This window comes from Metopolophium dirhodum, chromosome 2 (assembly GCF_019925205.1).
Source record: "Metopolophium dirhodum isolate CAU chromosome 2, ASM1992520v1, whole genome shotgun sequence".
NCBI lineage: Eukaryota > Metazoa > Arthropoda > Insecta > Hemiptera > Aphididae > Metopolophium > Metopolophium dirhodum.
Window position 1 is genome coordinate 29,620,236 of NC_083561.1, and position 65,434 is coordinate 29,685,669.

General features: G+C 31.9%; 1 protein-coding gene across 2 annotated transcripts; it reads left to right on the forward strand.

The window, feature by feature from the left end:
- The first annotated feature begins 18,563 nt into the window (after positions 1-18,563).
- On the forward strand, positions 18,564-42,896 carry LOC132939399 (LIM/homeobox protein Lhx2-like). Of its 2 annotated transcripts, none has more exons than XM_061006543.1 (5): positions 18,564-19,282; positions 27,474-27,726; positions 30,962-31,350; positions 40,273-40,547; positions 40,647-42,896. In XM_061006543.1, exons 2-5 carry the CDS (start codon positions 27,494-27,496, stop codon positions 40,818-40,820), a joined length of 1,071 nt encoding a protein of 356 aa, XP_060862526.1. In that variant the 5' UTR covers positions 18,564-19,282; positions 27,474-27,493; the 3' UTR covers positions 40,821-42,896. The 2 variants fall into 2 exon arrangements, with proteins under 2 accessions (XP_060862526.1, XP_060862524.1); XM_061006541.1 differs by having other exon boundaries at positions 18,569-19,285.
- Positions 42,897-65,434: the final 22,538 nt, after the last annotated feature.

Genomic DNA, 65,434 nt, shown 5'->3' on the forward strand with positions numbered 1-65,434 from the left:
ATCCGTATAGAACGATGGCGGCGTCGTGACTTATTTAAATATTTTATTTCCGGCCATTCGCGACGGACGGTCCCGCGGCGAGCCGAGTCGATTTCGTATCGCGAGTGTTTGTCTTCGGCCGCGGCTCTCCATAATATTATAACCGCATTACAATAGCCACGGGGGGTGCAACGCCTTCGAGGAGAATAACGTAAACTCAATAACGATAATATGTACACCAAGGACGGAGGACGACCATCTCCGGGTGAAAAAACGCCGAAACGACGAACGAAAACCGCGCACGCACACTACTGTTGACACGTCAAACAGAAATACTATAATAGTAGTGATAATAATAATAATTATTATTATTATTATTGGTATATATAGGTATCTACGTGCTCTGCGGCGTCGCGTGTAATTCGATCCCGACCGCAATTATTATTATTATTATTATAATATACACACCGAGTGCGTTCTCACCGCGCTGCTGCAGCAGTCGTATACGCGCACATCGTAATAATAATAAATATCTTTTTTTCGAGTTTTCGTATATTATAATATTATTTTGTGGTAGTGAAAACATTGTAACGTAATATACGCCTAGGAGGCACCTACCTTATATCTTATAACGGCGAGCGGAGAGATGAAGAAAAAAGCTTTATCGCGCATGGCGACGTGCCCGACACGGGGCGCTATCGAATCAACTTCACGTCGTGAAAACCATTATAATAATAATATTATTATTATTATTTTCGTCGTCGTATACGGCTGCGCGGGTATACCATAAGACCTCTAACTGGCGCGCAGCATCGCCGCTCGGTTATCACACACACTATAATATATTATATTTTATTATTATTTATACACACCGCACTGCAATACACTGAGATAAGGTCGTCGTGTCCACAGGGTGCAGCGGCGCTCCGCATAGGAAAGCGAGCATATTATAATAATATCATATTTACGTGCACGGACGAATGCTGCTGCAGTATAATAATAATAATAATAATAATATGGTCCCGAGAGGAGGCCGCGGATTACGATCTCGTGTCCGCTACGATTTGATATATACGTGATTTTTACCTAATGGGAGAAGACGTCGTGGCGATAATAATATAATAATAATTGTGTGCCTATATATAGTTGTTGGAGCACGCGTATCAAACGCGCTCGTTATATAGGTGCCGAAACGTATGGTTTTAACGGCGGCGGCGATGCGACACACTGCAACGGCGCAGAGCGGGGTCGCGTTTTTTTTTTTATACGACTTGTTATAATTGGGACCGCCGCCGCCGCCAAAGTCGGCTTTTTTACACAAATATAATACCGCGACGTCTCTTCTCACGGAGTGAAATAAATAATAATAAACGTTTGTTAAGAAAACAATATGGTCCCGCCGCCGCCGGGACGAAAAAAAACAAAATCACCGCGCGCGTGTTGACTCGGCGGCGGCGCGTCGTATTATCTTCTGCTCCTCCGACGTGATGTCTCGTGATGAAGTCGTGATGTATCATAATAATAATAACGAGCGGGCGTATATGTATAGGTATACATCGCACACGCGATCGAACGGGGGCGTCCTTAAAAATCCGTCTAATTTGACGTGCGCCGGTCGTAACCGGATACCCGCAGATGTTCGCCGCCGCCCCCGGCCGCGATAACGCGAAAAATAATAATAACAAACCCGAACGAAAAAAAAAAATTATACAAAATAAATATACGGAGACGGAAAATAGGTAGTGCGTATATAATAATAATACCTACCTATAGTAAATTCGGCGGCGGCGGAAATCCGAAAAATAAAAAAAGTTCGTGCGAGGGACATCGGCCGCGTGTAACGAGAAAACGTCGACGTGTGTCGGTCGTCGCATTCTTCTGAAGTCGCCGCCCGGTTAACCATATTATGACGTACAATACAATATTATATACGCCAACAATAATTTCACCTATATATCAAATTGTACACATTTTATATAGCTGCAGCGACGAACTGCAGTTAAAAAATAAACGTTATCCACCTGCGTTGTATACTATATAGACAACACATATATACATGCACCTAAAATATGATATATAGGTACGGGGTGATACGTTTAACGTAAGACGTCATGTGCGCACTCTTTATTTGAGAAATCATTTAAGTTTTTGAAAATATTTACAACATTTTAAGTCGTTACAAAACATAATTTTTGGAAATATTTCATTTTTACTGTGTTTATTGTTAATTTTTTTTTTTTAATGTTTTTTACTCTTTGGAATGATACGACATAGATTTTTTAATTCATATTTTCAAACAGAATATAATTCGGAGGGTTTTTAATTTTTATCTATATGAAAGCTAATTTCAGACTATTAGGTACCTAGTTTATTAGTCTTGTAAATACCTATTTAAAGTTTAGACTTTAGATGACCGGAGTTGTGGACCATCATTTTACGAAGTATACCTATCCTTGTACAACTACATTCTGCTCGTCAAAACTTTCTCGTCCAAAATTAAAAATTATTGTTGCCATTAAAAAGAGTAAAAATTAAAACAATAAAAATAGTAAAATATATATGTATATATAATTATCTGATACCATGGTCGTAACCATAAGTTATTGTCATAGCTAAAAAAAAAATGTATCAGTGTTCATCATATATTATTTATGTTATCTGATTAAAAAAAATGATGTCACCAATTTGTATTTGTTCTTAATTAAAATAAAGTAAATACTATAACAAATTAGTCATTAAACACTTTATTATTTCGTAATTCGTACTGCGGATAGTAATAATTATACTTAACACAACTGTAGATATTATTATTACTAGAGTTTTAATGTTCGGAAATATCCTATACTATAAAATGATATACAATAAAAATCATGATAAAATGATAACTATCAATAATTTTCCTATCATATCATTCAGTGAAGTGAGTCATCTTCTAATCTTAAAACGGATCAAATAAGAAAACCGAAGTTACTTTTTATGTATTTCAGCTGAATTATGTTGTTTATATTCTTACACTAAAAAGTCTTACACTTTCATAGCATTTGTAATGGCATTTAAAATATATTTCATTAGAGACAAAATATCAGCGTAATATGACGTGGCATCTAGTCTACAGCCTTACATTATCTACACGGGCTACACATTTCGTTTAATTATTAATATACCACAAAAAGAAAGGCACCACTGGATTTTCGTATTTATGTATTAAACTTAAAATATAATTAAATATTTATCAATATGAGGCTTAAGGCTATATGATTCGTGGAAATTACTAGACAATTTTTCTAATACGATGCTGTAATGACAATATTATGTCATTATGCCAATACATACAAATCATAGCCCTTTAATATTATAAGCGTCTTGTTGGCCATATTGATAAGATATAAATATGATATATATATATTGTATATGATGCTTAATATACCTTTAACAGTATATTATATGAGCCAGTCGCTAGTCAGACCACCTACTATAATATAATAAAGATATATTACAAGTATATAGAACACAATTTACGCTTAATGCTAACCATAATTAAATTCAAATTGGTTGGGATAAATGATAATATTATAATAGAATTATTACCGATATGTAAAAAAAAAAATAATACAAACATTTGTCTAAATTACATTATATAAAGCAATGAAGTGGTCAAAAGTCACAATTCGCAATAATGTCCTACAGCCATATATATAATGAACACCGAATAATTTATTCATCAAACATCATAATGTTGATATATCAAGAGCAATAAATATTATAAAAAAATTTTTACTTTACTGTTCGTGCGTTCATCCCACGTACATTTAAACATAATAAAACATTACCCACCTGGTGGACCCTAGGGCCATTTCGTTAAAGTTTTCTTTATCTCTACAACATGCTTTCAAATCGTATAAGAGCATAATTTAATCCAACCATGGAAGTACCTTCATATACCTTTATTTATTATGATTATTTCAAAACATTCGTTTGATCGTAGAAAATAAACTTTCAAAAGAAATATTGTACAAAATCATTAAAATTATAATATTTCTTTAAGAATAAAGTTTTTGGCTTAATCGATAAGTTTTTCTGTAAAATGGTCGTTATGCTTTTTCAATCAACTTATATAAACGTATATTATTATATTAATGCAAAATATTGACTATAATATGTATTATGTATTAAATATTGTTATTTTCCCGAATTTTGGCAGTTTTTAGTTTTTTGGTTGTACAGCGATCCTTTAAGTCAAATACCAAACTCAAAATAACATAAACAAAAATAGAGTAGTACAAAAATTAAATGCCCATAACGTTTTCAGTGAATATTATGTTATAACAAGCACGTTTCATCTTGACGGTTGGGTGACACCATATTATATAACATATTTTTTCATGTATAGTGTTTCCTGCCTGTCAGTAATATAATATAATTCTTAAAAATCTTAAAACCTTAAATAAACACTAAGATTAGTAAGATTTACGGTCCTAGTGTAAGACAACATCATCAATTATTGAATTCCAGAAATTAAAAAGGTCTAACGGTCGCCAACTATTTAAGTAATTTTATTCTATATCCCTATGCGACCTATGTTTATTGTATTATTTATATTTGATGTTTACGTACAAATACATTGGCTGTTATATATTTAGAGTCATACAATATATATTTTCTAAGCCATAGATGATGGATCATAGTATCATATACAACGTAATATTAAAGTTAAAAAGAAAAAAGACTGCCATTGAACTGTCGGGAAACTCTATTCTTAGAAACCTTATTATGAATTTCACCTAAACCAAATGACAATACTAATTAGCAAGACTGTGAGCTTGTAGAAAAATGTATTTTTTTAGCTTAAATTAAGACATAGGTACCTTTCCTAGTACTAAGCTATATTGAAATATGTATAACAATAATTCTATTTTGAAAATTTTGTTTTACATCTTTTGACGACTTTTATTTTATATAGATTAGTTATTCTTTTTTATTACATTTTATGGCATTCCTAACAATTTCCACCAATTAACATTTTTTTGCTAACACTTTATAAATAATTATTATTTCATATTACATTACAGGCTGTATATCTGTGTTTTCGTATTAATTATATAGCACCTACATAATTAAATAATAAAATTTAAATTAAAAAAATTTAAATTTAAATTTAAATATGAACATTAAAATATGGTTTAACTTTTCAATAAGACAAAACTAAAAGTTTAAAAAAATTGATTTTTAGGTACCTATATATTTTAAAAAAAACTATAAATACATATACTAGTACATTAATAAGTTTTTAAGTACATTTTAAATGAATTTTTTTTAAAGTTTTACAGTTCATACAAATTAGGAATTAAAGCCCTGACACACGACGTCATGCAGTACATTATATTATAATATATACCCAACTTATGTTTTTTAACTTAATTCAATAATTTACTTTTATGTATCATATTGTATGTAATGTATATATGGGTAAACAACAGAATTCACATTCTGAATTATAATTTAAACCTATAAAGTAATTATAGAAATGTGAGTTTCGAACATTATGTAAAATCGAAAGTCGTTAAAATGTTTTAAAAATAATTATGAATATTTAATAGGCGTAAAAATCAGCAACTCGTTAAGTAGTTGTATACTTTTTGATAAGTTGTTAAAAATACATAGAGATAGAATAAATTTAATAAACTAAATTAAATTGCCTATGCCATTAAATATTTCGGCTTTTTTTCAGATTAAAGATAATACAAAATAAAATAATATTAATTTTTATTATTATGATAATATTATATACACGCAGCAAATACTAATTACTCGTCATTAACTCATAAACTGAAAAGTTTTGTTTTAGAAAATAAATAGAAATGGGTGAAATAATTGTGAATAGGTAGTGGCGTTAATAACACGATATTATAGAATATAATATCAATAAATAATAACTACGGGTAGTCCTAACCAAACGTCCTCAACAATATTATAATATTTCAATTTTGGTTTAAATGTCTTATTTAACAAGATGATAAAATATAAATCCGTTCGTATATATTTAATAACAAATATCTATTTGAAGTACCGATGAGGTAACAGATATTAAAATGTTTTGTTTTGATTAGTTTAACAGCGACTACCTTGAATGGAATATTGTACTATCTCCAAAACGTATATTATGATAACGTTTTCGAATATAAATTATAATAGGTATCTACATAATTATTGTTATTACCTATAGATTTTTTTTTATAAACCAAAACCATTGTCATAGTAGGTATAAAAAGTACTCATCGGCGAAGCGTCGACTGGAGAATTCGACGTAAATATCAACCCTGCACGCGTTGAAGTCCGAAGTCTCAATAGCTTGAAGTGGTGAGGCCATGTAAAATTACCCTTGCCCAACTGCTCCCAAGAAAAAAACATTTATTCCTGGCAAACTATATAGGTGTGCAAACTTTTAAAACTTGCATATACCAAACTAATTGCAAAAATATATCGTGAAAGCCTGCAGGAGTCTTTATATTACAGCTCGAAGAGGTAGGATGGAAATGATGGTGGTGGTGGGGGGGGGGGAATTATAGGGTGCAAATGTACGCACGTGAATCACGTTGTGGGTGGAAAAATTTCAGCCGAACGCCACGCGTAAAATGTACGTTTATATTTTTAGTAATTTGGACGCAAAAACGAGTCGAACGCCTCGACGAATCGCAGCGCGGTGTAACTTTATACAGGTACGTATACCTATACATAATAATATTATGTACATACAAAATGTATTATAATACGCCTAGGGTGTATAATAACTTCGAAATTCAGGAGTCGAATTCATTGGCGTGGTGCACGCAGGAGAGGGGGTGGCGTTTTTTTTTTACACGCACAGGAATTTTTTCCGAACATTTCTCCGCGGCTGCACACTCGGCTGCTGTGCTGCAGTTCGCACGAGCGTGGGTGCGCCTATACAGCGTATGTACTATACATTATTAATATAATAATGTACGGGGGAGGGAATATTTTTTTTTTCGTACGCCTCGAAGCTCGGTCGTTTATAAGCACACACACGACGGCATATGGCAAATATCAATTTATCGAACCGTACGATTTTCGCGGTCGGGCGAACACCATATCATGCACGGCGTTCGCCGTATACAATATTATTATTATTATTATTATTATTATATACACGCGCGAGCGTTATTGTTGTTGACGTTGTGCTTAAAATAATAATAATAATAATATGATATATAATAGGTAGGTACATAATATAATATTATACTCGCGTGCAAACTGCAAAACGGTCCCGCGGTCTAGACGAGTGCGGAGGCGACCGAGGAGTGGCGGTCTGCAGGCCGCGATTTCGCGAACGCTCCCTCGTCGAGCCCGGACGAATACCTTATGGTTTATTATTATTATTATTAATATTATTATCGTTATTTTTATATTTTGTTTTATACTTATGCCATCCCCGACGAGACTTCCATAGAAGATGTGGCGGCGTTTGTATCTCCTTTCCCGTTTGTTTCTTTTGCCGTTTTCCTCTCGTCGTCGTTGCATTCGAGTTATACAAAACAATTACGAAGATGATGATCATGATGATGATAATAAGAGTTTCGATATTATTATAATATTGCATTTCCGTGAATAACTTTAAACAGATTAGGATACATCAAATAACATGATATTTATACCGTAAACCCGGCACCTACGTTTTATAATAATTGTTGTATCGTATAATATTATAATATAAATGAGCAACAAAATTATATAACGTACCTATAACGTATATAGGTACGTGTAGTGACTATAGAACAAATTACTTAATAAGAGCAGCAAAACCAATAGGCTAGGTTAACCAAGGGAATTATACTTTTCGACAAGTGGACGTTTTCAAATATCTTAGGGCAGACATAAAGAAACAGAATAATACGCATGATGAAATTAAATTGTGAATATCTGTTGCTATCAACGGTTAATATGCTTGGAAAAATTGTTCAAGTCTAAACTAATGTTAAATTAGCTACCTATTATAAAAAGTATAAAAATAAATATACAAGTGTTCTAAGACTTGCAAAAATTAGTTTTTATGAAAAAAAGTTTAAGAGTGTCTCTTATAGTCCAAAAGCAACATGGCAACTAATTAATGAAATAACGCGCTGTAAATCAAATAACAAGGATAAGATTAACACGGTAGTAAACAATGACAAAATGTTTGATGCAGTAACAGATCCTGAAACGGCATCTATAATATTTTTTACGATTACTTTTTAAAAGTAGGAAAAAAATTAGCCGAGAATTTTAGTAATGAAGTAAATAATGAAAATCTAATTGTTAATAATACATTTTGTTTTGATAAATTATTTTTAGAAAAAATTGAGAGTGCTGAAGTTCTAAAAATTGTAAACAGTTCTAAAGATGACATTGCGGCTGGTTGTGATAGAGTAACGACTAAATTATTAAAACATATTATTGAATTAATAATTGATCTGCTAGTTTATATTTATAACCTCAGTATAAAGCAAAGTGTTTTTCCAGATAATCTAAAGGTAGCAGTTATTAAACCTCTTTTAAAGGGTGGAGATATTAACAATTATAGGCAAATATCCCTGCTAATAAATTTTTCCAAAGTCCTAGCAAAAATAATTAAAGTAAGGTTAATTAGTTTTCTGGAAAATAATAAACTATTATCTAAAAACCAGTATGGATTTAGACGTGGTATTGGTACAGAGGACGCACTTTAATAGTACAACTCAGTTTTTATATAAAGAATTAGATAGTGGCAATAAAGTAATAGCGATCTTCTTGGACTTGGCAAAGGCATTTGATACAGTTAATCATAAAATTCTACTGCAGTTACTTCCTAGTTTTGGAATAAAAAATGTTAGTCTTAATTGGTTTAAAAGAGTTACTTAATAAATAGAAAACAAATGGTAAAAATAAATAATTTTGTTGGTCAAGAAAGTTCTATTAATTACGAAGTTCCGCAAGGCAGTGTATCGGGGCCTATTTTATTTGTATTATATATTAACTCCGTCTGTGATATTAATATTGATGGCTTGGTCGTTACTTACGCGGATTATATAATTGTATACTTTTCTCGGACAAATCGTGGAATGGAGTTTATAATAAAGCTACGTTTGGTTTGAATAAAGCTTATAAATGCCTATGTAATAGAAATCTAACATTAAATGAAGATAAAGCTATGTTTATGTCCTTTTCTATTAATAGGACTTCAACTAATACTAATGGTAACTCAATATAGCCATACATAGATGCATTAATATAAATCCTTGCATACATGTAAAGTAATAAATGAAGTTTCTAGAATCAGATATTTAGGTATTGTTTTTGATAAACATTTAAAATGGAATTTACATACACATAATTTATTAGGAAGGTTACGTACAATAACTTACAAATTTATAAAGTTTAAGAATTTAATACCTACTCAAACAATTCGTATAATATATTTTGCTTTATATCAGTCGATTCATCAATATGGGTTATTAATTTGGGGTGGACTAGGTGATTGTATTTTAAAACAGCTACAAGTAAATCAAAACAAAATAGTAAGAATATGTTTGAATAAGTATGCTCTTGAAGGGTCAACTAGTCGAAACTATAAGGATTTGGGTGTTCTACCAGTAAAACCCCTCTATAAAAAAATAACAATCATGTTTATATTTAAACGATTAATAAAAGGGGAAAATAACACATTTTTTGAAAATAAAAGAGAAAATATGGTCTATAATATCCCCGTAAAATATGCCAAAAAATCTTTTGGTTAATTATTTGTGGACTACTTAGGGCCCACGTACTTTAACTTAATGCCATATGAGCTTAAAAAAACATCCATCAGCATCAAAATAGTGTTAAAAAATGTGTTTATAAGTATTTATTCTTAGAATAAGTTTAATCTATTATTGTATTATGAATATAATAACCTAACCAGATAGTTACATTCAAGTAAATTAACTTAATAATGTAATTTTAAATTTTTATTGATGGTAAAAAAAAAACTTCTCCTTAGACAATCAAAGAAACGCCTTCTACTCAAGTTTCCTACGACCAGTCTTAGCATGGGTTCACGTGTGAAACTTGGTCGACAACTGAAGGAGATGGGGAAAAATCGCTTGTTTTGAAAGAAGTGTACTTAGAATAATTTATGGGCCCGTCTAAGAAAATGAAGAAAAACTAATGAAGAAGTACTTACAGATGTATACCTTGCCTAGGATATTATTATTGCAACCATCCACAAAGTGCGTGCGCGATCGCAAGGAGTCTTGGAGCCTAATTATTATTATTGTATAATATACTTTGTCTGCATGTGTGTGTGTGTGTGTGTATCACTGGGAATAAATCGTTGCGCAAGTTACGTCACTATGTAGGCATAATACAATAATATTTATTGTAATATATTATTTACAGTGTACCCGACGTATTCATTTTCTACATCGCCGTCGTCACCGAGAAATCGAGAGAAAACATTAAACGACGTGTAATATATTATTATTATACGGATGGTACACGCTCGCTGCAGCGACATCTCCTTACGGGAAAAACGAACGGTGCTGCAGCTATATAATATTATAATATATTATGCGTGCGCGCGCGCGCCGTATCTGGAAAATATCAATAAAATATCAATACGCATCAAATGATTTGTAACAACTATAAACAGATGGATTTATAACAGTTCTTTTAAAACAACAATATCACATTACGTTGTAACACAATGCAGTTCTGTGTAACTGTATAAGTGCATGTATAATGTAACGTATTCGACGGCGTTTTCGATATAGCTGGGTACAGCGATGGCGTGCATAATATAACGATGACAAACGATAATAATTTACATTTTTAGCGTTGTTTTTATTTTTTCAAAAACAACTAAAACCGATATAACGATATTATTATAACAGAAATTATAATGTACAGAGTGCAACGGAAAGAATTGACTAATTCAGCGTTTTCCAAACCATTCCCCCGTCGGACCCCTTAGCCTTTAGAGTATAGTAAAAGTTATTGCGGACCCCGTAATAAAAATAACCTAACCTAACAATAATAATAATTCGCAGGCCACAATTAGGGAAATCGTTTGGGAAACCCTGGACTAGTGCAATAACTTGTTATGAACAATATTTTAAAATAATATATCTTTTGTATAATTTATAAACACTTGAAGCGCTATATCTATAGAATACATTGTTCATTTTTATATCTTGAAAATGAAAATAAAAAATTTGTTACAAATTGTTTTGGATAATTTAAAAATAGCCTTAACCTAGATTATTAATCTGATTGGTAAAATTATAAATTTATTATTATTTTAAATTTTGATGGTAAAAACATTTATCCAAGTCCAGAAGTTTATTTTAAAATTGTTTGAGTAGATTAATTTAAAACGTATAAAAGCATTTTTCGAAATATTATTTTTGGGAATTTCCTGACATGAGTACATATTTTCCTAAATTACTTATTAACCATTTGATTTTCACAATTTTTGTCTTACGTTTAACTATAGCAATAATTATTTTTAATTTTGTCAGAACTTTCTGTTACACTCTGTATGTATACTATATCGCGTCAAATCGAAACGATTCAAATAATTTATTATTATATAACGTTTTATGGAAGCAATGAAGCAGGTAAATGGGAACACCAGTCCGTTACCTATAGGTAACAGCGGCCACTAACATTGCAATTGAACTATACAGCATAAAGTATTAGTAATAATACACAACAATGATAATATATACGTAGTTAAGCTTTGCATTTGTTTATAATTTATATGTATATGCCATTTGAACATGCGCATGTGTGTTTATGTAGAAATCCAATAAATTTATTGATAACACGATGAAGTATACTGAAGTATCTCGACTGCGCGCTGACTTTTTTTTTTATGTTTTATACAACAGTAGGTAGAATCCGACTGTCACTTCTACCGGTTTTCTATCTCTGCATCACAAAATATCCGTTCCGATTTATTTCATTCCGTGACTTTATATGCATGTATATCAATGTATACCTATGCATCAGTGCGTGAGTTCCATACATACATATACATATACATAATATAAATGTTTATATATTATATTATACAATTATATTATATACATGTGACTTGATTTACGTTTGGGTAGTAATATTTCACATACGTAATATATATATATATAATATTATATTATGGTAAGCTAAAATATACAGTATAGTGAACCTATATTAAAACAAATAATATAATATATTATGTTTTGAATTTTATTACAGCCAAATGAATCAACCAAAGCAGAGCTAATAGGTCTATTGCTCCAGTTGCAGTGTACGGTGTATACTTGTATATTATAGTTGTATGTACATCTATCTCCCCACAAATCTATCTACATTGCAATATATATTGAGTACATATTATTTTATGACATGAAATGCTAAATGTTATACTTATCGGTAGTATATAGTTGGTAATATAACTACTAATCGTTTTTATATCGAAAATAAATACTAATTCATTAAAGTTATTTAAATTAACAAATTTATCAATAATTCTAACTCAATGTCAAATGTCCATGTTGTAGGTACGCTTATAAATATGTAGGTATAGATATTTCATATTTGTCAATGTAAAACAAGAATATATCTATATCATACACCTTGGTTTTAACTTTTAATATATATTTTGTTTTTAGCAACTTTTGAAATGTTAATTTATTGATACTCTTGCACACGGAAAAAAAATATTGGTTAGTATAACTAAATTTACAGTTACTCCAACCAAAAATGACAGTTATATATGGCATAACTATGAACAATTAGTCGTAGTTACTAAATTTATTTTGGTAAACCGTTTAGTAATGTTGGTCAAACTATACTGTTTAATTACATCAACTATTATTTTAGCTGTTTCAAATAAATATTTTAGTTGGTTTACCAGTACAACATTTTTAGTATATTTTTCTTTGAAGTTTTCACAACTATATAGTTTAGTTGGATTAACTATCCATTTTAGTCGGTAGCCGGTTAAATTTATTTATCCCCTCCCCTGCAAAAAAAAAATTTAATATTGTGCCCATTTACTACTAATTTCTTATCACTTGAAATTATAAAGTACACATGTGTATGTAACATTCATCTCGGACAGTTCCAATATTTTTTTAATAATAATAATACAATTATTACTGTTGTAATTTTTAATCTTGTAATAATTATAATTTATGTGCCTAACTTAATGTAATGGTTGTTTGACTATAATTTAAAAATAATGAAACTTTTCTTGTATTAAATAATAAACAATCTTTATTTTTTAGTTTTTTTTTAGTGCTGGTAAATTTGAATATAATGCTGCATTACGCTGATTAAAATGTTCGTAATTCATAAACATTTATCTATTTAACTTGCTGCTTATATTTTATTAATTTAAACGTTTATATTATAAAAAGTCTGTATAATGTAAATAGTAAATTATAAAAGTGTAATAAAAAATTGTTTTAGGCGTTAAGTAGGCAACTATCGTAGCCCGTAGGTAAAAATATTTGATAATAATGTAAGAACGCATTTTGCGTTGCTTATTTATACGTTTTCAACTCTGATCACCGAAGTGAATTAGATTTTGTTATTGTTCAATGATTTATTGGTTATTTGATTTTGAATTTAACTGGTTTTGCAAAAAATTCGAACATGTGAGATTTTAAAACCAGTTTTTTTCGTTGTAAACAAAATATATCAGACTGGTATAAATATTTTATAATGCTACATAAATACATAATATTATTTGAGTTTTATCAAATTCAAAATTACAATAAGTATATTCAGTGGAGCCTCGATAGCTCGAATATCAAAGGGATTGCAAAAAAATATCAATATTAATTTAGTAAGTATATAAAATTAAAAATATAAATAGTGAAATCATGGTAAACGCACAATACCGCGGTAGTGCAGTTGTTATCAACGAGTATAATTAATTTAAAGTAACACCATTGATTATAGTATAATATCTATACTCAGTGGTAATACATATCCAACTATTTAAAGCAACACTGAGAAGTGCGTATTATTATTATTTTTCAATTACGCCAAACTTCGACAACGTTCAAATGCAGGTGTCATAATATCAATTAAATTGGCTGTGCTTATAACATTATAGTCTAAACTCGTAGGTATAATACCCATAATATTTGCCATAGGCTATCGCGTTAGCCACCCGCCGGCCACCGAATAGGTTGAAATTTTAATACATTTATAATACTATTTGAGTAATCCAATGTAGACGTAATAAAAATTAGACACGAGTGATCGTTTGAAAACAACACGTCTGCGTGGTGTGCATACGTATATAATATCAGACACAGGTCGTACACGCAGACACGCTTCTATACAGACGTGAAAGACGTTTGTCGTTGGAATTATCATAATATTATTTAATTTCGTTTACGTGTCGATGGCGCGCGCTCGTGTCGGTTATTATTAATATTCATGAACGACGTTTACGGCGCGACCGTCCGCAGTGTGGGGTGGAGGAGTTTACGCGGACAGGTGTATATTTTTATTATTTCTACACCATAATACTTTACACTATAGATATAATACGTATAAATGTAACATACATAATTCGTTATAATATTATTATTACTTAGGTACGTATATTGTATGATCCAGCAGGCCTTCGAGACGAGCAGACCACCGCTAAACGGTATTACATGTAGACGGCACGAGCCTATAGAATATTATATATGTATAATATTGTGTATGGGTAGGAGGTACCGAGTACTCGGTAAACGCCGGGCGCGCGTGTTTTTAATGTTCGATAAAAAAAAATAATAAAAAAATGAATAATTAACACCTGCCACTTATAATGTTTAGTAATTAGGGCAGAGGGTTAGGGACGGCCGATAATCGTGTTTATAGCTTTGAAACCCTTCCGCTCGCAAAATGCCTACAACTCCTCCCATGTAATAATATAATATACCTATACCGCGGCCACTGCCCTTCAATAAACACGACGGAATTGATTGTTGAAATATTCATCAGTAATCAGTATTATATAGTATTAATTTCGATTCAGGAATTTCCACTACCCAACCCTATATTATAGTAAATACTGCAGCAATCATATACAATATTATAATATGTATATACTCACCTAGGTACATAATATATATATATAGTATATATCTATCGACGTACTCAATACATTTAATATGCGTTTATCAGTTTGTGTACATTATGTAATATACGGAATACAACGACGCGTGCACCTACACAGGTAATATTATTATTTTCGTTTGTATAATATACATTATATGTGGAACGTTATTACCCTTATACTTCAAATGCGAGCGTATGTTTCGGGCGCAAATATTGTACACAGCGGCACCGTGCGTAATGAAGAGAGTATATATATATATATTAGTACAAATGATAGAGAGGAAAAACGAACGGTTGGGAAAAAAAAAGAGAATAAATAAATCCAATGCCGGTTATAGGGCTCGCAGTGAGAAACCAAGAGGGTTGTTTAATACCGCGCCCTCGGAAAAGCAACGCGACTATACAACGACGAAACAATAACGTTACAACATCATACATAATATTATTGAACCCGAGGGATTTGGCCGGTTGTATATTTTATGTGTATACCCTCGCCGTCGAACGGTTCGCCAACCATTATGTTAAACAAAATATGTGTTTGTTTTTAATGTAATAAATGCGAATTACTGGATATTTGCTCTGTGTTTGTTTAGAGAGGTATAAACGGGTTTTACGGTTTTCCGAACAACTAATCAGCTTAAACGCTTGTACGGGCGGCCGCTGCCGCCGTCATTGCTGAGTCAAATTAGGAGGGGGGGAGAGAGAGAGACAGAGAGAGAGAGAGAGAGTGAGAGAGAGACAGAGACGGAAAATAAATAAAATAGAGACACGGTCGGCGGTGACTGCAATTTGTCAGAGATCTAAAAAATAAAAATAAACAAACGATTAATAATACACGCTGCAGCCGGGTGCAACTAGGATAGGGTGACGAGTCGAAATGAACTTGAAACACAAACTACTACGGCTCATCATGCGCGTGTATATAAGGTTATGTGTTATACGAAATTATTCTTTCGTTTAGGCGCAATATTATACATTAAGGTTATTCTTTTGTAGTTGAATGTCAAACTTAAACAATTTAAGTTATGCTTTCGGAGGTACAAAAATGTACAATTATTTGTAGATACATAAAATATAAATATTTTATAATATATCTTATTTGAAAACGATGGACATGTTTAATGGTCGTATAATAATATTATAATGTTTCGATTTTATACCATAAATATCTATTACAATTCGTTATCTTGATAACGTTTCTTAATTTATTATTCAAATTTATAAAACGTCAAAAATTATCAAATGTCGTTGTATTCCGTGATGACACTTTTTACATTGTAAATATTATTTGTGTATAGGAATAGAATAGTATTATACTGGAGGGTGAAGGTTAACTAGATTTGCATTTAATAATACCGTGGTGGTGATTAAACGTGGTGAAACTGATATGGACAATAGACAAATTGAATCCCGCTTGTTTGTACGAAAGCGTTTTATTAATGACAAGTCAAGTTCAGTAGATCGAATAAATTGATAAGGATTTGTTCGACTCTTTCAATATTTGATTTAAAATTCGAAAATACAACAAGCAGATTTATTATATTTAGTGTTGTAATTTATTAAATTACTTTATATGGCTAATTCTTACTATAGGTATGATAATATGTTGTTAACGATACAATTTTTTACATTCAAATAATATACCTGCATAATTTATTTTTTCAATTTTGTTTTTTGTTTACGTTTTTATAGTACTGCTGTAATCTGTACGGGTTTTCTGATTCTTAAATATTTAAAGGATATGTACATGTTTTGTATATTCATAGATTTTATTAGTCTTTAATTTTTATTTCCAAACTTTTTCGACGTCAGATTAAGTAGGTATTCGGTACCTACTACATATTCGTGATAGTTGTTTTTTATAGTGAAACGCACCTGTTATTTTTTAGTACAATTATTAAAATATATCAATTGTTCAACCCAATTATCTTTTACGTTTATATTTTATAATAATATAATATAACGTAATTCAATAATTTGTATTAACAATATTACAACTCATTACAACTCATTACATAATACTATATTATTATGTCAGTTTATAAGATTGGTGTTGTACTATACCACCATAATGTCATTTGCAGTGTATAAATCATCTGTTAGCTTACAGTTTCATTTCAATAATATTATTTTTAACGTGAATAGCACCAGTTCAAGAAGTTAAAATTCAAAAACTAAGTTTATCTGATACCTGTTAGCTGCAGTTGTAGATAGACATTTAACAATGCCTCTGGCAACGATTTTCTCGTATAGTAAACTATCATTAATATTCTGATATTCAATCGATAAATTAAAGTATTCAAATAACATAATATATTAGGCTCATATTAATTATGGTAATAAATAATAATTATTATAATCCTATTATACATACAATAGGGATATATATAATAATACTGTTCAATTCTTTATAAGCTAAATATATGTATAAATGCGTGTCTTGTGAGTAGATAATATATAATAATATGTCGGAAGTATTAATATCTATGTAAATTTTAACTAAATCAAATTGATTTCTTTAACCATGGTTGTCCAAAATACAATTCTCTGGTCACAATTATATGCATAATGTAGTCTATAGTCTATAACAATTTATAATATAATACTATAATATGGAAATTGGAAATCATTGTTAATATTTTATCGGCATCGTCTAACAAAAGTAACTTCGAACTTCTTCAAGTTTTTCGATTTGACCGTGGTTTTGCAATATTGTAATATTTTATTATCGAGTTTATGTAAGCATAATCGACGTTTACACATAAGTGACATAACTGATAATAATAAATGTATTATATATTATGCACGGTCTTTTAATATTATCATACATTGCGCAGACTGCAGTCATGTATCATCGTCGTGTTCGGGGGTGAGGGGGGGGGGGGTGAATCGCGAATGACAGTGCGTCTAAAATATATTATGTACCCAAGTCTTTTCCCGAAACTTACATCGGCTCCGAACAGCATAGTTTTCCCTCCAAGAGAAATCGCAATGCTTCGAACAGCGTTCGGCGCCGTGGGGGTATACGTTTTAATGATAGGTAAATTATTGTCACCGTCGTCGGGTTCGCGCGGTGCTCCTCGCGGAAACGCGCTACACGCAATCGATACGCGCGCCGGGTCCGCCGCGCGCGCGCTCGCCCGAGCTCCAGACGACCGACGTATATGGGCGAGCGACGGCGGACGGAGCGCGGCGACGTCGTCTCCGGGCAGAAGTGTGGGCGGCGGCGGCGGGGGGGGGTCTCTTCGGCTCTGCGAGGGGGGACGCGGAGGGGGCGTGGTCCATTTCTCCCGTACACTCCTCCCACTCTACACGCGCAGCATCACTCGCACACAAGAGCACACGAACGCGCGTGCGTACGCGAGTGTGTGTGCGAGTACGGGTGTGTGTGCACGCGGGCGCGCGCGCGCGTGTTTACCGTCGACGGCGCTCCCTCCCCTCGTCTCACCCCGCCCGCGATCGCGTCCACCCACTATACACATGATATTATTATTATTACTATTACTATTATATTATATCCGTCGCCGACCGCGTTTTTTTTCGCCGTTTTTCGTACCCGCTCGCCCTACTGTACACACGACGACGGCGATCGCGACGCGCCGTCGCGGCCTGCGCCTGGGCCGACGCCGCCACCGCCGCCGACGCCGCCGGGTTTCCCGTCCGCGTCATACCCGTATTATACGGCGTACGCGCGCGAGCGTTATCTGATGATTCGCGTTTCTCTCTGTGAACCGCCGACGCCGCCGCCGCCGCCGCCAATATAATATCCTCGTGGTGTGGGTGCCGCCGACGACGGTATTCACTTTTTCTGCTTCGCCGCAGTGAAGGTCTCTGAAGCCGTCTCGGCCATCGCTCTCTCCGCCGCCGCGCGTGTCTGGTAATATAATGTTATAAAATATATAATGTTATTACCGTTATCGTAATATTATCGTTTTCGCTGGGCCCGTCCGAGTGCGCGTTGGCCAACCACGGAATAATATTAGACGTTGTATACGCTTCGAACTCGACGTCCGTCGTGGTCGTCGTCGTGGTCACCGTCGCGGCCGCAGCAGCCGCCGTCGCAGTCGTCGGTACAGTGCGAATCGCGCGCGCGCGCACAGTCCGTCGTCGCAGGTGGATGAGCCCGCACGGACGGCGCGTACTCCCGCCGCCGCCGCATTGACAGACACACACACAGGATACCGTGGTAATATTATAATATTATTATTAATATCATCAAACCATGTACCATTGTATCGTTGTTTGGTATATCTTTGGTTACCACTGCTTATAATATAACGACGTTTTTACGCTGTACACCTCGATAGGTGTGCGAGTGCAGGAACCAGGTGACAGGGTTTCCGTGAATAATACTTGCGCATTTCTACGTTAGAATGTTTTATTCGGGTCCTCGGTGTCGTGTAGTGTACTCAGCGTGTACCCATACCTGGTCGTGTCGTGTTATATATTGTACCGACGTGGTCCTGTTGAAATCATCGATGTTTTCAAGTTATGAAGGTACCAGTGTTACCTAGGTTTATGCTATTATGTAAATGTATATAGGTGTTTTCGTTTTAGACTTTATATCGATCAGCCACGCAAGGGTACCTATGCTCTTACTTTATTAATATTATCATCAAACCATATCATCTGCACTGTATCATTATTTGAGTATAGGTAAATAATGTTAACGTTGTGGTTGTAGACGGAAAAATCGCGTTCTTGTGCTTAAAATTTCGATTTTCACTCTTCGCTGTGTATAATATATTAACGACGTGTTATCGCTATACCCCGAGATGTGCAAGTACAGAGACTTAGATTGCATGGGTCTACGTGAACTCTTATGAATTTTCATGTTATAATGTGTTATTTGGGTCCTCAACGTCATGTCGTGTATCAAACGTGTTCCATACTGTTTCTTATCTTGTTATATATTGCACCGGCGGTATTGTTGCCCGTTGGAACAATATTATGTTTTCAAACTTAATATTTGTATCTGCGCTACTTATAAATACCTGGATGTATGATTTTATATAAAATATGTGTATTGGTTAGACTTTATACCAAACATCCAATCACAATATTATGGTTTTTGGTCTTAACGTTAATAATATAGAAGTGTCAATACATTTGTCTAAAGTATTTTCTAATAATTCTCTTATAATGTACGCATACATTTACCCAATAATATCTGTTCGTGTACGTTTTTCAATATGTTTTAACTTTTGATACAGTATTCAGTATTAATTATATTATACTAGAAAAATATACACAAAGAATGTTAGTTAGTTCAATTTAAATAGGTATTCATGTTTTTATTCTTTCAGACTATCCAAAATTCTTAGTATGTACATTATAATATTCTACTCGTTTATGTGTAGCGATGTCACACATATTATCTTACATGAGTGCATACACAAAATTACTTAAAGTCCTTCAATATTTTAACCGTCTAACTCTGTTTTATTATAAATAAAAGCCTTAGTTTATAATTTATATAATACGTTTATGCGTGTATGAATAAATTTCTCAATTCATCATTATACATAATAAATCAATTTTAATTTTTAAACCACTGGTATACCAAATGTAGTGATGTAGGTAAATCTGAAATAATCGCAAAAACTGATTTAGTAACTAAAAACTAAAACAAATGGAAAATGTATTCAATTATGATCGTGTAGCGTGTTTAACACTTAAAGAACTTATAAGTAACTATAGATGTATATTATAGATACCTACCTGATCCCATGAATTTTGATTGTCCTAATTGTATGGTTTATTTTAAAAATTTCACTAAAATGTATACATTATACCTAAGTAATACATTTTTGGAACTGAGGTAGGTATTCGTTTTTGTAAAAAATAATGATAATATATTGTGTTAAGCTAGAAATTTAATATATAAATCATATTTAAAGTATGAATATTGTACAAAGATAATACTTTGTAGTTTTATTTGAAGACAGATATAATATTATATTATGGATTGGTTAGTGTACATAATGTATACTATATAAAAATTCATTATTTTATCATTAATTTATTTACTTTTATCAAACGGCTGTATATGTTTTATAATCCCACCTAAGTTAGAAGAACTATTAAAGTTATAGGTGGATATTAAATCAAAATTGTATTTTAACTTTATTTTAAATTATTGAAAACAGTCTACACATATATATTAATGCCACGATACGTACTGTAGTGCTATACTTATATATAATATAGGACATAGGTTATATGATAACCAGGTATATTATTCCAGGTAGTGTCAATGTATATTTTAAATTATTAAAATTATAGATGATATTATTCACTATACAGCTGCAGTATAATAATACAATATATTATATTATACTGTAAGTGATTGAAAAATTTATTCAATGGCAATTGTTAATATTCCAGTCAGTATTTTTTGTTGTAGTTGATAGTCTATAAATACTCTGCAGTCAATAAACAATAATAAATTACTTTGTAATTTATGTAATATTTTGTAAACCAAATACAATGAATTGAAACATATTGAATTTTCGTCCCTTCTGCAAGCTATATTATTCACGGATGATTATACTTCATACGAAGAACAAATCTGCATCACGAATAATATATAGTTACTACAGTATTCCCTCTATAAATATAAGTCTCCCTCACCCTAACCAGATTATATACATACTTAAAAATATATAAATATTTTTTTTTTGAAAAACTACCATATTATATTTTATATACTTGGAGTGATTTTAACAAGGCGGATTCACCACGCCCATTTTATACTATATTATACACATTGTTCATTTTACCAAATTTATTTCTTCTACCTAACCGAGTTTTAGAAGAAGAATATTTATTAAAATCATTAAGTTTATCATGAATAAGAAAAGGAAAAGGGAAGCAACTTTTCTTAAAACCTATACATATATAAGGCTATACAAAAACGCATACAAATGATTTTTATCTGAAATTCTAAAATAATTATACATAATTAGTGATGGTTTGGTAGATTAATTTGTAAATGTTCATCAATAATATTACGAAACGTCTATAAATTATAGTTTATTTATATTTTAGTTTATTCTAACAATTATAAAGTGGAAGTAGTAGGTAATTATTTTGTTTAATGATACTGATAAGTGATAAGTGATATATTTAATATATTATATACATTTTAGATTATATATTATATATATTATAATTATATACTTGGATTTCAAAGTTAACTTTTTATACGCCCTATTATTAACTATACAAAACTGAGTTGACTTTAGTTAACATTCAAAATTTAAAAATTATATAATGAATTGAAAACGGGTATATAATAAAATTCTTTGTATTTTCTTAATTTAGTCACATGAGATATATCTCTGCAGATGTTTGCGTTTATTATAGTCTACATTTTTTAACACAAAAATAAATTATTTAATCGTGATTATAAATCATCAGATGTCGAGATTATACCATTTGAAATAATTTACCCGAAGAAATCTTTTTATTTGATGAACGCGAAATTTCTTATAAAAATAATATTATACACAGACACATACACCTGTAATCTGTACACATATTATATTTAAAAATAATAAATTATGCTCTATCAAAAACAACAAACTGATGATTGTGTACCCATCATTTTTAAATATTAACTATATCCAACAAATTAATAATACAATTAATTAAATATCATGTTTTTTAGAATATTTAAAGAGATTTATTTTTATCTGATTTAAAATGTCTGCAGCAATAGGCATAATTTTACAGTTTTACATCATATTAATATTTATTGTGTATGGTTCGTTAATATGTTGATTACAACAATAATTTAAATATTATAAAAATAAATAAGTACCTACATCGCCTGGTTATTACCCCCCCCCCCCCCCCCAATCACAAACTCCTTTAAAGAAATTAAATATATTTTTTTACTTTATTTATTTTTATAATATTTAAAAGTCTAATGTCGAGTTGAATAAAAATTATTTAAAACAATGAATTTAATACTAAAATAAATCATTGGCTCGTTATTGTTTAATTATTTGCGTTAAATGATTTTATATGCAACCCAGCATTAGAATTTAGAACATTAACATAACTAAATATGGAAAATTTTTAGTACCTACATATTAATTTGATGCTATATATATTACTTAAATATTACTGTACAATAATTGCAGTTATTGATTAATTTTCCACTCTCAAATGCCTATATAGGTATGTATTAAGTTAAAAGTAATGTTTACTTTTCCATATAATTAAGACTACCTACGTGTTGCGATGCGATCGTGATAGATCACGTACATCATAACCAGTGATACATGAGCACTATACTTGGTTCAAATAACCCATATTAGGGTTTAAATTGGTGAATTAGTCATCGTATTATGGAATATCATATAAAAAAAAAGTATGTACAAATTATACAAGTTACTGTGTGGTCAATCGTTTAATATAGCATAAAAAAAATATATGTACTTACTATGCGGATGGTGGATATCAATTACCTCCATAGTAGTTAGAACATTTGATATAACTAGTATAATAAAAAAATACATCGATATATGGCTATATTATCTATATATATACATATGTATTATATATTAATAAAATTGTCTACGTTACAATGTTGAATGAAACAAGTTTTATTTTTGGTGAAGTATTTAAATTATAAATTATTATTATTTTGATTGTTTTATGGTCATGATTAAAAATATATTAATATATTATAAATTATCTTTATAGACCGTCAATTGATACTATCAGTTTCTAAGTTGTCTTAACTAATCATATAATTATAACATAGTGTATACAACAATGTAAGAACATACCGATTAATATTTTTATTGATTATTAGTTATTATAAATAAATATTATTTCTTTCTCAAATCAATTTAAATTTAAACAAGCATTAATAATATGCCTACAACAATTCGCGATTCATGTACCAAATATTATTTTGTTCCTAAATAATCTAAGAAAAAAATACATTTTCCAGATCACGATATTTTTTTTTAATGTCTACCGAAAGCTAATACATTTAATACAAAAAGAATGATATTATTATTTACCTAAAGTTTTGATTACGATTTCCATAACTTACTATTGTATTGGAAGTATATAATTTGTTATTGTTACCCAAGATGGTTGGGTTAGGTTAGGCACTTGTCGATTGTCCTAATACAGAGGAATGCGATTTTAGTGATTTAAACAGTGAACAAATCCGATGCAAAACGTTTTGCAGACTTCCGTTTGGCATTTTTGAGTGCCGAGCCGAGTGGTCTGAATAACAATAATATGGCCACCGCTTTTCGGGCGACTTTGACATTTTGTGACCCAAAAATCCGGTTATGATAGATGAAGAGGGGAAGGCAGCGTGCGTCATCGAATTTTTTTTTTGCCCGTCCGCCTCCTCCGACCATCCTTGTAGAATTTTTTCCACATAAAACGTACATGCTACAGATAGATTTTTACTGTGCGACGAATTTTCCAAATAAGTCGAAACCGGTCGTCCCGCAGGAATCCCGACCGTATTGCAACAATGGCTTTTATTGGCTAAGACAGGTTCTCTCTGTGCTCGGTATATATACCGAGCGGTCATTTCACCTGCGAAGTATTTTTATTATATTATATGTGTTTGTGTGTGTGTGTGTGTGTGTGTATATGATGGTGTGTGCGAGCACTAGAGCTCGCGCGCGCGTTTTTATTTTTTTATAATACCCCGCTATAACAAAACGCGCCGCTGTCGCCGCCGCCGCCACTCCGAAGTCGGATATATTATATATTTTTATGTGTATAAATGGGAATCATAAAAAATGAAAATAAAAAAAAATAAACAGCGCTTGCCGAGAGAAAAATAAACAACTGCCAGCAGCAATCGATTATAAATTGTGGCAATTTACCACCGCAAAAGTATTATTATCATGCGTGTACGATGCGATTGCATCGAAGACGACAACGGTACTTGATATACAAGATAACAAACGGACCTATACAAATAAGAGTGCGCGTCTTATAATGTATATGAATAATAATATTGTGCCGGTGCGTATTGAGGAACAGAATCGCGAAATTTCTTCCGTTTAAAATAATATAATATTATTTTCTGTTTATTTTATAGCTAATAGGTACCTCTAATTTCGATTGTGAAAAGCGTATAGTATATGAATATATTATTTCGTCACTTGCTTTTCATAAAAGTCATCTATGATCAGGCGATACGCAGTTGTTAAATCAACGCTCGTTATATGGCCCACATAACGGTCGTCATTAGACAGTATTTTCGGGTAAAATTAATTGCGGTTTTATATTTTCAGCTATTGTACTTAACGTTGTATCTATGTCGGCAGCGGCACCATCGGTGTCCACCCTACAATATATTATAAACTTATCGTAATAGAAGCATACTATATCTATATATATATACTGTATAGATACATACAACTCATAACCTAACGATGAACAATATTATAAATCTGATGGTCATTGTTGAATATTAAATTGAATTACTTTTAGTTTACAATTTTAAAACAGTCTGTGTACCTAATAAAATTATTATTATTTTGATACAAATTATGTATTTTAATTATTTTCGATTTCAATATACATCTTGAATAGCATAAAAAAAAATTTGATTTCCATATTACTTTTGATTTCTTTAAAGATTTTTTATCGATTTTTTTTATCGTTTTCAATCCCTGGAAACCATTGAATCATCAAATAGAAAACATGTTCTCATAGGAGTAAAAAAATCATCTCTTCCATTCATAGTGTTTTTGCTGAGCCATTAACGGTGTTATTTATAGCCGGTCTCAGTGGTTTTTAAAACTAACAGGTTCTTGCTTCAAGGGAGGGGGGAAAGAAACACTATACCGTAATGTCAAATTACTATAACGCCCCGACACACGATGGAAGGACGATAATTAATTTTTTTTATAAGTTGCAGTTATAATTTTTTTAAACACTTTTTACGAAATGATACGTGTAATTAGAGGAAGGTCTAGCAATTGGTGTTATAGTTTTTTTGAATCGTGGCCAGAAAAGAGCACGATTTGGTGGGTGTCGAGGGAGTGAGGGGTAGGGACAAAAAAAACCATTTGAAGATCTAGATTAAATAACCCGTCACTGTCAGAGCTCTAATTAAAAGAGATGTAAAAAAAACATGTTTGTTATACATACATAACTTTTACTGCTCAAGTGATGTGTATACTCTAAAAGAAAATAATTTATTAAACCGGGAAAAAGAGAAAACATTATTAAATATTAGTGAATTCTGTCAATCAATGGTGTATGAATTACAAAACGTCGACGATTGTTTACACGCGATTATAATATTATTTTTGTTCATTATTATAGTGTATAATATATTATTATATATACCTACTTATAATGCTGTTATAAAAATATGCGTTTTGTTTTATTATTTTTTTGCGTAGGTTTCGAAAAATGGCAAACCGTGTTTGAATATAATTAGTAATTTACACGGTCGTTTTCTCAAATTCAATCGATAGTGATATTTTTTCAATGCTTTCCACATAAAGTTAAATAATTTTGGGCGTTGGACATAGCTTTTTTTATACTAAGCAATTCAAGTTTTGGAATCGAGCCATTCCGACTAAACCGTTGATTAAATAGGTACTAACAACTCAAACAAATTGATGAGTAAATCGCGTATTATAGAATGCACTTTTCTAGTTTAAATATAAACACTTATGTTTAATCAACTTCAACGTCGTGACAAGTGTTCGTACTCATTACGAAAATTGGCAATTACAACAAGATTGTCTCTTTTAATAGTTTACCTAACATTTCGAAGAACAAAACATTTTACATACCGAAAAATTATACTCGCCATGTGTTTGAGCCAAATCGTCTGAACGGGGGTGCTCAACCTTTTGGGATTCTGTGACACACAAAGCGAGGAAAAGTCGTCAATGGCCGCATTTTCCATATGGCACATAAAAGCAAAAAGCAAGAAAATAATTTACCATCATATTTCAATAGAACATTTATTTATTAATTATAATTACTATACCTGGTATACGGGGTACAGTAAATTCTAAATATAGTAATAACTTATATAATATAATATAGTATACGTATACATATAACTATTATTTTCGATACGTTTAGTTCTATATAAGTACTCAGTACAGAATTTTTTCCTCATAATCATAATTTATATAGGTACTACAGTGATAAATGGTTTTGAAATTGACACGTCGAGTAGCCTTGGGTCGGAAACTTGGAAACCTCTGGTCCCGCGGCGGCATGCTCGCTGAATCCGTCCCGAATTATAGTAAAATATCAAACTAAAACCAAAACGTCGCCATATTGAAAAAATAAAAAACGTATCGTAATATCAATTGCACATTATTGACCCGTTACGTATGTTCATTTCACAGGTCATGTTCTGTAGGTGGATATGCTGAAGGATATTCACAGTCCAGGATTGGCAGCCGATCCGGAGGACGGCAGCAACGGAGCTTGTTGCGCCGGTTGCGGTAGATCGATAGACGACCGTTTCTACCTGTCCGCGGTGGACATGTGTTGGCACATTGGGTGTTTGCAATGTGCCGAATGTAAACTGCCACTGGACACAGAACTAACGTGTTATTCGAGACACGGCAACATCTATTGCAAACAAGACTATTACAGGTATTATTTTGAATTATATTTACTATAGTTCTGTCTAAACAAACAAACTAGACGCGCAGACTGAGAAAAAGACAAATAACGTATCACAATTATTATTACATACCAGTTCAAAATAAATAATGTTGTTCAAGACTATAATAATATTATACGTTGTAGTCGTAGTGGGATAGACGAAGACTTTGGACGCAAATGCCTGAAGTGCATTACGTTTAAAACGGTTTTCAGTCGTAACTATATATATACACGACTTCTGAATGCAATTACGTGTGGGGAGACTTTGTTCAACAGCAACGGGAACACCCTAATTTACTCGCACGATGACTGCGGGTTCCGGTTGAATTCTGACCTCCGCGGTGTGCAGGGGGGACAAATAACCCAGTAATTATTTGCTTATAGAAATATGGTAAACGACAGTAACAGAGCAGATCTAATTTAAGACCATAGAATAGTTTTTGCTTTTCGTCGGGGTACAAAAGCGTCGCGGTATACATTATAGTATAATACGCTGTGGTATAAAATACGCATTTTTTTTTCTACAGATTTTTCGAATATTATAAACCACTCAAAACCGCATTAATCGTATCGGTATGAGAGTAATGAACATTATTTCAGCGCAAACCAATTCTACGGATTTATTTTAAGCCAATAATAGGGAATCGGATTTTCTGTCAATATGTTTTGAATGATCGTACGCACGTGCGTATCACGTTTGAGTTGATGAAGTGCAAGGATTAAATAATAATACTACTGGGGGGAGAGGATGATAGGTACTGCAGCAAAGCCCGTTGAAGTGATTTGTGCGCGTGTATGAAGAAGTCGCGCCTTTGTCGTGATAAAATATTTCAGAATTTCATATTTTTCGTGTATAGGTAATATACGCTCATGTAATAATTTTGTTTATAAAATTCGCGCCCGGTGTTGACCAGATGAGACAGACGCATCGCGGGTCGATAAAAATCGCGGTTTCTGAGACTTTTTAACACGTCGATATTAATAATCAACAATCGTCGTCACTGTATAATATACGTCGCGATAACAATAACATCAAAGTACGGTGGCACTGCCACGTCGAGTTTGGACTGCGTTCTGAGATCGGCTCCGTCTGCCGACTGTCGGTCACGTTCCGCCCCTCTAACGATCGACTGGCAGGCAGGCTTCGGCGTACAATATAATAATATGATATTGTGTGCACGCGGTAATCACGAGACCGACTTGAGGGTTGTTCACTCGTGAACCGCACGCCGTTTGGGCGGACACAAAACATCTGTACCGACGATAATATTGCGGCGGCGGTGGCCGTGGTGGATCGAGTCTACCTGCCGCGTGCTTAATCCCTTTGTAGAGCCGCTTTCATAGGGGGGTACGCGGCCGACCTATATATTATATTATACGGCGGGGCACCCGGAGAGACGTGCACGTGCGCTCTCTTGTCGTATAATATATAATATTAAAATCATTGTTTCCGCGACGACGATCCCGAATTAATATTATATTATAATACATTATTATGCCTACGATGATATACTCTAGTGTACACTATAATATTATTATGTACGGCTCTAAATTAATATAATGGTCGGACGTTATCTATATGCAATGCCTAGCTGGTGTTTTCGGACGTCCCCCGCCGGTTTTCCAGGTGCCCGTTGTCGCCGCGGTGTCGTGTACAACTCGTATACATGTATATGATATAGTATTATATACTTGTGCCGTCGTCGTCGTCGTTGGTCGGCCACGCGTCTCCTAATCAAAATCCGATCGCTGATTTTTGGCTAGATAATCTCCTCATCAATACCGCAGCACAGGGCGAGTGTTGTAAAATTCCCTATTTTTTTTTTTTTTTTTGCACGTGTCTTGCCCCCGAGCCACAGTGTGTTTACCAGAGTGTGCTATATTCACCGCATTTGCGGTAGAGCTGTAGGTTGTATAATGACGTTTACTAGCGGCGACCGTCCGCTTCAAATTATAATATTTATGACTCTGTGGTGCGGTGATATTCATGTTATATAGGTGCGGTGCAAAATTGACAACATGTTAACCTGCTAAATAGGTACAATAATAATATGTATTATATACATACACCGTGAAAAATATACATATCAACAGATAAAGCTGCTAGTACAAAGTTTCTTGTTAAAAACAGTTGTTTTTCGGTTTTCAAAAGTTTACAATATTGTTTTAGGATTTTGTTTTATCGTCCATCATACACAAATGACAAATTCTTTGAATGTCAACTGTTTTTAAATATAAATAAAAAATTCATTAAATTCCTAAATAATATATCCTAACATGACGTGGACAATGGACATATTATATATGTGTTTTATTGTGTTCAACCGACATTCCCACTCATGCTGATTCGGAATGAAAAACTCGCAACCATTTTTTAACATCTCAAAACTTAAATATGTAACTATGTATTAAATACCTTGTCCTGAGTTATCCCTATAGATAAAACTAATAATCAAAAAAATGTTATCAAATAATAAAAGTATTTATTAAGTTATCCATACTTATTTATCTAAACTTGGTGCTATTACAATAGAGAAAAATACGTTACTTAACATATTATTATAATGATATTATACGAATCCGGAATCAGGCACTCAGTGAACCATATTAAACCTGGTCGGTGTTGGTCACACATAGGTATCGCTACTCTGGCACGGAATAAAATATAACGAAGTAGTGGTGTATAATTAAACAAGAATTTGCCAACTGTGATCTCTTATAATAGGGGATGGAGAGTTGCCCTCAAGATCCCATTCCTCCTGCAGCGGAGAAAAACGTTTCGTCCCGCGGCGTTTTTATTTTTACAATTATATTATTCCACATCGCGAGGTTTAAGCTGCCGTAGTAAGCATCCACACGCGCTAAGTACGCATCTAAATGCATTTTTCGGGGATCACAATACTGCAAACTGTATATGCAATATCTAACATTTAAAACTGGTCAATTTTCAAATATATTTTAAAAAAACAGTTAACTACTCTCGCGAGCAAAATGCGCATAACAAAAAAACCAATATATCCAAAAAAAATATGAGCGCCACGCCCGGTGACACGCTTAACCGCGTCGACATCAAATCGCATATCATATACGATACGCGCCTATATATATATGTACCACAACTCGTGTCGATAACTGCGCTGCGCTGCGGACGACGAATAAATAAAATAATGATAATAAATCGTACGACGACTTTCTAAACACCCACACGTGTTCTATTCGACAGGCTGTTCTCGATAAAACGCTGCGCCCGGTGTCAGGGCGGCATCGGCGCTTGCGACCTGGTGATGAGGGCCAAGGACCTCGTGTACCACGTGGAGTGTTTCGCGTGTTACGCTTGCGGCGCGGTCCTGTGCAAGGGCGACTATTACGGAGTGCGGGACGGCGCCGTTTTCTGCCGGCCGGACTACGAGCGGCTCAAGCACAGGGACATGGCGTGCGATCTGGAGCCGATGTGCAGCCCTCCACGGGCGGCCGGCCACCACTGGCCGTCGGCGCACAAGGGCCGGCCGCGGAAGAAGAGGAACGTCCAGCTGCTGTCGTCGCCCATGACGGCGGCCGATTGCAACGGGCTCACCGAGCTCAACGTGCTCAGGATACCGCAGTCGACATTGGGTGAGTAGTATACCTATATTACCATATATACCTATGTATACACCGCCATGATATTCTCATTAATCGGATCAGTTGTACAGTTGTACAGGTCGGAATCATATATTACAGTATATGTACGTTTTGAGCGAATCGTATCGGTAATTCGCTCAAAAAAAAAAAACATTCAGTGCCTATTTGTGTGTGCAAACGATAAATCGGGATATAACGGGTTGTTATATTATAATTCATAATACCATAATAGTTGTGTGCACGTAATATATATTATGGTTATTACATGCGAGATTACTATGTTTGCAACGACTAATACGTGTGCGTCCGCAGTTACATAATACAGCTGCTAGTATTACATCGGTTATATCGGTTGATCACAAATTACAATTTGTGCATTTTTTTAGTCATCCGACAACGTATAAAATATAATAGGGCTGTGACAATAATTTATCATTATCAGTTATGGACTCGTGGGGTATCCGATAATTTTTTAACAAATATGTCTATGGGTAGGTACCTATGTAATTATATATTAAAATTATTTAAACATAATTAAGCAACGTACAGCCGAACAGGTGAAAACCATAATATTATTATGTATATGATCATTTCTATTTAAGTAAAAAAACCGAAAAGCTATCCCTGCATGTGTATTCATATGTGCTGTACTAAAATAAAGGTAATACGAAAAAAGTATGCCCCGTGCCCCGTCTATGCTTTATGACCTTCAAATTAGCAAATTAGTTTAATATTCTTTAAAAAATCAATTTGATATAATTTATGTAATTATTGGAAACCAAATTTAAATTCGAGATATGTACGATAGTCATTAGGTGAATTTAAAACAGTGAAGTTTAATGAACTAATGTTATATTACAGAATATAATATGTTCTGTTCCATATGTTCTGTGTCAATCTTACAACCGAGAAGAGTATAAAAATAACGCTACTGTTATTTCAAGAGGGAAATAATTAATTGGTTCAAATGATATTAATACTCCGTCTACAATTTAGTAGCTATACATCAAAATAATTTTAAATTATAAAGTTAACAAAAACTTGGATTTTGCTGGAGGTATTCTCAAATGTCGCATAGGTTATTAGGAATATTCTCCAATCCAATAATATAATATGCTTTTTTATGGAAAATAAATGTTTCAATTCTATTACACGTGTATTAATCGTAAATATATCTTACTCCTGTAAGTTCAACCGCTTTATACCATAAACAAATATTATATGTGAAATTCTGACCTCCACTAATTGTAAGGTATAACAAAAACTGTTTATGTGGTCATCGTCCATATTGGACCCACATGGGAGTATCGTTCAAACTTTTGAAAGTTTGGGCTTAAAAAATAGCACTATAGAGTCCCAAATTCATGAATACGTTCAGTTTCGGGAGATGTTCTTAGTAAGTACCAGCTGTCAGCTGTTCTGTAATCTGCGTAGGTACTTATCATGACATGACAAACCTAATACCTATATAAAACCATTAACGCAATGATTTAATGCTCAGTTTTTATATTATATATAAAAATAATAAGTGTATGCAAATAAAGATAGTACTTACTCAGCGGGTAAAACTATTTATAATTATCGTTTATCAGACCGTATAATAATAGTATATTAATAGGTGTACGTTTAAGATTAAATATCAAAATTCAAGCACATAAATTGCCAATCATAAATACATTACGAATAATAAATGCTTAAACGTACGACCGTTATGAATATTGATGACATAAAATGAGACAAATTATTAAATACGATCGTGTTAAACGTATTAATTTAAATATTACTTTATAAACGCATTGAATAAATTCTACTTTGGTGGGCAGACTAACAGGTGAAGTATACATTAGGCAAAAAACATAATTTTAATAGAGGTTTTATATATGTAAAATGTTCAATGCCAAACACGTTTTTATAGAATTTACTGATTTTATATCTTGTTTACTGTAAACCCATCTATATCACCGTCTGGCTCGTAGCAGCACAAATAATTTAAATATTATTGAGTCTCTAGCTCTCCGATTTTTTGGTCCAATTAGTGTTATTTTTTTCTATTATTTATATAATGTAATGCAGTATATAAACAAATAAAAAAAACACACATTTTTGTTGAAGTTATTTGTATATTTATTTAAGTTATGGTTATGAATTATGATTAAAATGATATTCTACTGCAATCGTTAAATTAAAAAAAATTATAAGTAAATTAAATCAATTTAGATTTTACATTTATGTGCAATGTTACGAAATATAATGTGTAACTAGGTAGGTACAAACTAATATCAAGTTATTACATGAAGGTAGGTACCTACTATTAACTTTTTATTCAATATTTCATATGAGTAAGTGTTGTATGTTATTTTATTTGAAAATTGTCTACGTTTTGTCATAACATAGGCGTTTTTTAGATTTCGACTTTTGTCCTTAACATATACGAACGGGAGTTGGTGGAAGAGACCTTCGAGGAGCGTATACAAAAGTTGATCACTAAGTATCAAAAATGTATCAATGACCCAGTGACTAAGTTGAAAAATATTTTTATAATTATTTATTGGGAATACATTTCGTATAATAATACTAAAAACTCGATTTTTTTGAAGAAAAAAAAACAGAATTTATTTTTCGAATAACCCTCGTTGGTAGTGTTTATTTTTAATGTTCAATAAATTAAATTGTAACACGACGTAAAAAAACAGTTATTGAAAAAGTTGCGGCAAAATATTCTAAATGGAAATCGCCATAAGGATTATAGTTTATCATACGTCATATTATATTATATTGGAATTGTATAGCGAAGTAAATAAGTAATTAACTCTGCGCGATTCGTATTATATTGCTAATTTAATCTTATGTTCTAAGCACTATATAGGTATAATGTACAAAATATATTTCATCTGGACTGCAATAAATTAATAGTATGGAGCGGGGGGAAAAAAAACGATAATTTGTTAGTAGCTAATTGAAAATCGACGCGACGCGCGTACATATTATAACCGCGGTATATGTTGGAGTTCGTGGAACGCTCTGCAGACGAGGTGACGAACAAAATGGTGACTGGGGCGGGGAGATGAGGAAGAAGAATTTTTTTTTTCTTTTACTTTTTACCTACATCCGCGCACGCATATACATGTAAAATATATTTTATAAATACGTGAAGCGATATAAATCACGTAGCGTTCGGAAATAAATTTAACTCGCGTCCGGTGGCAAAGACGTAGTATTGGCCTTCTGCGAAGAGCGCTCGCGAGCTCACTATAGTTCGCGCTCATCCGTCGTTCGAACCAGTATACCTACCTAACGCCTATTTATATACAGAGCGATTCACCTAGCGTGCTCAACTCCCCCCCACTCTTTCCTTTGATTATGCGTTTATTCAAATCGTGATTTTTCCAACATATATACCTACTTAAAGACCGCTCAATATTATACTCGTATTTTCAAATACTTAGAGATTTTTATGGCGTCTTTTACGTAATATATAAACTTATTTTTTTTCAAAACAGAACATTCCTTTTTCACTGTAAACCATTAAATATACAATGTTTTTGGAAACTTCGAACAAGTGCGGGGGCGTGGTTATACGCATAAAATATAATATAATGTGTCATATTAAGCCAAGTACCTACTATTAAATTACTTACAAATTGGATACACATTATTATGAAATGGCTGTTTTTAGTGCGTTAAGTTTCATATCACAGATATTACTCGTACTTCAAATTTCAATTTAGATAAAGCGTAATCAAAATGAACAAAAAAAAAAAAATTATCCGCTCAACAGTTTATAACGAAAAAAAGAGTGAATTGCATTTGAAAAAAGTTACATATTTCAATATTTGTATCACTACACTCCTCCAATGCCACAAAAAAATCTAAGTAGGTATCTTGCGATAAATTCCGAAAAATTAAAATTCTTTTAGACGATAGCGAAGTTGCAGAGCACTATACAATATATTATCAATATTACCTATGCTTGTTGATTACGCGACGACGGTTCGAGATATGACGTATAGGCCGCGGTCCGTCATCGGCAAACGAAGAGTGACTTTTGTGCACCTACATAATAATATATTAGTATATAATATACTGTTTATATTATGATATCGTGTATGTGCGCGTTTGTGTGTGGCGTCGACGCAGGCGATAAATACGTATAATATATATTTATATAATAATACAGTGAATAACCGAACACGAAAAACTGTATATAAAAATACGTACAATATATTATATTATACAGTCGCAGCGCACACGTACTGCAATACTATATATTATACTTATTTTTATTGGATATGGTGCCACCATGATGTATATTGTATATATATATAGTGTACCGGAGGGATGGTGTGTCGTATAATAATAATATATTATCGACGAGAGACTGGAAACGAAGATTGTACGTTTTTTTTTTTTATTTCTTTTTCGTCTTTTCATCTCTCTCTCTCTCTCTCTCTCTCTGTGAATATATATATACAAACACATACCCGGTGGCTTTAAGATAGAAACCGTGTCGTCGTCCCCAAGACGATTTATATGCAAGCGCGCGCGCACACACACACACACACACGTGCACGCACACAAACGCGTCCGTTTTTATTTTATTTTACTCGATCGTCGCGCGCGCGTAGGAGCAGCAAAAACTTCTTCTTTACACTCCTCCCGGGGACCCGAGACGACGACGACATTATAATAATATACGGTTTTACACGGAGCGCGTGTTGTCGCACCTCTAATTGGACGCCGCCGGAGGCCACCCAGAGGACGATCGCCGCCGCGAGCACCCGGTAGCAACGCGCTACCCCGCGTGCGAGTATTCTTAACGCGCGCGCGCACACACACACACACATATTATACGGTCTTATCGGCAAGTCCTCGTAGTAATAAAAATAATAATAATAATATATTTCATCCCCCGCCACCGCCGATCTCTATTCCGAAGGTTTATTATGATATAATATTATATATATATATTGTGTAGGAACCGTTCGGCGTTCGGTGTCAACGAAAAACGAACCCTTTCGACGGGTCCCAATTAAAATTTAATACAGCATACTACTGCGGGGGCTTCCGCGGGAATGTATAATATTGTGTAGGTACCTATATACATATGGGTTTCATATAGTGGTATACACACGTACATGTTTTATTACTGAATTAAAACACTACGGTTCGTGTATTATCCGTATAATATTATAATATGCGTATAGGTATACACCGCAGCACTATATACTATGTACATTAGACATTTACACTATCGGTGACTTCTAATCGAATCGCGGCGCAAGCGTCCACAAAAGTAATTCTGTATAAAAAATGTAAAACAGGTACGAAGACTTACAGGGTGGGTCGACGCGTATTCCTGTTTTTATGTGTCCGCTATGCGGCAAAATAATAATAGGTGGCCAGCACCCTCCTGTATATAACATAGGTGCCTTTACACAGCACAATCATATAATATTATGCGTACACTATAATATCGTTAAGTATATTTAAGTAACGTTAACCGTCGAAATGATAATACATTAATCGAACATTTTCGTGTGGGATCCGAATTATTGCCACAGACCACGTCTAATGTGTTTTTAGCGCTCGTGTATAGTTGTATATAAAGGTAATAACAGGATTACGTTAAAAAATCAAGTAAATTTTTATTTCGTACCGTGCGCAATCAATAACTCTGTTCTCCGGAATATTAAGTTTCGTTTGTTCGTTTATGTATAGGTACGTATATACCTATATAAATATATTGTATTGAGAGCTGTATTTTATTATTTACCATAACTTATCATGTGCCTACGATAAACTGAAATTTAATAAATACGATGATTGTTTTATAAATTATAACCAATTAATATCATATGTTTTTTTTTTAAAATATGACGTGTAACATATACGAGTATTAATGTAAGTGTTTAAGTGTGACTACAACTAGAGCACGACTTGTATGCACTAAAAAACTAGGTAGTCAAATATTTATAAGAAAATATGCACTTATGAGTTAGGCATGTGCATTAAATATTCTCAAATGTAGGTAAGTACCTACTGTAAAGTATTATGCACAAAAAAAAAATGAATTGTAGGATCTACTACTATTAGGTACCTGTAGCCTATTATATAGGGCAAAACTAAACAACATTTGTGGTGGACACTAAAATTACTCATATCTACGATACATAATTCACCTGGTAGATGATACAAATTAAAATATATAGACTTATATAAACTTATAAAGATTGTCATTATTTAAATATTTCTTATTGACCATAAAGATACAACACACTCACAATTGAATTATATATTTTTAAGTTTTGCTCACAAAAATACTTACTGTATTTATAAATAACTACCAAAATATGTACCAAAACAGCGAAGTATGCCCGTAATATCAAAAATGTCCTCTAAGAACCCCAAACTGTCAAAATATACAAATATATTCATTAGATATATAATTTTGGCTATTTCATATTTTCATATTATACAAACAACGTTTTAGACGTCATAGAAATCGTATTTTACACTTATACTTGGCAAACAATAAGATCAACTAGACAAAATGTGCAAATACATGAAAGTTCTTGCATTATTTATAACTATATCAACACTTTTTAGTGAAATAAAAAACAAAACCATACATCCCTACAACTCGTACAAAACATCTAAAAACGTTCCTATTTTTTTTATTTTATTACAATTTAAACCTTGTATAACAATTAGTCTCAACAATTTAAATATATTAAATGTTACCAATTAAAAGTTGTAAAATATAATGTGTTTAATAATCGCGTGACTCGGTTGGTTATATCAACTTTGTAATAGGTTTACACATACGTATGTATGACGTATGTAGTACCTACTTCCTCTTATTTTAATGTATTCATAATTTATTAATCATGTGAGGACAGTGATAATAATTTGTAGATTGTATGTACACTTTTAACAACCTTGAAGTTCCCTTAAAATAACAGATTTTAAAATTCAGATACAGTTGAACACTGTAATATCCTATACTTGCGTCGTCTGGAGTCATATAAAAAGTTTATAATATATATTATATATTGTGAGTATTCAATGTATCTACCTTCATATATATAGTATATAGGAACAAACTATACATACAACAAACCAGGCATGTGTACTTATAACTATACAAATTTGTACAAAAAAAAAAACCTTTGAACCGTTTTTCAACCGAATAGATCCGATTCGGCCGTGCAAACTTTTCCATACATGTATATACACACTTTGGCTAAGTCCGACAACAATAACAATGGAGGCGACGTATATAAATTATATACACGGACGAAAGTACGCGATGTGGGGCTGTCGACGAGCGAGTTGACATAAAAACACCACCTCCAAACGATTTCCATTCGTCGTTGGTGGATATAACGAGATGTCATTGAAATAAAAAAATATACCATTTCTAAGCATTCCCCCCCCCCTCATTTCCCTTTCGCCGTCGCTATTACTACCCTTGTTTCTTTTCTTTCGCTCTCCGCTCTCTCGCACTCACTCTTTCTTTTTTTTATTCCGTATATTTCCCGACCCGAACGCGTCGTCAATAGTAGTTGTGCCCATTAACCTCGGCCACTGTTTGTGTCGAACAAATGTTTTCTTTCCCAAGCACACTTCTTATGTGCATTGTTTATTTTGGATTATTTCGCCGATGTGGGGCACCTGTCCGTCATTCGTCACTAAAGTGTACACACACACACACGTATATATAAGCGCGGACAACACACGCGTTTTATTTCCGTACGATAGTTCAAAAAAACTGTATGCCTACATGTATGATATGTTATATAATATAATATTATATACATATATGTAAACGAAAAGAGAACAAGCGCGTATAGAGAGAGCGTGTGAGTGTGACCGAGAGAGTGGCGAGGGGGTAGTTGTATATACAAAAAGAGACGGTAATAATCGACAGACAGAGAGAGAGAGAGAGAGAGAGAGAGAGAGAAAAAGTATATATGACGTATATACGTTCTGCAAACAATGGACGCCCCCGTGCCATCCAGATGTCGATACTCGTGGAGAAAGGGGATATAGGTTCCTGTAGCAAGTCCTGCGCGACCATGTGCGGTGGTTAAATGACGTTTCCTGCAGCAGCTCCTAGTGCACTATAGTCCACCTAATAAGGAATAAATTACTGACCGTAAGTCAGTTTTTTTCTTTATATGTATATATTTTTTTAAGACTATAATAGCGGATATAATACAAACACATGCGTATATGCATACCTTTACACATAAAATATAATATATTATATTATTATCTATGCGACGTGCGCGTGCAGTGCAGTGTATACTCCATTCGTGCCAATTCGTTTATTTTAACGGTGGATTTTGGATCTCGATGTAAACGCGTCGCTTGATTAAATTATATAATATACCGAAGCTCACTATCATAAATTTGACTATAGACTTAATTAGCCCGCCGTCTAAATAATTATGTATAGAGTATAATACAAGGTGCATTGTCGTATTTTATATATTATACAAGAAAAAAAAACATGGGTAGGTACTGAAGTAATAATAATTATACTTTCCATTTTTTTTTTACACGGGATTATGTAGTTTTACTTTTGGTTTTACAATTATAGGTAATAATTATCGCCAACAAAGTACAATATCTATTTAATAGAATAATAATGCGAATCTTTTTTTTTAATAGTAAAAGAGACGGTGCGATAAAATCGGTTTTTAATACTATTTTTAACAATTATTGTCTGATTTAATTTATATGATAAAAAAAAGATATAAGATATACATATATAAGATTACATTTTTTACTCATATTTTCAAATCAGAAACTGATAATGTTTAAAAATATTTGAAATGGACACTGTAATTAATTTTGTATATCATTATAATTCGTTCATGATTTAATAACGCGGCATTTGCTTTGCAGAAGTCATGCAGGCCACAGACCTATCTTCTTCGATGGAATCGCTGACTTACGAAACGTCCAGCTTGTCCTCCCCCACAAACTCTTCGACGATGGGCACGACCGGTGGCATGTCGCAGCAGCAACATCAGCAAACGCGGACGAAGCGCATGCGAACGTCGTTCAAACACCACCAGCTGCGTACAATGAAGTCGTACTTCAACATCAACCAAAACCCAGACGCCAAGGATTTGAAACAGCTGGCTCAAAAGACTGGACTGTCCAAACGAGTGTTACAGGTAAGACGAGACGACTCGTCGGATTATGTTAATATAACAGTCATATACGTGTAGGCACTGTATACCGTGAGCATTACAACGCGTCTCTATCGTACATAGGTTTGGTTTCAAAACGCTCGAGCGAAGTGGAGAAGAAACATCATGAGGCAAGAGAACAACCAAATGGTGACCAGTTCCATGTCGAACCAGAACCAGACTACGCCGTCCGACCCCGATCTGATCAGGGGACACACCCAGACCTCGCAGGGTTTAAACTTTGTCGATCTCTTTTGATTTCACATGTAAGTCGTAGCTATGTTAATTATAGTGTCACCACCCTCATCGTTACAGTACATACCTCCTATATATCACCGTCGGTCAGTTCAAGCAACGTATTAGGCGTATTCGAAGTTAAACACAGTATCGTGTCCGACATGAAAACATTCAATCCTTCCCTGTACATACCATTTTCTTCTAAAACCCAATAGATAAAATCCTGCTGACGATACACATATGGCCGAGTCCTACTACATACGGATGTGTGTCGCAACTTACAATTGATCGTCTCTACACGCATATATATTTATGAGAATGATAAATCAATACAATATATTATAATATTACGATATTCTTACCAAATAATTTGTGACGCGTTATATAATATAGGTACGTTACTAATTACTACAATACGCGACCACCAGTAAATTGTAATTAATATATAATATGTTTAACTGCTTAAGTGATTATAAGTATAAGAAAGAGAAAACAATTGTTCCTTAACTTAATGTATTATCATTACACTCTTTGTTATATAATGTATATATGTAGGTTTATCGTATATGTATGTACCTATGTATATATGTATATCATGTATGTATGTGTAATTTGTAATCCGTACATTGTAACATATTATTATTAATTAAGTTTAGAACGTATATATTATTATTATATATGTTAAACACGCGTGTTATTTGAGCTGCCTATATTCGCGTGCGGCGTATACTCAAAGGTCGCTAAACACTCGCAATTAATTGTTTATGTTTTCTTTTGTGCTTGAATAAAAAAAACTGAATGGCCGACCTAATTGGTGATTACTAATTAGTATATACGACTTGTAAAAAATTAAGTATACACCGCACGGCAAAGACTGGCAACGATAATACGTACGCGTAACACGCCTTGGCCGAGAAGTTATTAAAAAAAAACCCTGTATAAACCTCGCCGTATAACCCAATTTTTTTTTACAAATCTAATCATTTAAACATAATATTTATTTTCATAATGTCGTGTATCAAACGGTGACACCAGAAATCATTAACTATAATCGTGTACAAACAAATTCGAGCCACTTTATATTGCGAAAACGGGCTAAATATACCATAGGTACCATAATGAATTTAATATTTATGCCGTCAATTTAACGAGCATGAATTCAATAGATATTTGTACTTTGTATAATATAACATGAAAGGTAAACAACTGGTGTCGTCACTTGTCGATAATTTCAGAAATATGAAAACGTTTATACATTATTCTCGGAATAAAGTTCAACAAATTCAAACTAAAGTTATGAAAATAATAAATTAAAAATATTTTAAACCATTTTTGTGATGTATAATACTATTATTAATACATTGTTCAATCATCAAACTATTATTTCCGGTTTGAAATAATAATAATTAAAGACCATAATATATAATCGTAATCAGTCTACGAGAACCGCTAATGCGTTTTTATTAACCTCGTTTTCATGAATTTTTATTTGTTAGTGTATTGACCAAGCGTATAGTAGGTACCTATATTATGATATAGTAAAACATTAAAAATAATTGAAAATTTTAATTTTTCGTGTAACCCGCAAAAAAGAAATATTTAGTTTATGTGAAAAATATAGCTTCAAAGCCAAAGGTACCGTAATATAAACTATTTATGTATATTATAATATAAGAAGAAGACGATTGTTATAAATAAATTACTGTTATTGTTTCGGGACAATATCTTTATTATTGCTTAAACACATGCAGATGAGCTATTCCAAAGCAATTGATCTTATTGAATTCTAGTCAATTTATTATTAAGCATATTAACTATATATTATAATATAAAATTGGAAATAAAAACAACAATATTATAATATAATACATATATTATTACTTATTAGCGAATATTTTAGCGTTTAATAGTAGGTAGACCCGATTACTATGTCGTTATTGTAATAATATAATATTATATTATATTATTATACACTTCTAGGAGATTATAATAATAATAATTATATTATATACGTGTGTGTATTTATTATTACAATGTCGATAAAAAATTATGTTCTTTTTTGTTAAGAAAAATATATATATTATATTAAAAAAAAAAAAACTATTTCAATAACTTTAACAATGTGTTATTTTTGCGTGTTTATATACCTATTCCTTTTCACATACAGGGCCTGCTCAAGAAAAAATAGTGCACCAGATGAAATCAAATTTTTCCGCCCCTAAAATAATAATTTGATCACTATTTTTAAAATGTCACCCCCTTATGAAAGTGCCATCCTAGGTGTGGCCCTCCCTATGTCGCCTACCGCTTGAGCCGGGCATGTTCACATACCTATATACCAGCTATACCTGGTTACCTATTTACGTATCTCATCTGGGAGTCAAGACCTATAGGTATAACATATTATTTTAAAGGCAAACACTAATTTACTCAAAATTACCTATTTAACGCTTTTGCAAAATATTTGATTTAGATAATATTTTAGTCATTATAAAATGACATTTTTAAAAGAATTATGTTTTTTACTACGGTTATTATTATTTAAAGATTTACACTTTAGAATGACAGCATACATTTTTAATTTCATATTAATAAGTAGAATAATTTTCTGAGTATTACAATATATAAAAAAGTCTAATTTCGAACAAACAGTATTAATCAGTTAAGTGTCATAATACTTATGATTTGAAGTATTTAAGGATTTTGAAGAACAAATTCTTAATGAATAGAATACAGCCACTCAACTCAACTCATAAAAACTTTAAACAGGTATTATAGGTACTTATAAGTTATAACTAATTAATTGTGTGATCGTTTGAAATTCGATTTTTGTGTATTGAATATATCAAAAAAAAAATTCGTGATTCGAAAAATAAAAATTAGATCCTTAAAAAAAAGATAACGAAAAAGATGTAATTTTTTCAAAAATGTTGTTCTGCATAATATGACTATAGGTCTATAGGTCCATTTTATGTAAAAAAAATTTCCAAAATAGTTTTTTCACTTTGAGAAAATGAACGATTAGCTTTAAAACAGTCACCTTGTATACAACACCGCATAGATATATCCACTGCACATAAATTATATATAAAATATTTTATAATCAATGACGTGTCTTGTGGACTCTCGCTGCTGTGAACTGCTCAAAACGTCCGTACGCGACAATCGATATTATTATTATCGCATTGTTTGGAACAAAAACGGGCGTGAGAACAGTATAATATAGTTTTTCTCTACATAATAACATTATTATACTGCACAAACGACCGACTCTGTTCGTCGGTGGGATTCTACCGCGAAGCATATACCCGGATCGGTATTATAATATTCGTCACTCTCAAACGTTATTGGAAATATTATGTATGGCAAAAATATCATAAATTCGTAACAGTTGCATAGTATATTATTGTCCGTTTGGATATTGTAGCAAAATATGGTGTATAGAAATCTCATCTCATCAGAATACGGATTATTGATCGGTGCAACGTCAGCTGGATTTCGAGCTTAAAAATCATTTTCGCATATGTTTATTGCGTGCTTTAGTTTTTTTTATTGTTAATATAGATTAAGAATTATTTTAGATTACTCGTGTTGTAAAGATTTTCGGTTTTTGTTAAAATTTATATTTTCATAAGTTGTTAATCAATTAAATTATTTTAAATCACATTTTTGAATGTAATGAACAAATAACCGACATATTTTAGATTCTGAGAGGAGAGATGAATATATTGATTTTACAATATCATATGTGTTTTTTTTAATTTTTTAATTTTTTTGTTATTTGTTAAATAATGATTTGATTCTCAATTTCAGTATCTTTTTCGATGGAAAATTGAATATAGTTGGCGCATTGGAGAGATCAAAATTAAAAATTCCCAGTAGTTCCCTTCAGAGAAAACAAAAAAAAAATTAAGCAAAATCGTTTTTGGTGTAAACAATTCTGAAACAAATGACCGTAGATGCTTGAAATTTTCACTGAATGCTTATATTAGTATTTGCTGTAAACGATAAAATTTTCACAATATTTTGACTTGTTTTGAGCTGTTTACGGACATATTCAGTTTCCAATTTGTTTAGTTTTTTTTTCTATGGATGTCAATAAAATGTTATTCGCCGGGTCAAAAAGAAAATTTAAAACAAGGTTCCAAGTAATTAAGTTATGTTATATAAATTACTTTATTCACAATAGTGTCATCAGATATACTTAGTAATATCATAGGCTGACTGAACGTCTTCGCTCAGAATCGTTTTTCGTATAAAATTATATTACATCATTGAATTCATATTTAACACTATCCATTACAGTGACCCACTTGTAACCTACTGTAGAGCAGAGCGACACTCACTTTCCCATCTTTTTTATTTTTGGCGTGGCATATAAATTCGACGTTTTGGATATATAAAAAAAAAAAATAAGTATACTCAATGAAAATGTGTTAATATGTTTCACATTTTTTATTATTATATGAATATCTTCACGGTTTTAAATTTAATTAGAAAGCACCCGAGTAAAATATAAATAACGTTTTTTATTTATTTTTCATAATATTTTAACTTATTGATATTGTTTTATAATTAATTACATTCAACCGATCTTTTCAACATCGTAGATACTCATTACCTGTAATTGTGTAATAAGTTTTTTTTTATCGCACATGAAGTTACGATTTTCTGATATCATGTTGATTATTTGACATTATTAAAATAGGTCAATATCTTAAGAAATACGAACGATGCTAACGCACAATTGCATAGTATCTTAATTTTTTCTTTAATTATCTGCATACTCATCTGCAGTAAATACAACTGTGGATCATAATAATATAGGATTTAACAATATTGTAATACCCCTACCTTTCTAAGTGATTCCCCATTATCTTAAGAATTCGCGCTTCTCTGTTATCAAATATTTCACCATCTCTTTCCCATGGACTCCCGGGCACATAGGTATCAATGGCAATGAACACGCTGACTCTTTAGCTGGCTCCACCGCCAACCACTCTCACTCGGGTCCTCATATGTGCCCTCTTGTACCGACTTATAGTACCTCTACACCGCAAATTTATCCGGAAACTGCGGAAGCTTTTGGATATAGCCATATTGGTAAATATAAAATATAAAATATAAAATCAACCCCTACCCGACCACGGGTAAAAATTAGTCGCGCTGTCATAATCAAATACACCAGATTACGCATCTCCAGTCAAAGAAACCAATAAAGACCCTTTCTCAACTTTTCCCTCATTACTGCTATTTCACAAATAATATAATCACTATAAACACATTCTCAATTGTATGCTACAATCCGGTTTAAAAATGCAATAGTGTGAGCTTTAGCAGTATATTTTCTTGTCTGTACTAATTTTACAATGTTATGTATGATACTTCGATGAGTGTCGATGTATAATAATTTTAGGTTAAAATCTCAAAAATGAAAAACAAAAACAATATTATATATTATAAATAAGATAATAATATAAATTGAAGTACGTAATACAATCCAATGGTCCTGTTATCGAGTCTTAAACTTCATAAACAAAAAAAAAATACAATAATATATCTTATATAGTATTATAGGTATGTGTTCGATAAGATATTGCCCGATAAAAAAAACCACCCTTTATACGGCATAAAATTATTGTTATACGTCCGTGTCGAGCCAATATTATAATATTATGTATATGTATAAAATTACGAAATATCGTGATTTCCCAACGCATCCTCTCTGCAGTACAATACCACCGTCCACCCATAGCGACACTATACCCTACACCCACCACCCACCGCCGCATCCGTGCAGGACGGCATAACATACGCATTCGCGGTGCCTACGCGCCAGAAACCTTTGTATAGGTACATACAATGTGTATGGTATACACATTAAATATTTGAACACGCGTGTCGTGTAAACGTAATTATTATTATTAATATTCTTTGTGTTAAAAACGCGCAGAGTTCGAGTGCCGCGGCGTGCCCAAGCATTCGAGTCGCGCCCCCGTACATATTATAGGTACGTGATTTTCCGTGTGAACACCTTTGCCACCGTCGAATAATATTATATTGTGTAAAAAAATTAATCGTTATCAGACGACCGTTGCACAATAATACGCGTTATCTCCGCACTCTTATCTCCGCGCGTACCTATATATACCGTATATATACCAACGCCATTCGTTTCGCATATTATTATAATATTTAACAATATAATATTATGCAACGACAATCAAAATGTAATAATATTTCGTGTCACACGGTCTCGGTATGCGATGATAATATTATTATTATTATTATAATGACGTCGGTCCTGTGTATTATAGGTACCTACACCTACTACCTACTACCGACCTCAGATCGCGTACTATACATCATATTATTATTATGCTCGTGCCAAATATTTAGCACGTAATGTGTTATGTGGAAATCACAGTATATAATATTATAGGTACATATACGTCATTATATTAAAGAGCAATTTTTTCTTCTCGTTTTCGGGTATATACGTTCAATTTACGCAATAATAATAATATATGCTTGAAATCGATACATCGAACAGGAATAATAGGACCTACAACATACGCGTGTTGCGTATACGTACCGGTTGAAAGCGTAATGCGGTGGAGGGGGTATATTTCAACCTCGTGCAAAGCCTTTTCTTATTTTTCCGTTTTAATGTTTCAATTATAATCAAAACAGCGTGAGGTAGGTATATAGTAAGTATAATAATATGTTGTATTGTTTTTTTTATAAAATATGCAATAGGTAGTGTAATATTGTAATATATCCCAACAAAAACACTCCGCCATAATCCGTGTAAAAAAACTGCTCTAAAAGTCGTAATATAATTTTATAGGTAGCCAAGTCTTTGAACTATAGATATCATTTGTGCTAAAATAATCTGTTAAAAAATTTCTAATAAATTCAAGCCAAGTTCAATTTCTTAGCACATTATTTTAACACAAATGATATCTATAGTTCAAAGACTTAGCTACCCATAAAACGATATCACAACTTTTAGAGTTGTTTTTTTTTAATACTTAGCTTTTTTTCACACGGAGTATGGCGTGGTGTTTTTGTTGTTGGGATATCGAATATATATATATAGACCTCGGTTATAATATTATTATAGTGCGCAGTAGGTAACATAATATTATGTAGTGAAAATAGCGGGCGTTTCTTATTCGGACGCACTACGTACGGCGAGTAGGCACCGCGCTCGGTATTGTGCTTATCACGTTAATCAATTATTACGGAACAGATAAAGAAATAAAAGACCCTTCGCAGAGTATTGACTACGCGCATATACAGTGTCTTATACATATACTTACGTGTGTAGATGGGTGAGGGGAGGACCGCGCGAAGAGGAGATGCACACAATATAATAATGAGCGTAAAATATGTAATATATAATAATAATAATAATAATAATAATATATATAATGCGTGTAGGTATAGCGCTGCTGTCAAACGACGAAACGAGATAATTCCTCTATAATTTTCGCCCGGGACCGCGGAGACCTGCTGCAGACCGACGCCGAACCTTTATATTATTATATATTTAAATCTACGCGGCGCGTCGTCTTCTGCGGCGCGGCGCGCAAGTACACGCGAGGTATATACGCTATACGTATTATTATTATTATTATTATTATATCGCCGTATCTCGATTGTCGACAACAATGTGCGATTGTAGTTGTTATTTTCATTGTGTAAAATGACTTGACAGTATATTCGACGCGTATAATATATATTTCGTACGCGCCGCGCGCACCGTAAATAAATAATATATATACGCGTAATATCATATGTATATGAATATACCTATACGCGACCTACCTATAAAATACGACTCGAGACGCGACCCGTCATCATTAGGCCGCTATTATTATTATTTTTTTTTATTATTGTGCCGGCGCGCGTAACGTGTAATAATAATAATAATAATATATCGTTATCTCGCCGAACGCCATCGGTCGTGTTGCCCGGGAGCCGAGCGCTGTTTTTTTCGACGGCGCGGGTACAAGACGTGTGAATTACGGGGCGCCGCCGCCGATTCTGCTGCTGCTCCTGCCGCTGCCGATGCGGTCGGTTTTCGAAAATTATACGCCGCCGTCGCGTTTAGGCGGCGTTTAGATGATTTTTTTTCTCCGCCGCACACCCTCCACGCCCCACCACGCCCGAACGGACCGTTTCTTTTCGTTCCGTATCTCGGACGTCGATCCGGTGGCTGCAAAAGGGGAAGTTCGCTTGTCGCCGGCGGCACCGTGTACCGTATATACGAGACTCATATTATTATATTATTTAGGACTTGTCATTTCACCGCTACACGATTCGTAGGTAGGTACCAAATTATGTATATATACATATATATTTATATGTACCCACCTATATTATGTAGGTATATATTATCTGCATAATATGTGTAAACCTGCATTACAGTAGGTACATATATATATTGTACCTGTCTGTATTGTTATATCCGCGATTGTGTTTTACATGCACGGGCGTGCGCAGACTCCAGTTTCATTGGCAGCAAAGAGATTAATCTCCGGCCCATTCTCCAATTTCACCATTAATCCGCCCGCAGTCGTACTTTTTTTCTTCAAAAATGTATCAAAATTAAAATTATATCGGTTTTTTGTTTTTTTTTACCATGAAGGGTAATAATAATATTTACAATTTAAAATTAGGATTTTTTTTTTACATTAGACATGTAATTTTATATTGGTAAATCCTGTAATTATAAATATTTATAGGTACCTTAAAAAGATGAAAATCCACTGATCTATAGAAGATAAGGTAAAAATTCTGTAGAAAAAAAGTACAGAAATAAACAGTAAACCACTAAACATTGGCTCATTTGGAATTCCAACATTTTGGGTTGAGGTTGCTTGCACCACCCCCCACCCCCAAAAATACTTACGTAATTCATCATATTATGGCCAGTGGGTTGCTACACAAACTATGAAACTCGAGCACGTACCAGCACAAATGCAGTAGGTAGGTACTAAAAATAACCTACAAACAAATGGCATTATTTAAATAAAAAAATTCTGTTTGGGGCGTGGGCGTTTCAGTGTTACATTCACTAAAAAAACTTTTTTTGGTCATTAGGGGCTGCTGCACAAATGTTGAAATTTGAGTAAATACCAGCACAATCTTCTCACAAACGAATGGCCTAATTAAAAGAAATAAAATCGAATGTGGGGCGCGGTAGTTTTGCTGGCACCCTCAGTCAAAACCCTTGTAACTTATTAGGGGTTGTAGCACGTACCAGCACAAACAAAAGCCCTAGATAGGGGTGCCAGGAAAATACACCTTCATATACTATGTTAGCCGTTAGGTAATATTAATGTAATATCAAATAGAGTATAAAACATTTTTCTTATGACACGAGTTTAAAGTTTGAATTAAACAAATTTTCCTTTCAGTTTTTGAAAAAGTAAAAATGTAGGACTATTATTTCGTAAACTTCAAAGAACAACAAAAATAGTCAACCAGCTTCACCTGGACTCGCGTCGCGTTTCATAATCATAAACATTTAGGGAGTATATAATAGAGTATTTAAAACAATTTTGGTTTAATTGTTATGACTTTTGTACAATCCTTGACGTTTTAATAATTTCATTAATGTTATAACGCCAGAAATCGCACCCTATTTTTATGTCGCTTCGAACGCGAACAGGTTACGTCATAATATATTTTTGTAATCACATATATTTGAAATGTGCAGTGCTATTTGAAATACTGACACAAATCGCTTGGTCATACGAGTTTTTCTTTTGGTTAAACGGTTCAGTCATTCCGATATATAATATCCAAAAAATTAAAATTTTCAAAAGAGGAAAATCCTGTTCGAAAAGCTTTATATCAAAATTAATCACATGTTATGACAACCTTCATGGCTTATTAACTTATTTAATATAATATGTTTCTTTATTACTATGTATGTACTATGTTTGGAGGATACATTTTATAAAATATAAAATATATTGTTGACTATATGGAAATGATTATTGGAGCTATTATACTCTTCCTCTGTGCGATTGAAAACTGCAGTAAAAGGATGTCAGTGCACTATTTGTTTTCTCTCTTTGGCCCACGCAAAACATAGACAAAACGTATTTACGCAGAATCATTTTTCTATGTTTTTAAGTAATCTTAGAGTAAAATCGCCCATTACAAAAAAGATAGAAAATAATATTTTTGAGGGAATGACATGAAATATTGTCTCAAAACAATTTAAACATAATTTAAATGTACAACATTTTTTTGTTTATTTTGAAAGTCGAATATAAAGTCAAATAACAATAAATATGTTTAACAATTTATGTATTTTATTAATAATTATATTTAATTTATTTTCCTTATCATTTGAATATAACATTTTCAATTATATAACATATTTATCTGTACAAATTTTAATTTATATTAGAAATTAAAACAACATTTAAAAAAAAATATGAATGTAGGTACTAGGTAGCATAATATATTTTATACAAAATGTTTATAAAATATTTAAAGACCAAAAAAAAACCAAGTATTTTTTTAGGACAAATTTTTAATTACATTTAATAAATAGGTAATATACTAATATATAATGTGTAAAATATGTAGGTTATAGGTACGTTATAGGAATGTATAATTTTATAATAATGTGAAAATTGGTCGGTAGTGGAACTGGTGCATAGATGTTTTCGGAGAAATGGTCCATTCGACCGAAACGATTTTATCATTTAGATAATGATAGAATATTATAATTAAAGGAGATATAATATTATCATCTTCAATGAGTAAGGCCACTTTCTGCGTCACTTAAGCTATTTATACTATACGTTGCACTTACTGTTCAGGTTTATAGTATATACAATTTACGAGTCTAATACATAATATTATCAAATGTATTTCATACTTAACCCACCGGCCACCGCACGTGTAACGAACTCGGGCCGTTTAGGTAAATTATTATTTATTACGATAATAGAGTCGTCTGTTACCGTTTACACGTCAAAAAACGTGTTTTTTCTGTTTTTAGACTATAAAACAAGTAATAATATTTCACCGTAGTTCCACTTCATCGTAACATTATATGATTTTATCATTTTTTTTTTTATTCAAAACCACCGCAGCAGATACGGCACACGTTTGGAATATTTTAAATTAATATCAACATAATATTTACTTACTTTATTATTACTTACGAAAATAGATATAATATCTACTTTTAATTTACACTGTGTACCTATTATAAACTACAATAAATTATAAAGTCACGATCTCGGTTATGACGACGTCACACCCGCTTTGTTGTCTCCGTCTTACAGGTGCATCGTAACATTACTTCACATCAAATTTACGTTCAGCGCAGTTCTCGTTTATAGCTTCGTTAGTATGAGTGTGAATTGAACTATCTTAAAGGTAAGTTTATTATTATATGTTGTACGTTGGTTTTTCAATTTTTAACCGCTGGAGTTATGATTGTTCTTAAATGTCATTATTTTACGTACCAATTTAGAGTAAAAATTCGTTCAAAATCTAAGTACAATCACAGAAAATGTTTTACTTCTAAATTTATATACTATATGCATATACTTGTATAATACATCAATCTTAGGTATGATAAAACTAACGAAGCCAAACGCATGATCTGCTAAGCTTAAATTGTCCACGTTACATATTTTTAAGACAGAGACAAAACATAACAGCTGTATATATCTTCATAAATATCTGTTTTCAATATATAAAATTTATTTTTAATTCTTAAACGACAATTTCATAATATACAGAGTGAATCACTAAGCATGCTCACGCCAATTTTTCATTTAATTACGAATTTATTCCAATTGTGAATTTTGGAATTTGTGAATATACCTATAGGTACTTATGAAGACCATATTTTCGAATCCTTGGGATTTTGTATAGTACCTATACTTAACGAAGGACATGAAGCGATACAGATTAATGTAGATTAATATAAATTACTAATATTTTTTAATGACTATTATCATTATATAAACTCCCATATTTTATATAAACCCATTATCATGGCCCTATATTATCCTGAGTACATAAAGTTAAATAACTCAAAAACTATACTCTTTCGAATTTTGATTTTAATAAGTCATTATATTTTCAGAAAAATTATACAATAAATAATCTACAGTAAACACGGGGAATTTTCATTTGAAAAACAGAAGCTAGTATCACCATAGAATGCTCTTTAAGTATTACAAAAATCCCGAGAAAATATGGTTATTAAGTGTAATTAAAAATTCCGAAAATCAGAATTTGAGTACCTATAGGTAAATTCATTACTAAATGAAAAAATTGGTGATCAGCATGCTTGGTAAATAACCCTGAATATACTGTATTCTTAGCACAGATTTATGATTTACACTTACGTACGTACGACAAAAGTCAATATATTATAATATAATTATATATTTTAACAATGTTTATTTATAAGAAGTACCAGCTAACACTAGAAGTTTGTCTTCTATATATGAATAATACATTTTAACGTATTTCAAAGATTCATATAAAACCGCTTCGACATAATATAAGCATGCTCGTTATAATAAAGCATCATCGTTATGTGTATGTATCGAGAAGGTTGATAAAAATCTGAAAACGGATCATTTTTTTGAAACCAGTATTTGTTGAGAGCATAATATTATTAATATATTATATAAGTATAAGTACAGGCAATCATTAACACTGCGTGGCTTCAGTGTCAAGTAAATAGTGTTATGTTCAGATTTCCATTTTTTTTTTTTATCAATAACCCCAATCACGATGTTTTTTCATCCGAAATTAGGTTATAAACCTAAAACTATATTCTCACGGACATTATTTTTATGGAACTATAACATCAATTAAGAACTAGAATTATATAATATTATAATACTAATTGTACTAAAATATATTATATAATATTATAATGTACCCACGTAGAATTTTTTCTACAATTCCACTCTCTATGCCTTAATTAATAAAGTAGCTCATTAAAGTAGCTTTAAAATTGTATTTTCAAAATGTTTTCATATAATAACCGTTTTATTTTATATCCAAATGATTTAACAATATTTTAATAACCTTAATCATAAATATCACTATAATAAGTTCTTTATTTAATCTAAATTAGGTACCTACTATATATTTTAGTATTTTACATAGGTTAAATATTTAAATTTTTTAAGAGAGCTATGATTTAAGATCAATATTTTACGTACTTACTCAATTATAATTCGATGAAACATTGAAATATCGTACAAAACCGAGAACGAACGAACAAATAATGTTTGATAATATATTAGAAAAGCTAAAAAAAACCAATAAAATTGATTTTACTGAATGCAAATTATGATATGCGAGTATGACGTCCTCTTATAATGAATTATCATATTATAAAAAGCCGCGGAGGGTTGATTTCTTTTTATAAAATGAACAACAAAATAAACATTTTCTTTTTATTAAAGCTTGTCTAAATAGTACCTACGGCGTGTACATAATATACATTACTAGCTGTCCCGACCGACATTGTCCAGGCCAAAGATTTGTATTTTTAATATATTTGTACAAAATGTATATACAATATTTCTTCTAATTATAATATTAATATAATATGTAACGAATTGCAACCATTTAGGTTGACAAAAAAATTTATTTTTTCGTATGCTAAAAAAAAAATCAAATGTGAGCTACTCTTTACTTATCTACAGCCTATATGAGTTGAAATATCAAGCTGTATACCTCCAATTTTCAAGTAATAATCTATTGAAATAACTTTTTTTGAAAACGGTCCAGTCTTTTTTTGAGGCTATTAACTTTGGATAACCAACATCCAATTTTAGTTCTACATATAAGTATATAACCTAATTTCAACCACCAAAAAAATTTAAAAAAAAAAATTTAGATTCTACAATTATTAATTGTATCTTGGTTTTGGTGCACCTATCTAGGCACCTCAGTTCACAGATAAATTTGTGTAGCTTTGCGAACTAAATCGACCAAGGTGAACATTTTATTTGGGGTGGAATGAGTATAGCACTTGGTATAAATCGAACGTGGTTCAAACTACTCTTTAAACATTCCTGATATATCTTTAAGAACAATTCGAAATTTTGACAAAATCAGTCAAGTAGTTTTTGAAAACCTATATAATAGCTACAAATATACATTCAACTCTCAAATTTGTTTTAAGATATAATTTTTTTATTCGAAACCATAAGCGTGCGACGACATTTAAAATACTTATTTTTACTTAAATTATTTCTCCTATAACCAATAGCAACCATTTATAAACAAAAATGTCTATCGTAAATCTCAAAATACCTGTTTGAGCACCTCTCCGGGTTGAACCAACTGGGTCTAATTGTGAATCTAAACCATTCAGGGACTCACTCAAAAACACACAAAAAATGTCCAGTTGTTTAGGAGGAGTTCAATGACATACAGATAAACATTTATTTTTATATATATAGACATAGATTGTTATTATTTTCGGTCACCCAATTAATTTCACCAAGGAAAATTATTATACATTAAAACCTTCCCCGTGACTCGATCGATTTATTAGTGAAAACCGTATTAAAATAAGTATAGCTCTTTTCGAGGTATGCTCGTACATACAAAAAAGGGGTAGTGTTTCTCTACTTTATTACGTATGCTATAAACCTTTCTCTTGAATCACTCTATCAATTTAAAAAAAACGCATCAAAATCAGTTGCGAAGTTTTGAAGTTCTAAGCATACAGACAGAAAAGGGGAATTTGTTTTATACTATGTTAAGACGAGTGTTAATATAATATTATTAGGTGTAAATTAATTTGAAATATTACAAATTTACATTTAAAGTTATATTTAAATATAAAATAAAAATCTCTTCCGACATGTAAAAATCGCATCTACACCACAAGTTGTTCTTAGCACTTAGTTATGTATCTTATGTCGTATATACGACATAATTTGCAATAAATTGCAGAATGTAAATTGAAAACGGATGAAACGCATTTAGTATATAATGTATACCGTCGTACGATCAGTAGTAAGATTTGGTAGACAAAATATTAAAAGTGTACTTCATATAACCACAGATTATGACGACGTCTCAACACGAGTCTGACAAACGAGAGTAACATAATACCTTGTATCATTTTCCAGAGGCCCCTTATTATTATTATTTGCTGTAAAAAATCTCATTTAAACGGTTTGACGTGATATTATTATGTATGGTCTATTGATATATCACGCGTGTCATATTATATAAATGCGTAAGTTACACAACATTATTCGTATGGAAATGTGTCTAAATCAGGAACGTATACGCACCACTTGCATACATGCACAACATTGCCGGACACATTTGTCACACCTCCCCTTAAAAAACAAACGAAGAACCCTCGGAACGACTAGGTACGTCCTCGAACCCGTCGTGTTTCGAGGGTGAAAACGGAAAATTGTTCGTCGGCTAGCGTATATACGATCTCCAATTGCGGCGACGTCTTGTTATTTCGATGTCGTCGAGTGGTAGGTACCCAAGTACATGCGTTTCGTATAATACTCCAGTATTCCGTGGGATTGAAAAATAAACCTCCACGGTTGAAGTTTTTTTTTTCTTTGAACTTTCGAAAATTAGCCCAGAGTGACAGATGAGTATTTTCAAAGCTTTTAAATTATTCTCGTGGATTTTTTTTCCACTAAATTTCAATCACGTCTATATATACTATATATAGGTAGGTATAGCAGTAGGTATACATACAACATAATTCGTACAAAAATATTATTTAAAAAAATTGTATTTTTAAGTTTTTGACTGTATAATAACATATAACAAATGATAATTAATTCGATTATTCAATTATTGCATCTACTTTGGATGAAATCAAAAAAATACCTTCGACCTTATTGATCCTTATTGAAAATAAATATTAATTTATGATTCAAAATAATCATACCTACCGTATTTATTTTAATTGTATTATGTATTACACATTTGACATTACACATATAACCTACTATTTTATAGTAATCTATTAAATGTATTCTTTATATATATATTCCATAAATAATATTTTAAGGAAAACAATAATTTTCTCAAAAAATAATAAAGTTTTTGATTAAAATGTATTAAAAATTTGAAGAAACTAAAAAACAAAATTGTTTAGCCCCATTCATCTAAGTGTTAGATACATATATATAACTAATTTAACTACTCGTCAGAAATTTGCTTAAAACCTACATCGAAATTATCAGAAGAATACTCTGCTCCGAAGTATGAAATTAAAAATGCATATTATGCTGCCATTCAAAAAAGCAAAAACTTACATCATTAAAACGATGACGATTAAAAATATAATTAATTCATTTTCATAAATAATGTTTTATAATGACTTAAAGTTGTGTAAAAAATAATTTTTTCAACATCGTGCAGAGTTCTAAATAATAATAAAAATTGATTTTCCCGAACTTTTGGATATACGCTTTCATATGCGCCATATAAATAATATTCGAAAATATACATTAAAAAATATTTAGATTAACCTAATACTATTATTATTATTTCTTTTTTTATTAATTAACCCGCGGCAACTTAGGCCATTGGGTGGTTTTTACTGTGGTGGAGAGGGTTTAAACACGTGTGTTTGTTAGTTTGGCAGATTTTTTAGTGGGCACCTGTAGGTATGTGCCATGCCTGTGTGTGTGTGTGTGGGTGGGGGGTGGCGGTACTTCTATCCGGACACCGTTACTTGTCCGAAGAAAAATGCCGCCCGCAGCCGAGGTTTTTGAACCTGCGTCGGTGCGCGTCGCAACCGACGCCTTAGTCCGCTCGGCCACCCCGTCCCCTAATAATATTATTTTGTGTCTGTAGGTATGACAACAAAAAAATCATTTTAATAATAGGTAGCTAATAATAAGTAAATATAATAACGAGGTAGGTACCTAAATTATCTGTTCCTAATAAAATCCCACTATATTATTATAATGTAGTAAATATAGTTAATTAGTATAATTATTGAGAACAACAAACGTCGTCATTAATATAATATCATAATATTGAAGAACAATAATTATATTATTATAATATAATATTAATATGCATAATAAAACGATACTGGGTTTACCTGTACGGTTTTGATATTTTTACACGCGTATAGACTATAGGTAATAATATGTGTGTGTGTGTGTAGATATATATTATAAAATAATACGAATAGATGAGGACGTTAGATAGCGCCGCAACGGCTGTCGGGATCGGCCGATGGCGCTTTTGTCTACTCCTCCGATACATTGTAATCTGTTGTTTAATTGGAAGAAATTCCGATTGTCACGAGGACAGATCACCACTATCGATTACCGCGTGTTTTCGGTGGTTTTTTCCTATACACTCTTCGTTTTTGAGTTATTTATTTAGATATTTATTTTTTTTTTACCAATATCGTTCCACGCCGTTAGTGCGTACGCACGTATATTATTTATGTACACATATGCGTGTGTGTATATTATTATGTTTTATCTGTTGAAAAGAGTTTTATCATCGACTCGCGTCTACGGTTATAAATTTGTTTATTTTCGTACTTTATCGATCGGCGGGGTCCCGTCGTCGTCGTCGTCGGCCGGTAAGAAAAATAAACGGTAACAATCTCGTTTGTTTGTCTGCGACCACATTAATTCATCCCGAGTAATGTAATAATATAATAATATTGTAATACACACCCATTTCTCGTGGGAACCCGATGTATTTCATCCGACTACTACACAGCTATACCTACATAATATAGTAGAGTTTACGGAAGGTAGTATTTTTGTGTTTTTTTTTTTTTTGATTTCTCAATAAACGTTTTACCTTTATAACATGCAGCCAAGCCGAGTTAATGATAATTTTGAATATCATTTATGCTACTCAGCCCGGGTTCGTGAGACTACTGAGTGCACATAATAATATGATACTCAATAGGCGTTCGCAACAAGATCAGTGAAATTGGTAGGCCAGTCAGCTTGTCAATGATTAACCATGGACCGTACTGTGTGAGGCTACTGTGACCCACTTATGATGAAGGTGACGCATATCACCGTTTTCCCCGTGTCATTTTACGCATCAAATATAACATTTCAATAGAGTTTTACCATTGGCCAATATTATAAAAGTATAAAATTTCATTCGATACAAATTTAAGATAAGAAATTAAGACAGTGAACAGAAATTATGTTTTATTGTACCTACTTATAAGTAGGGCTGGGAATGTAATGTAATCTGTATTCCACATAGTCATGTCCTAAAGAATTCACTAAAAAAAGCATTAAGTACATTTTATGCCGTAAAAATCCAAAATGAAAGCAAAAATTAATTCAACCTACTGTACTACTAATGTATAATAGTAAAAATAATTACTTATTAAAAAAAATATCATAAAATATACTTAGTAATATTATAGGGTGATGTACCGTCTTCACTATTCGCTCAGAATCGTTTTTTGTACAATGATTTTATTTAATCCATCCGTTATAACGACCCCTCTAAACACCCGTAATACATCAGATCCACTTGTTTAAATTTTTCTGTGTTCATTATATGTATGCGCCTATTTCCTCTCGTATTCCCGAGTTCTTAACTTCATGATTATATGCAATAACGATTATGATGGATGGTCAACTGGATATCGGTTTGATATGGAATTAATATATTATGTTATTGAGAACGCGCAATTATTAATTAATTATAATAATATTATATACTTTTGTTGACGCCTAAATAATATTATCGCTATCATTGTTATTATTGTTACTATTATTATTATTACTCTTTATATACAAATATTTTTATATCTTATTTTCACCGATATCTACCGAATCGATGTACAATATTATATTTCACTGTGTGTCTAACAGTGTAAAATATGTACGTTTCACTGTGTCCGCCGCCGCATGTAAAATAAACTGTCTACAATATACAAAATAATTAAATCTTTACTTATATAAAATTCCTATACAGTCCACTAAATACCGACAACAACAATACCATTTTTGCTTTTATAATTCATTTTAGATAATTCGAAAATTGAAATATTTTGGAAATGTTAACAGTTTAATTACATTTAGCTGTGAACCTGCGGTTGAAGTCCGTTCGCATTCCGTATCTATATACGTGTATATCATAATGATATTTATAGGAAGTTATGTTAAAAGGAAATATAAATTTACAAATTTCCATTCTCAACATTTCAAAAGAAATATCTGAAAAAAGATACATATTTCTAAAATATTCAAATATAATTTAGGTTCTGACTTCTGAGTAAAGTGATAAAAGTATTGATTTCACAATTATGTGAGTGTTTTTTTTTGTCTGTCATCACCTTTAGGGTCAGTACAAATGTTTCAATTTTCTACTTGAGCGTATTTTCTGTAAGAAGAGTTAATTTAATTGATACTTAGGGAGTTTTTTTTTTTTTTCCATTTCTCAATAGTTTTCAAAATCGTCAGGGAAAAACAAAAAACACAGTTCAGAAAAAACGGAAACTTCAGGTTTACACTAGATACTTAGTAAATAAAATTCTCACCATATTTTCATAATTAAATACATGATACAATATTCAAATTCACAAAAATTTGTAAATTATTTTGTACCTAGTTAAAAATTCATGAACATTTTAATATTGATACCTAAGATTTGAAAATGTAATACAAGGTTTCTCATAATCTGATGGGTTGTTATTGTTGGAATTAAAAAACAATTTAAGCGGAATTCCCACAAATATTTTTTATGATCATCTGAAGTTCAAATTTTAACAAAATTGTATAAGAACGCGATAAAATGAAATTAATTTCCTTTTTGTTGTAATTCTAATACAAATATCCGTGGATATTTGAAATGTTCACAATATTTTCATAAGTATTTAAAGTTCAAATTTTAACGACATTTGTCAAAATCACGAACACTATTTGCACATAATTTTGTAGTTAAAAATTAATAGAGTTATTCCATTTTCATAGATAAAGCTTGACAATTTATATGAGGTTTCTAATAAGTCATAAGTATTTCATATTGAATCCAAAAAATCTAAAATCTTTTTTTTATACCCCTTAAAAGTTCAAATGTTGACAAAATCAGATATTAAACAAATAATAACAATTTTCAATTATTTTGTTGTAATTCAGAAATATTATTAGTTAGGACTTGAAACTATATTGCCATTAATTATAAATAATATTTAAAATCCAATGGTGATACCAAGATTATAATTATTATTTATTTATTTTTTTAATTTATTTTATCATCATTGACATACCTACATTTCCAACTACTTTTTTTTGCTTTTATGGCAATTAGTTAGTTAGGTACACTTTTAATTTACATAAAAAACTATCTATTTTTTTCTTTCTACATTTTTTCAAACGTGTTAATTTGTTTTATAAAATTTACCATGTTGATGATATCATCAGCTGCCGGGCCTGGTCCAGATGAGACATATAAGTGCCATATCTGTGTCCTATATGTAGAGTTTCCAAACCATGAGGTTTGTAGTTTTGTAGATGTGACGTCCGGTTGAAATGTGTTGTACCCAATACAAGAGTACCTATCCATCACAGACATCACTATTTTAGTTTAATGGATACACGAAGATTTAACATCATATTAAATGACGTATACATAAAAAAAATACAGTTTTCCCACTCTAAGCAACAAGTACGCGCTTAATATAATAATATTACTATATAGGTATGCGGTCGCCCGGTCAATTAGTGGTCAACTTATGATCTCATGGGTGAAACTATTTTTACACGAACAGGACGACGAGAAGTTTTGAAAAAAACATTATTTTTGATTTTAGTACATTTGAAAACGAGTACTCGTTATAGCTAACAAGTACCAATAACGCGCCTATTGTTTTTACTCTAATAATTTTTGATGATAATTATGTATATTGATGTATTATTTTTCCATTTTAACCATATTATGAAACCACCGCGACTGAAAATTGCTTTCGCATTAACTCCACCCATATCGTTTAAACTATACTAATATACAAATTACAACTCTTTTGTCTCCCTCAGAATTGACGACACTAATTTAAGAAAGGGTACTAAGTACCTGGACAATTTTTTGAAAGATGAACATGGCCAGCTAACTTTCGTCAATCTACGATATTTAGTCTTTATTGTACTATGTAACTCTGGTGACGTTAAGCGTCTATCACAGCTATAATGTAATATATAGGTCCTAGATCACGTTCATATTCTCCTTCTATTAGTCAATGAATAATTGATGTACCTAATCATTTGTATTTTGTATACATATACATATACATATTGTATATAGGTACCTATATATCCATACACAGATCACATATTACCAGCTATTATTACAATTATTGTATTAGTTTATATTATCAAAATATATAATTTATAACTGGAAGTGGATAACAATCTAATATGGATACATCTAAATAATTCTATTTCGTGTAACTACTATAACTATTAATTTGTTCAGCCACCTTGATTTTACAGAAATTTTACGAACGCGTGCAGTAGAGTTTGGGTCAAAGACATAGGATTTGAAATAGATTCGTTCGAAAAGAGCTGAGACGTTAATTAATTAATTATATATTGTACGTAAGTACTTATATAGTATACCTACCCATACGAATACCCGCACAATGCACATGCAATACCTACCTATACCCGACCAAAAAACAAAAAAACACGAATTTCATTATCTTATTAAAAATTAATTACCAGCAATAAATTTTTATTCCGGATGTGGATTATTTACATTCTATCCTTTCCTAGTTTTTTTTATTCGGGTAAACCTCCGCTTCGTCTTTCGTATTCCCATCATAATAGCTGATAATAACCCATTTAACTGTGTACACACGTATAACGAAAACGTGTAATAAGTTCTCTTGTAGTGTAAAACAGCGAAACTGATCATATTTTTCTTGAATCATTCCTACATCTATACTGACATAACATATTATAACTAAATAATAAAATTTTAAAAGATGCCCGCTTTTTCCCACGAAGACATACAACGCGTGTGCGAAAATAAACCGACACATATATTTACTATTAATGGGATAAAAATTCACTTAATTCACATATTTTTATATATGTACAGAAAAAAATGTATTTCTATGTAAACATCACCTGTACATAACAGGAGAAACACTAAAAATAAAATTCCAATTCTAACGAGTAGTTTTTGAATATTATATAGTTGGCTTTGTGCACGAAGGATATTAATACTGTGATCCATCGGGATGTGGTCCATCGTGATAATATAGATTAGGGACTTGGAAGTTATCATGGCTATAATGATTTCAAAATTATAGTAATTAATATCTATGGTCTCCTAACATCTCAGTGCAAATCATTTCGGTGAATATTTTTCAATGAACCGATACCCATCATCATAGCCATAGTAGTAGGTATGCAGCGATCAAAGTAAAAACAATATTATATTTTTGTAGTTTAACCTAAATTATTTTCTAGAGTTTTCAAAACGATAATTTCTTTTAAATTCTTAGTATGGTTATTGGTTAGTCACTGTAACAGTATTTTTTCGACACTTTGTAATTTATAAAAACGTAAAGGATGCAAAGATTGACAAATAAGTATAGGTATACAGACAAATTATCTGATTTTTGTTGGTTAAAAATGTACAACGAACATTAGATTACGATAACGTCAAGTGGAATTTTAATAGGTAACTAATAAGTAATACCCGGTATACTTACGTGAATGTGTTTTAAAAGTTTAAATGTTTTGGAGATCAAGTCAAGATCAACGGCCGTGCGAGTTTTAATTATGAGTGTTATATTTTAGATTCTGAACGAAGCGATAAATGTATTGATTTTACAATGATGTGTGTTTTTTTTTTTGTGTGTCTGTCATCACCTTTTATGCTTAGATTTTCTTCAATAATATATTTTCTGGTAGGAAAGTAAATCTAGTTGGTATTTTTGGGAGGGGGGGGGGGGTCAAAAGTAAAAAATACATAATAGTTTTTGAAAGCGCAGGGGAAAAAAAGAAAAATTAAGGAAAAACGGGAATTTTTAAGCAATAGAATTTTCAAAATATTTGGATTTGTTTTGAACTGTTTACGGACATTTTCAGTTTCCAATTTTTTTAAATTTTTATCTATGAATGTCAATTAAATTTTATTTGTTGGGTAAGAAAGTTTGAATGTTTAATGTAAGACTCTTAATATATTGTTACAAAGATATTTGAAAAATATTAAAAATCCAGTCACAATTTTTTTAGAAGCATTTAAAGTTCGAATTTTGACAAAAGGCGTAAAAATCACGAAAATTATTATTAGTTAAAAATTCCTAAAAATATATATTTTTCTAATATATGATTTTAGAATGTAATACAAGATTCCTTATAAGGTTATCCACCTTAAAAAAAAAAATTCTATAAAAAAGTCAAATTAAATTTTTATGAACGTTTGAAGCTACAATATTTTAGATTCTGAGCGGAGCGATATTGATATTGATTTTACAATGAAGAGTATTTTTTTTTAATTTTTAAAATTTTTTTTTTGTGTCTTTTAAATGTGCACATTACTTTGAGTTAGAAATTTATAAACATTTTTATTTTTAAACCTAAGATTTGAAAATGTAATACAAGATTCCTCATGAGTTTGTCTACCTTTATCAAAAAAAAATATCTATAAGAAAGTCAAATTACATTTTTATGAGGGTTTAAAGTTCGGAATTTTTACAACACTGGATATTAAATTGATTTCTTATGTAGCGTTTTTCTTTTTTTGTTATAATTCAAAAATGAATAACCATAGTTACTTTAAAATAATATCATATGTTTATTTTATCTATTCCTATACATGATAAAATTAAAAAAATATTTCGACTGGTTTTGAACTGTTTAAGGACAATTTCTGTGTCTGGAAATATATACATATATGTATACCGTGCGTTGCACGAAAATAGGGTGCACCCTATAATTAAATTACCCATATTACTCAGTACCCTACACATGTTTTTGAAATCTGTTTGTGTGTCATGAGACTAGACTCCCGCAGACAGAATTCTAAAGCATGTATAGGGTAGGTACCTATACTGCAGGGTTATGTAGGTAACTGAGTGATAGAGTGTACCCAGTTTTCGCGGACACGTGGTTTATAGATTATTTGAATTCAAATACTTAAGGATTTGATTCAGACTCAAGTTTTTGAAGAAAACATTGTGAAATTGGTTTTAAATCGATTTACGAAAAACACTTCCTATATGATATTTTTAAATTTTAAAAAGCCACCCATATACAATCAGATAATCTGTACCCCGCTAAGAATATGTGATGAGTGAATAGAATATGAAGATGAGTTATTGATCGATGTATATGCGACCCAGTGGTGACATTTTCTATTCGGTTATTTTCTTTTTTTTTGAAATTTGTATTATTTACTTATATTAATTTAATCAATGTCTACACCATTTTCGGTTCAGGCATCTCGGAGGATTATCGGGAATTACTTCGATTGATAAGCCGCGGATTTATGAGGGGTAAAGTGTGAAATGTGAAATTTCTCTCTTATCGAAATTTATTTGCTTCTCCCTGAACAGCTTTCAAAATATGCAAATCAGTGTGAAGGGTTGTGAATAATATTATTTAATACGGCGG

Bases quoted from the DNA above. Each gene is read 5' to 3' on its own strand.
- LOC132939399 (XM_061006543.1), top strand. From the start codon at position 27,494: ATGCTGAAGGATATTCACAGTCCAGGATTGGCAGCCGATCCGGAGGAC. The intron at 27,727-30,961 runs GTATTATTTTGA...TCTATTCGACAG, and splicing joins TGCAAACAAGACTATTACAG to GCTGTTCTCGATAAAACGCT. The intron at 40,548-40,646 runs GTAAGACGAGAC...TATCGTACATAG, and splicing joins TGTCCAAACGAGTGTTACAG to GTTTGGTTTCAAAACGCTCG.